At 47.4% G+C, this 71,323-nt stretch overlaps 1 protein-coding gene across 4 annotated transcripts; it reads right to left on the reverse strand.

Annotated features, from left to right (window-relative positions):
* Positions 1–42,536: 42,536 nt before the first annotated feature.
* On the reverse strand, positions 42,537–54,556 carry SPP2 (secreted phosphoprotein 2). 4 transcript variants are annotated; one of them, XM_027703194.1, is made up of 8 exons: positions 54,418–54,556; positions 54,199–54,323; positions 52,745–52,867; positions 51,239–51,349; positions 48,935–48,989; positions 48,355–48,456; positions 45,937–45,969; positions 42,542–42,937 (listed from the first exon to the last, which is right to left on the reverse strand). In XM_027703194.1, the coding sequence occupies exons 1-6, from the start codon at positions 54,464–54,466 to the stop codon at positions 48,365–48,367; spliced, it is 555 nt and encodes a 184-aa protein (XP_027558995.1). In that variant the 5' UTR covers positions 54,467–54,556; the 3' UTR covers positions 42,542–42,937; positions 45,937–45,969; positions 48,355–48,364. The 4 variants fall into 4 exon arrangements, with proteins under 4 accessions (XP_027558998.1, XP_027558995.1, XP_027558996.1 ...); XM_027703197.1 differs by lacking the exon at positions 45,937–45,969 and having other exon boundaries at positions 42,537–42,937; positions 54,418–54,490; XM_027703195.1 differs by lacking the exon at positions 45,937–45,969 and having other exon boundaries at positions 42,542–42,832.
* Positions 54,557–71,323: the final 16,767 nt, after the last annotated feature.

A 71,323-nucleotide genomic window follows, 5' to 3' on the forward strand; every position in this document is an offset into this window, starting at 1 on the left:
GAGAGTTCAGCTCCAAGGGCCAGGTTCTGTAACCACACAGTGCTGGAGCCCAAGGCATCGGGGTCCCCTATCCCCTGTGCCTCCCTACTGAGCAGGGATGTACAAACCAACACCCCCTGAAGCCCTGGAAATGCTTCTTCTGTGGGATGCTTGATGTCCTGCCCCTGAGGTCACTCACGTCTCTCAAGGTCTCAGCAGAAACAATTCTCAACAAGGAAAAAAAAAAAAGTGAGATAACACTCAAAAAGATGCTTCAGCAACACAAGATTTCCCACAAATCCTCCAAGCTATTTTTAGTCTCTCCTTTAAGGTGATAACACCTTCGTTTCAGGGCCCTGTGTCCTCCACCTCTGCTGGGAACAGACGTGCAACACGGGCACGGTAAGGGCACGGAAGAGTTTGAGAGATAAAAAAATGAGATTTGGGTTCCAAGAGATGAGTTTTCATGGCTGATTCCAGCTGACAGCTCCATGGGGATGAGGTGCTTCTGGGCTCTTCTCTGCACGGACTTGCAGAAAAAATGGAGTCAGTAGGAAGGCAGGGAAGGATTTACCCAAGCATGGCTAAGACAAGCAGTTCATTTACACTCACCTTGTTTTTTCAGGCACTTTGAGCTGTGAAATGCTCTGGGACTGGTTCTAAGCAGTCAGAACAGGCACAGGATGGGACCCACAACCTTCCCAGTCCTGCAGGCACATGTTGGGGTTCCTGGGGGTGTCCAGGAGTTGGACTTGATGATCCTTGTCCGTCCCTTCCAGCTCAGGCTATTCCATGATTTTACAGAACAGAATGACAACCATCCCCCAGGTGCTGTTCCTGGAGCAGCTCCCTGCCTTGGACAGGAGCTTCTCCATCCTCTCCCCCCAGCTGAACACCAAGGTGTTCAAGATCTGCCTGGCTCAAAGGCAGAGATTTTTCCCGTCTCCCCACACTCCTGGAACAGATCTGGAGCCTCACATGGTCTGCTCTGCCTCTCCCACTCTGCCTGATGAGCAGCACCCCCCTCACTGTGAGATCAGTGCTGGGCACATCCCTTCCCGGAGCCATGAGTGGGAATCATTTCTCCCTTATCACGGTCTGAGGGAAGTAAATGAGCCTGCCTGGAATTTATGTCCCCAGATCTCAGCACCAGAAAGGCTCTGCCTGCCAGAGCACAAGCTGGGATAAACAGAGTTTAAAGATGCAGGAGGGGTTGTGTTAGACCAGTTGGTTCTTCTCCAAATTCACCCTTTTCAGCGAGATTTGAAGAGGATCTCAGGGATATCTGTAGGGAAGCAGCAATGCAGCAGGATGCTGACTCCAGCCACATGATGGACACAAGGCCACAAAAGCAGGGCTCTGGGATAGGAATTGCAGACACCAACTCTTTCCCACTGCTGAGAAGGGCAATCCAAGGTGGAGCATCTGGAAAGGGACGTCTTGAAATTTTTCTGTCTCGGAAGAAATCAGCTCAGGAGGTGTCTAGACTTATTCACTGGATGTGTCTGAAATTCTGCCCCAGATGTTGAGCCCCCCGGGCAGCTGCCAGGCCTTGTATTAGCTTAGGACTAATCTGCACCATCTGTCCAAGGCTGAGAGGAAAAGAGCAACTCTTCCACTCCGGGGTTGGATTGTGGCACAGCCAGTCTGGCTGAATGAGTTTGCAGAAGAGGAAATCACGCTTTTTATGAGGTCTTCAATCAGTAAGTGTTCCTGATCCCTACAGAGAAGAAGCCCATCCATGCTTTGAGAGGTCTTCAAAGGCTCCCTTCTCTCACATATGGCTACTTTAATGGGAAGGAGCAGAGTAGAGATCCCTTTGAGAAGACCCCTGGACACAGCAGCACTCGCAGATGCCCAGCCTCAAGCTCTTGAGAAGGACTGGAGCAGCTGTGCCAGGCACAGAAGAAGGACTAGAACTCAAAACTCAGGATGCAGCTGAAGATCTTCCATCCTTAGGGATGCCTAGAAGGCTTTTTTTTTTTTTAGGGCTGCCTGGAAGTTTCTCAGCTCACAGGACCTACATAACCACGCCCATGGCCCACCTCAGTCAGTGTTCTACCAAAGATAACTGGAGCCCAGAAATCTTCCAGCACTAAGTGGTGAGGGCCCAGAGAGGAAAGTGAGCAGAAGAAAAGGTCAGGCAGCAGCAGAGATGGTCCTTCTCTCCTGACAAGCATTTCTGGCACAGGAAAAACAGCAAAACAGAGCTGTCCCATCTGGATCCTGAGATATTCTCCCCCTCCTGAGGGCTCTGGACCCAGGATGCCTTTATCTGTCAGTGTTTTTCATCTCCTCCAGGCAGCACCCAGATAAATCCACACATTAAAAGCAGCTATTTTGGGCTCTTTCACCTTGGATTCACAAACGCTTCCACTTCCTTCCCTCACAAATCTGTCCTCCCCTGAACAGGGGATGCTTCAGGTTGTCATCCTGGAATGAAAGCTGCAAGACCAAGCCATCTGCATCCCCCTGCCTGTCACAGAACCGGGGAGGGGGGTCAGAAATGTCCTTCAAGCATCAGTCAGCAGGTTACTCATCCCTGCACTCAGACCTGCCCAGCATTCAAAGCGAGGCAGCCTCCAACTGGGTTCTGCATTCCCTGGCCGAAGCAAGAGCCCTCCTATTCCCATGTCTGCCCTAGTTTCTGGCAATAAATCAGTGGTGCATTAAGATCAAGGCTGCTCTGACTACCTGTGTGCATTTAGAGAGGCAGGATTTCTCCAGAGGGAGCTTTTAAAAGCTGTAGTTCACTTGGGTCAGAAGCTGGCTCAGGTATTAAAACATACATATATATATATATATATATGATTTCCACCAAAGTTGGAGTTTGTAAGTTACAAAGATCAAAATAAAAACTCAGAGAAAGTTGTAAAGAGAGACAGAAACAGTTCTAGTACTGGTCAGGTGGAAGATGTCTCTGGATCTAGGGGAAGTTGTCCCATGGTCTTTAAAGTCCCTTCCATCCCAAACCATTCTGGGATTTTATGATAATCATCACGGGGTTGCATCCCACATGGCACCATCCTGACAAGGGATCAGGGCAGGAGAAAACAGGAGGAATGTTCAGGCAACCTGCTGGTACCTGCACAAAGGGGTTTGGGGGCTTCCTCTGGGAGATTCAAACCAGGTGAGGAAGAAGGATTTTTAAACAGGGAAAAGCAAGGAATGAAAGGAGAAAGAGGAGAGGGGAAGGCAGAGGAAGGGAAGGGACAACAAATGACTATTCATTTAGCACAAAGAAACCACGATGTCAAGAACAACATTAATCAAATCACTGAGGGATGAGACAAAATTCCTTAATTGCCTCTACCCTGATGTGAGAAACCTGGGTTTCTCACAGGTTCCCATTTCTCTCAACAAGAGAAGTGGGAATTGCTCATTTACAGAGCATAAATTTGACCCAGTTGGTATCACTGAAACCTTCTGGGAGGAATTTGCATGATTGGAATATATATTAAAATATATAAAATATATATTAAAATATATAAAAGAGTCAGTGCTCACGACCTGTTTGAGAAGGGGAGGGGTGATCTCCATGGCATTTATCCATGGATAGAGGGACATGGTCTCCAGTGTGTTCTTCTGCTCCTGAGCTGATGGGTGTCATTAGGCTCCTTCTCCACTAAACTCTTTCTGGGGGAGCAGTCAGTGATGCATCCTGACATTTCCTACGCTTCCCCGGGCCTAGAAGTCTTATCTGAATTCTTTTCCCCTTTTCAGAACTCCCCAGGAATGGCTCTAAAGCTGCTCCCCCCTCCCGCAGCGTGGGGCTGCCACGGACCTTTGTGTGGGCAGGGAAATAGGGACTGACAGCCGGATTGGGAGGCAGCCTTTGCTTCCCTGCAAGCAATCACACTAATCTTTTAATGCACAGACAAAGCAAATGCCAAACTAATGAAATACCAGCTTATGCCTTCAAAGGGGAAAACTTCAGACCGGGCATAGCCAAGGGAACGAAGTTGTGAGGAGTTCACCAAAGTCAAAGCGAGGATATTTTGCCTCAAAAAGAAAGAAGTACCAGACAACTACAAATACCCTGATTTGAGGAAGACTCTTTTAAAAGGCCTGGGGATGAAAGACCAGAGTAAAGTGATGTGAGACGTGTAATCTTCATGGAGAGGAGAAGGAAAAGTAGGGAGGGATTTGATGCAAATCAGTTATTTCATTCCTAGTTTATATTCATTGGGAAGGGAGGGGGGACTCAAATAATTCAACACCCAGACAACCTCACAAGAGCTTAAGGGATCTTTGCAATAGTGCTGCTATTTCTGGTATGCCAAGAGTAATCCCAAGATTAATTATTTCTTCTGAATTTAGGCAGGCACGGGCATTGCCTTCTTCCTCACCTCCTTGAGGCTGGCATTCTTGGGAATCCCTTCCCTGCTCTATTTCTTTTGCACCCTCCAAAGAACAGTTATGGGTTTTCTACATATTTGGGGGCCTTTTGTTTCAAATAACACGCAGGATTTTCCAAGGAATCAAACTCCATTTCAGCACCACTTGATACAACACATAAATCTTCCCACTACTTGTACCCTGCAGCAGCCATTTCAGTAAAGTCCACAGAACCCCCCCCCCCCCCAATACTGACAGGGAAATGTCTAAAGCCTTTAGTAATCCTCTATCAAAATCCCATCTCCCAGCAGTTCCTTGCTATCTCCATCAAACTCCCAAAAATCTCCACCACATGGGTGTCCTTTCTGGCCACAGCAGCTCCAATTTATTTGGATTTCTTTTCCCCCATCTGTTTTATGAGGAAAAAAAGAGCTGGTAGGTTCTCCCAACAACATCCTCTCTCAGTCTTGTTGTGGCTTAGAAATCAGCAAGCCATGACACACCTCTTCTTGTAATTATGGAATCATTTAGGTTGGAGAAGCCCTCAAAGAGCAGAGTCCAACCACTCGCCCAGCACTGCCAAGGCCACCACTAACCCATGTCCCCAAGTGCCACATCCACACGTCTCTTAAATACATTCTTCCCCTCCACTGCCTCAGAAAGAGAGAGAATCTCTAGCTCCATGTTCCCCTAAAACTCTTGCAGCCCTTCAGTCATCTCTTATCTGCTGACAAATCTCCCACTGCTTCCTCCTTTTTCATCCATTCTTCAGTTCAATGTTTTATAAGACTCTCAGAATCACTCCTGGGCTCAGTGCAGCAGTCGGGGTTGAAACCAAATTAAGAAACATTTAAAGGATTGTATTATTTATTGCCATTAATTATGCAGGGTCACATTAAGATAGCATGATTTTTATAAGTTTTGATTTAGAAGTTGGATAAGTTGAGAGATCTCTCGTTGCTCTGAGCACCAAAGGTCTTGGAAGCAACACAGGGTCAGGTACCACTTCAGGTACTATTATGTTACAATAATGTTAACATGAGCCACAGAACAAACTTAAACTGGTTAATTAGCAGGTCTCCAAGTTGAACTATCAATAGGGAATCAGCGTTTGAAGGGGATATATCCAGGGAATCATAGATCCCAGACTGGTTTGGATTGGAAGGAACCTCAAACACCATCTCGTCCCACCCCCTGCCATGGGCAGGGACACCTTCCACCAGCCCAGGCTGCTCCAAACCCCATCCAACCTGGCCTTGGACACTTCCAGGGATCCAGGGGCAGCCACAGCTTCTCTGGGCAACCTGGAGGTTATACACCCTAATTTCCTACCCCAATACTGTAGGGTTCACCTGGTTTATGATAATTGAGACTAAGCTATGATTAAGTCTCCAGATGACGGAAACCATCGGAGAAGGCTAAATAGCAAAAACAATTTTAAGGAGATCACATTGTGAGACAGAGGTACATTCAAACACAGGCAAACAGGTCATATCCAGGAACTAGGAATGCAGATCATTCCCACAAGACAGGACTGTGTCAGCCAGCATAACAAACGAATAAGCAAGATAGGAATTGCCAGGTAAAACCAAGTCCTTGGCTAAAAGAATTTTCAGCCATTTCACTCGTAACCTCAGGACAATGAGAACAGTCTTCCTCTTTTAATCTTGGCTCATGACTGTCCCAAGGAAGCCATGAATAGGGTTGCAGAACAAGTCCATAAATTATTGGGAGACCTGGAAAACATGTTGGAGAGTTCTGATCTTAAAGGGCATCACTGATCAGAGCACACAGACACAGGAAGAGACAGAAACATCCCACAGAGGATTCTCTCAAATGTGCAAAGCACAAAACCCACCAGCTGGAAATTTGGTGGAGGAAAACAAGATAAGGAAAAATATGTATTGATGATGTAGAGACAAGAAAACCCTCTGCAGAGCAAGTCATGTCAAAGCTCAAAGCTGTGCTTTGTTTTCCACTGCTGGGCATCCACAACATGCTCTGGCACAACCTCAAGACTCAAGGTTTGACAAAAGCCACTCAGACTGAGCTGTCCAGGTCATTTTAGAGAGGTATCCATGCTGGAAAATAGTACTTACAGATATTCCCAGAAGGATACAGGGCGTGAATCACAACAAGAACTTGGACATAAGCCCTGGGCTGGAATCTGCCTCAACAGCCAGTCCCCAACACGGGGAAAAAAACCACCAGAAAACCAAGGAAGGATTTGTACATTCATCACATAAATGGGATGTTTCCCAGGCACTTTCCCTAAATCCAGGGTGACAGATCAGGGAAACCCATCACAGTCATGGAGGTTCAGCCTTTGAGCTTGACATGTGCAACATCAATTTTTTAAACTACCAACTCCAGCGTGAAGCTCGTGCACTTCCTCTGAAGTTTAAGACCAATCCCAGCAAGATAACACTGTGCCACGCTTCATAATCCCAGGGATCAGAAATCCTTTGATGCTTATGTTCGAGTAGGAGTATTTTTAGAAAAATGCTGGCTTTAGCTAAAAAAAGAGCCCGCTCCACATACTATCAGTCAACTGATCACAGATCAGTCTCTAGACTTATCTCTAAATAATGCTGATCTGGAGAGAGGCTCCAGCTTGATAAAAAGGCACTTGCCAGCTGGTTTAAAGATGCAGAAGTGAACATAAGTAGCACCAGCTGCAGGAAAGATCAGCTCAAAGAATCAACATTTTAAAAAGAAAGCAAAAGCTCTGGATGGCAGAGAAAAAAAATAAATTAAAAAGACATATTAAGCCTACTAAATGCACTAAGTTCATATACTGCAGCAGGGAAGGTGAAGATTTTAGAGTGGTGTCTGGGTCTGGCTCTACCAGGATCCAATCCCTGTGTTACAGATGAGTTTTGAAGGCCAGGCAGCCACAGGTTCCCAAAAGAAGCCACTGTGAAAGAGCATTCCCAAGAAAACTGAGCCCAGGTGGTGGCAGCTGGGCCACGAGGGTCCCACAGCTGGAAAGGAGTAATTGAATCCCAGAATAGTTTGGGTTGGAAGAGACCTTTAAAGGTCACCTTGTCCAACATTCCTCCAATGAGCAAGGACACCAACAACAGGCTCTGGAGAAGCACCAGGATGAAGTGTCCAACTCATAATCAGGATAACATCCTGATTTTCACAGGTAATGTGGGTGTATCTCTGGAAGACACTGGTTCCCAAAGTTTGTCCATGTTCTTGAGAATTATACAGCAGATCCACGGAGACCATTCCTAAAAGATCTCCTTTGTTTTGGAAAAGCACAGGAATCCTGTCCAGGCATTGATTTGTAGCAAAAAAAAAAATGAACTCAAAGCCTTTCTCATACGAGAAGTGACATGAAACATCATTCACCCCCAAACATCCTGTCTCCCATTAAGCACTTCCAGCAGCCATAACCATTTGTCCACAGCATCCTAGGACAGGGTTTAGCACAAGCTTAACTTATTCACCCATCTCCCAAGAGCAGCAGATGTTGAAGTCCACTGTAAGTCTCTCTCAGCCTCAAAACTCATGAACATCCCTCACTGCCATCACATCCCAACTTTTTGGTGGTGACAGGAGCTCTGCACCTCCTGTCGCCCAGGGCATCACACTGGATGACTTCCCATCTTCAGAACTGCAGCTTAAACATCCTCTTGACCTGAAAAATCACTTCAGAGTCAAGGAAAAGAGGGAATACAAAAAAGTCTCTTTTTTGAATTCGTTTCTCCCTCATGATTCTGTTAATGCAGCTTCATTGTTCATCTCCACAAAGTCTACCTGCTGTCTCTTCACATAAAGAGCTGATGACAGGAGGAGCTTTATTTCTCTAATGATTTGCAGGAAAAAAGTTCCTGCACATGCACTTGACTTCTCAATTTGCTTTATGCAAGTTGTCCATGAACACGATCATTTCTTTCATCTATAAGATTGTTTAAAGAGCTCTCATCTCTCCCATTCCAATTTTTATTAAATTCCATTTCAGTAACATTGTGAAAGAGCCCAGAGAAGCTGTGGCTGCCCCATCCCTGGAAGTGTCCAAGGCCAGGCTGGACAGGGCTTGGAGCAACCTGGGCTAGTGGAAGGTGTCCCTGCCCATGGCAGGGGGTGGGATGGGATGAGCTTTAAGGTCCCTTCCAACCCAGACCCCATTGTGATATATGATCACCCCTCTAGCAAAGGCTGGAGAGCAGCAAGATGATGGCATGATTTCAAGTGGAAACACAATCACTGGGAGCTGACTTGTGGAACAGAAATCCCCGAAGCTTGAGGCGCTGGTGGAGTGCACAGAGCTTTTCAAGTGTGTAATAGCTCTGATTAAAGATGTCAGCACTGCCACATCAGGAGCACCGAGAGCAGGACAGCCAAGAGACAACCGTAAATATGCACTGGGCATGATCTGTCATTCACACTGTCCACTCGCTAACAAAATGTGCGGAAAAAAACCCTCCCCAAACACCCAACTAATCAAACAAAAGCCAAAAAAAAAAGCAGATCAGGGCAGGGAGGGGGTGAGAGGAAAGAGAGAAACAAAAATACTCGAGACAAAGGATGGCTTTCAGTGGGAGACACAGAACCGTATCTGGGTGCTTCTCTGCCAGACTGGCTGTTAAAGAAAATTTTACAGTATTTTCTTGTGCCAGTCTGCCAAAAAACAAAGTTACAGCCATGGAGCTGTGCAGATGTATCCACTTGCAATCTTCCCAGGAAAGGGCCTTCATAGTGGGTTTAAGCTGAGGGAGGACAGACTTAAACTGGATATTAGGGACAAATTCTTCCCCTTGAGGGTGGGGAGGCCCTGGCACAGGTTGCCCAGAGAAGCTGCGGCTGCCCCATCCCTGGAAGTGTCCAAGGCCAGGCTGGAGCAATCTGGGCTAGTGGAAGGTGTCCCTGCCCATGGCAGGGGGTGGAATGAGATGGGCTTTAAGGTCCCTTCCAACCCCAAAACATTGTAGGATTCAATGATTCCCTAAAAAATTATTTTCAATAGAGCTTTACAAAGAGAAAGGTCAAGGAAGGAGCAAGCACCTCTAGCAGGAGGAAGGTTCTGAGGCATGAACACCTCTTCTGTGTTTTTTTGGGGAGCACTGGCTATGCCATTCCTGCTTCCAAACAAAAATCGAGCTTGGGTGAATATGTTTATGTTCCTCCTGCTAGAGGTGCTTGCTCCTTCCTTGATCTCTTTGCAAAGCACCATTGAAAACAATTTTTTAGGGAATCCTCAAGTCCTAGAATGGTTTGGGTTGGAAGGGACCTTTAAGCTCCTCCAGTCCTACCCACCTCTCACTAACCCAGGTTGCTCCAACTCCATCCTTGGTGATGGCAGTTCCCCCAGGACAGCAAAGAGCAGCAACTCAGAGACAGCAGCAGCTCTTTGTGGAGTTCTTACTGAAAAAGACAGCAAAGAGAATGAAACCTGAATTACTGCCTATTGCTCTGCTTGTCCTGGGAATACTTTACAATCCCTACAGACAGATCTGTACGTGTTGCAGTTTCTCATCAGCATCGTGGCTGGAAATGGTGTAAATACACAGTAACTTTTGCCAGAATGCAGAAAGGGCACAAGGACGACGCAAGTTTTTATTACAGTCAAATTCATCCGTGCCTCAGCAGATGAGAATTCCGTGCCTTTCCACCTCCTAAGATGTATATTCATGTCTCCACCAAGGCATCTTTAAACATCACCGTTCCATGTTTTATGGAAGGCACGTTAAAAGCTCCCCACTGAAGCTCGCTGCTCTCCATCCCCGCTGTTGGGGTGGTTTATGGGGCAGCTGCTTTGAGATACAGCAGCACAGAACAACCACAATTTAGCAAGCACAGCAAGACACCGAGGTTTAGAAAGGATCAAAAAATAAAGTCTCAACAAGAAAGCTCCCTAGAGGAATGCAATTGATTTTCCAAGTCTTTCAGATCACATATTTTAATTAATATTTATCCTACCTACTTAAATGCCATAATCTGTGCTGTGTTGAAACTGCAGTGTTCAACAATTGAGGCCGTTAATTCTGCCCACCATGGCATCTCCCTGCTCCAGATGCAAAGGGAGGCACACAGCAGAGAACAGAGAGATTCTTGCAGCCTTCCACGTGTGCTGGAAAAACAACAGCTGCAATAATGTGCTCAAGGAGATAAACATTCCAACACGGGAAAGCTTCCCACGTACAGCAGCGCTTCTTAAAGCATCAATTTTGTCTTCCCCCCATTTGCAAGAAGTGCCTGTTGTCAGCTCAGCTCAACAGCTATTTCAAAAGTAGCAAACAGCTAATGGGCCACAGAAGAAAAAAGCTCTTAAATTCAGCTTGTGCTGCTCCAGAGTTGAGCTGAAGCTGCAGAAGCCCTGGAAATCAGGGCCTGGCAGGATGGGTCACACCAGATGTCAGAGCCACGGTGTGCTGAACATAAAAGAAGTTACATTGCCACAGGAGGAGCTTCAGTGGAGAAGCAGCTCATTTGGGAGCTGTTAAGAACCAGAAAGACTGACTCTGCTTTTGAGTAGGGAGGCAGCTTTCCACAGAGACAGGCAGAGATGTGGGAGGCAGGAGAGCATCAGCACACTTAGTGCATCCAGGGAGACCGCTGAGAGCTGACAGAAAACATCAGAACAACCATTTGTGGCAGAAATCCTCATCCCTGGACTCAGGGCACCAGGAGTCAACTCTTTAATTGGATATGAAACGGGAACCGGACAGAAGTGGCCCTTTGGCTGTTCCTTTGACTTCCTTGGGGAAGGCGGGGAGAAACTACAGAAGGAAGAGCCCTTTGGAGCAGATTCCCAGGCACGGGACCACTGCCCTGGTCCATGAGCTCCTACCTCCTCACGGACAACAAGCTCCAAGGACACAGCTCTGGGATGCAGCACCCTGAAGGCTCCTGGTTAAGGGGAGGAGTTACATCCCATGGGGAGGAAATTTGCTGCTCCATAACATTTCCATCCCAGCCAGGTCAGCAAACCAAGCAGGGCTTGATCCTCACGGCAAAGAGCCGCCTCCACCACCGGTTTCTGCCTGGCACAGACTGGAGGAGAAGGAAGGGTTAAACTCCCCCATCACTGCACGACTTTCAGTATTGCCTCTGTTTTTACAGCAAACTCATCTTCAGGAAGGCCCAGTCTGACTCAAATTCAATTACCAGAGGTGGTCAGCACCTGGAGGGAAGAAAAAAAATACACCCCAAACACCTTCCGGCTTCAAACTACGGAGCATTAGAAGTAGAAGATTCTTGATATGTATCAGGGGGCCCTATTAAGATCATTATTTGCTGTCAGAAAGTCTTCAGGCAGCATGCAGCCTGTTCTAAATATAGACCCATTTAAAGTTTTTCTAGGGAAAAAAAAAAAGTTTAAAAAAAGCACCAGAGTAACTTAGAATGAAGAGTAACATGAAGACAGAGCCACAGGGGCACAGATAGACCCCAGCAAGGTGATTTTTAAAGGCAAACCTCTTCACCTGCACACACACACACTCCCTGCAGAGACCCTCAGTATCTCCACTGCATCTCCAACGCTTTGCTGCAACACCATCAGCAATTCCTCCTCCCTGTGCTGGGAGTTACCTGTCAAATCCCTCCCCAGGAGGGAACCTTCCTGTGTTAGGGGTTTTACAGGTTCTTACACCTTGGCCAAAGCCAGTTTTCCCCACCAAGATCTCTGCACCGCAGCAGCCCACGAGGGCTGGGTGCTTTCCTGTTGCAACTGAAGTCAGCAGGAGCATAAATCTTATGGACTGCCCTTGTAAGCAGCTGTTATGGGGAAAGGACAGCAGAATGCTGGCAGGGAAATTGGGAAAGATATCAGCAAACTCTGCCTGAAAGCCTTTGGCCCTGCTCTGGGGTTTTTCAGAGCATAACCAAGGGCACCGCTGCACGTGCAGGTGCAGAACACAGAACCCTTTCCACCCACAATAAACACCTTTCAGTCCTTTGGAGAGGCAAGAGCCACAAGTTTGGTTCTCCAGGGCCTTGCCCTCTGTTTTGGGGATGGATCCAGCCTGGCCATCCAGCCTCAGAGTACCAAAATTCAGTTTGCTCACAGTGCTGGAAAGCAGAGTCAGCTCTGATGTGCTGGTGCTGTGGGATCAGTCTCACATTTCAGACACAGGGGGCAGAACACCCCATGGCTGGTGTGCTGCAAATCAGAGACACCCCTGATTTCCTTCTGACCTACAAGATCCCCATCCCTTCTGGCTGGAAATGACTGTTCAGGATGAGATCCAGCCCCTTCTGGGCTTGGGGAAGCAGCTCACGTGGTCCCCAGCCCTTCTTGTTTGAAGGGGCTGCTGTCCGTGGGTGGAGAACCCCCACAGGTCTCCCTAAGCACCAGCAGTCAGAGGTGGCAGAGCCCCAGGCAAGAAGGCTTAAATCCTTTTCATAACTCCATTTCACTTTTATATTCACTCCAGGGAATATTGTCATTTGTGCACATAATCCCCTCGGGAATCCTGGAGCCTTGGCTCGTCAATAAATCCTGGGGGCTGGTTATAAAACACAGAAGTGCTTTTGATCACAGGACCAATGCCAGTGTGCAGTGGTATTTGCTCCCTCTTTGTTCTCCTGGCAGAAGGGAATACAAGCATGGAATTCTCTTTCCCTTCTCTCTATGCCCTTGATGGTGTCACAGCCTTTTTCCTCAGTTTTACCTCTGCACTGGGGTGCTGAGAACTGCTGCACTCCCAATCCCTGCAGAGAGGAAGGTGTCACCTGCACCATCCACCTCTGGGAGCATCCTAGGTGAAAGCAAGCCTGGAGGGCATCTCTCTTTACTTACATGGAATAATATTGCAAATGTTCTGTTCCCAGGCAATCCCAAAGGACAGAGAGGAGGGTTTGCTCTGAGTACACACTCCCATAGACAGCGTGGGTATGAACATCCTTTAGAGAACCTTTGTAAGCCAATTATGCCAAACCAAACACAAAGCTCCTCTAATTCCAAAAGAGTGACTCTAATCATGTTTAGTTTCTTAAATTAATCCAGATTAATTTCTACTGCATACATAAGATACAGTATTCCTACGTCACTATATGGCCCCAGTGAGTAAAAAAGATCTTTATTTCCATATCATTCTTTTCCTGCATCCACATCAGAGTTTAAGCCTTTCCTGGCTGTTGGGAACTTGCAGACAGGCTGGAAGGTGACTCCAAGCCTTTCCATGCCAAACACCCACCCCATTTAACAGCAGGAGAGACTTGCAGCAGGATTAGAGATGCTCTGTAGGGACACAGGATAAAAAAAAATAAAAGAAGAAAAAATCAGCTCCTGATTGTTCAGAGAGAAACAAACAACTCTAACTTGGAAGCTGCTTTTTAATACAGTTGTTTTTTTCTCCTCCTGCTTTTTAGAAGCCTGTTTGGAGCACAAATGGGAGCTTTGAAGCAGCACTGAATCTTAATCGGCCTCGCACGTGTGCAGGCAGCTGTTCCCTGCCAGACTAGAGCAGCTTTGGGGAGCTGCTCAGAAACGTGCACATGCTCTTTTTTACAAAAGATAGCTGGAGCAGCCTTAAATGCCTCTCTTTTTGTATTTGAAACAACTGACTCCAAAGTCAGTCAAAGAACACCCCCTCCACTGCAATCAATCTCCCTAAAAGGGAATAAAGCCGCTGGATAAAAAGGACAAGCACCGAGCCACTGGCAGAGAAAACCCAGGTGGATGTGGCAGAGACAAAAGCAAAGTATTACAAAAGCTCAGTCTTGTTCTCTCCCTCCAGGAGAGTCATAACCAACTGGATACCTTTACCAGGGAAGTATTTCAGACATGTCCTGCACCCAAATCCAAGGAGCAGCATGTCCCAGGTGAGAGTCAGTGCAAAGGGAACATGTAGGTAGCAGAGCTCCTGACGTGGGTCTGCCAGCAGCAGCAGAGGAGAGATGGAGCAAAGCTCCCAGGAGAGTAATCAAAACTTCCAAGCAGATGATGAAACCTATTTCCTCTTAACAAGCTGCTCCATTCCCAGGAGCTGTCACACTTTTCCTTGCATTAGCTGCACTAAATAAAAATGAGCTCCCAGAGGGAACTGAGGTCTTTCCAGAGTATAGGCACAGCAGAGGAACTTGGACAGGTCACCACACCTGCAAGGATCATCCCCCCTCCATCCCACTCTGTGCAAGCTCAGCCTTCACCCTCCTGCTGTCAGAATCCCAGAATGGTTTGGGTTGGAAGGGATCTTAAAGCTCATCCAGTCCTACCTCCTTGTCCTAGTTAGAACAGCTGGGACCAGTTCATCACTGTATGGGTGTAACCCAAAACTGTGTATTCCATAGCCTTCCAGGCCATTTCCCAGAAACTGTTCTCAACAGACCATTTACACCCTCTGCCCAGAGCAGCCTGACCCCTCAGGCTGTAAACTGGGTGTTCAGAGGCCTGTGAGATAGGAGGGTGCTCCTGTCCTCACACCCACTGTGGAACTCCCTGAGGGAGGTACTGGGCATTCCTGCCTGAACTGGAGGACAGATAATCTTGGAGTCTTGGGACTATTTTAACCACTCGTGGGATCCAGAGGAAGACTGCAGACCACCACTCTCAACCAGACTGCAACCACCACTCTCGACTGGACTGCATCCACCACTTTTCAACCAGACTGCAATCACCACTCTTGCCCAGACTGCACCAGCACCCTCACCAACAAGTTTTTTCCCTCTCCTTTTACTTTGGACTCAAGGGGCCCAATGAACACCACTCTGTTCATGCCCCAGGGTGCTGGGTTATACATTTGAGTTTTGTGGGTTAAAACCAATTGTTTGTCTGTATAATCGTACTTATTGTATTATTTTATTAAATTGTTATTCTGACTTATAATCTCTCTTTTGAGTTGGGTTCATTTCCCCTGCTGGTTTACCTTTAAACCAGCACACTCCTGCCATGGGCAGAGACACCTTCCACCAGCCCAGGTTGCTCCAAGCCCCGTCCAACCTGGCCTTGGACACTTCCAAGGATGGGGCAGTCACAGCTTCTCTGGGCAACCTGTGCCAGGGCCTCCCCACCCTCCCAGTGAAGGATTTTCTCAATATCCCATCTATCCCTGCCCTGTGGCAGTGGGAAGCCATTCCCTGTTGTCCAAAGTCCCTCTCCAGCTCTCTTGGAGCCCCTTAAAGGGCTCTAAGTTGTCCCTGGAGTGTTCTCTTCTCCAGGTGAAGATCCCCAGCTCTCCCAGCCTGTCCTAGAACAACAACTTGTATCTCAGCTGTGACAGCAGAAATTCAGGGAGCAGTGACTGATTCCCAAAGGCTTTGCTCTGCTCTGTAGCTCCCTCAGGGGGTCCATCTGTCCTCAGCGTGGCTGCAGAGGCATGGGACAGGCTGCTCAGGACATCAGCCATCTCACAGAAAGGACTTGGAGAGCCCAAGTTTTTCCCAGAGTCGCTCAGTTTGCTTTCCAGAGCAGAACCAGCTCTTGAGGACACATAAAACAGTTTAAGGGGCATCTTGGTTTCAAGCAAAACGCTCCCTAACCAGTCAGACTGAGATAAAAGATCAGGTAATCCAAGAAATCATTCCGTAAGCTCTTCACGCTGAACACAAGTGTCAAAGGTTTGAGATGCTCAAGCTCAAAACCCCCTGCAAGTCATCTGTGACTGGAGTGTAAATGATACTAAGCCTGAGCCAAATCCCAGAGCTGGTGCTGATGACATTCCATCCATCCGTAGAACCAGAGCCTAACACCACATTTTAACACCCCCTCCCAAAAACATGAGAGGAATTGAGTATTTTCTAATACTTGTACACAATAAAATTTATGAAACAGATAACAAAAGCCATCCATCTTCATTTATAAGTCATGGCTTTTGCCTTTGTTAAATTTAATTGCTTCCCCTGTGGCTTCAAATCAAGGGCAGATTCTATTAAAAGTAATTACTTTGCTGTGCAGCTGCCATAGCAAAGTTGCTCGATAAAGGTTAATCTGCTGAGTGATGGCAGCTCCTAAATGAGGGTGATGATTTTCATTAATAACTTCACAGGGAAGATGATGCTGGAATTTACACGTGGCCTGACACGATAACCACAGCGGCAGCTCCAGAGGGTCCCGTGTCCCCAAGGCATCGCCCAGGAACCAGGACACACGAGGCCACGAAGTCTTGCTGCAGATGCCAAGCTGAGGACAGCATGGACCAGGCACTGGTGGCTTGGTCCATGTGTTATCCACGTGGTTTCCACTCAGGGATGTGCAGGTTGGTCTGTGGGCTGCTCCATCCCTAGAAGTGTCCAAGGCCAAGTTGAACAGGGCTTGGAGCAACCTGGGATAGTGGGAGGTGTCCCTGCCCATGGCAGGGGGTGGGATGAGGGATTGGTCTTTAAGGTCCCTTCCAAGCCAAAACAGACTGTGATTCCATGTGATTCCTGGCTTCTGGGCCAGTGTGGAAGCACCATTTCCCACATATGTTCACTTCAAGGCATTTCCTATTTCGGGTTCTTTTTTTTTAAAAAAAGGAATAAGACACGTTCCAGCTGAAAGGAAAGCAGGGGCAGGAAGCTCCTAATAATCATCAGATGAAGTGGGACAAAATTCAGGAGGAAGGCTTCAAATTTCAATTTTCTTCCTTTTCTTCCTCCCACTTCATCTCTTCTCCCAGCAGAGCAGCAGCCCAGGAACACAGCCTGTCCTGATGCTGCAGCACTCTGGGCAGAAGGCCACTTGTCACACAAAGAGTGGGAGAAAGGCTAGAAGATAAAAAAACCAAAAAACCAAAAAACCAAAAAAACCCAACCAAACAAACAAACAAAAAACCACAAAAAACCAAACAAAAAACCACAAAAACAAGCAAAAACCCAAACAAACAAACAAAAACCCCCAAAAAACAAACCAAAAAACCCAAAAAACAAACAAACAAACAAAAACCCACAAAAAACCAAAACAAATCCACTTTTTCCTCCCCCCGATGCCAATTTTCAGTCCACTAGGGGTTTTTACTTCTCCTACTCACAACCCACATGTTCAGTTATGTAGCAACAGCACTGCCATTCACTCCAGCTGGACTCAAGGATCCTAAGGGGTCCCTTCCAACTCAGGATAATTGTATGATTCTATGAATTCTGTGTTTTTAGGCACCAGCATTCAATCCAGGACATGGCAGTCCAGTGCCTACCCTGGCACATTTACAATAAATCAAATATCTTCATGGTTTTAACCATCAGAACCTGGTTTTATAAGCAAGCTGTAGACATTTCCTAGAAAGCCAGACTAGCTCTTTCAACCACAGAGAAGTTTTACACCATAAATCACAAAAATCAGGAGTGTGAGCAAAAAAAAGGTTAAGAATCAGAAGCTTAACACCAGCTATTTTTAACTTAATACTGAGAGTAACACCCTGCAAACAACACACACACATGCTCTATGAATAGAGTAAAAATACAGCCTTCTGCACATGCCTGCCTCGCCACGAGGGAAGCTGCCATCTGCATGTTGAAAGGATTATTTTCCACGTGGGAGGCCAGAGAAAGGGGAAAAAAAAATCCCAGAAACCTGCTAGGAAATGCAGTTGAAAGGGCAGGTTATCTCCTGTTTCAGCAAGCAGAGGTGGTCCATATGGAACAGCTCTGGCAGAGGGAATTGCTGGCTTTCCAGCCTTATAGGAGTAACTGCCCTTCAGGGAATTCATTGGGGAATTAGGCACCTGCAGGGCAAGGGTTGGGGCTGCAGAGACTGAAAGTTCTGGCTGCAACCCCTTCATTCCACACCAAGGGGTGACTGCTGGATCCCCAGCTGCTCCAGCATGAACACAAAACTATCTTCCTGCAAGCTGAAAACACCTCTGCACCTCTCTATCAACCCAAAGTGCCCAGTTTTCACCCCATTAACCATAACTAGGTAAAGTTTTCACTCTCACAATCTGGCTCAGGTAGTTCCCAGATGGGACATCCAAGCTCCAGTTTCTCCCATTGAGGAATGACCATCAAGAGCACCTCAATTCCAGGCCCAGTTCCTCCAGCATGACAAAGCTCTTCCAGAGCAGCTGCTTCCTTGCCTGCTGCTCATCCCACACCTCCAAAGTCACATTCTCACCTGGGACTTTGTGAAGCCACTCGTGCCCATCACTGTCTCCTTAAGCCTTGGTTTCCCTGCAGAAGCAAAGTTCAGCCTCACGTTGTGTCCGTGACGAGGGATCACCCAGGATTTGTACACTGGTGGTTTCAATTGCCCCTCCAGAGCACTGAAAACCTCCTCTGATCAGATGCAATAAATAAATAAATCAAATTTTACTGGAAAGCCACGGGAGGCTCAAATATTCCCGAGACTAGAAAGAGAAAGGAGTTATTTATTCTTGCAGTTACACCGAGTGAGAGCTGAAAAGGTGTTACATTGCTGCCAGCTTAGCTACACATTCAAAAATAAATGTGTTTTCTTGGTGGTGGTGAGAGTGCAAATCTCCAGGGAAAGCAAAATCAGAATGGAAAGCTGGCAAGAGGGAAAGATATTTATTCAGACTACGGCTGTCAGAAGGGTCTGTTCTGATTAAAGGCTGCACTATTGTCCACAGGCCACCCAGGAGAGGTGAGTAACCTTACCTGTGATAAGCAGGAAAAGCACAGATCTCCTCACCCTGAGGAAGCCAGGCTGGGACAGAGCCCTTTTGGCACATAAGGGATGCCCAGGGATGATCCTCCAGCACCACTCCTGTGCCTCAGCAAGGCAGAGCAGCCAAGGGCAAGGGCTGTGTCGGGCTCCGATGAGCTGTTTGCTTGTAGTGACATGAGGGAACAAGCAGCAATTCCACCAGAGTCCTCTGGGGTTTAATCAAGCCTCCAGTAGATAAATGGAACAGTCACAGAGGCTCTCACACTGCTGCTCCAGAGGAGATGTTAGGAGCAGGAAAGGATCAGGTCTGATGGCACTGGGCAGCAACTGAGCAAACCCTGGTGTGGAGATCAAGGCAAATGCAAGGCAGAATAGTCAAGGTGGACTTTAGGCTGGGTCGAATTGTGATCCCTAAAAGAGCAGAGTGATGTTTTAAGCCAATGTTTTAATGTGACCAGAGACCCTGGCTCTGGGGACAGGCTGGGAAAGCTGGGGGAGTTCACCTGGAGAAGAGAAGGGTCCAGAGAGACCTGAGAGCCCCTTCCAGGGCCTAAAGGGGCTCCGGGAGAGCTGGAGAGGGACTGGGGACAAGGGATGGAGGGATAGGACAAGGGGGAATGGCTTCCCACTGCCAGGGGGCAGGGTTAGATGGGATATTGGGAAGTAATTGTTGGCTGTGAAGGTGGAGAGGCCCTGGCCCAGGTTGCCCAGAGAAGCTGTGGCTGCCCCTGGATCCCTGGAAGTGTCCAAGGCCAGGCTGGACGGGGCTTGGAGCAACCTGGGCTAGTGGAAGGTGTCCCTGCCCATGGCAAGGGGTGGAACTGGATGAGCTTTAAGGTCTCTTCCATCCCAAACTATTCTGTGCTTGTGTGAGCTGGAATAGCTTTGGAAATCCAATGCCTGCTCTGAGATGGTGCCAGCTCAGAGGTCCAGCTCCAAGTCCTTTTCACTGCATGGGACAGAAATGTGAGATGCAGCACCAGGCTTTGTACATGGTTCAGGAAAAAAAGCCTGCCATAACTATGCCCAGGAGCTCAATTTTGGGGTACAATGTGTAAATTGCAATGTAACTCACACCAGGAGTGCTGCCAAAAAACAAGGCACCCTGGTTTTCTTCTCACAGTAACAAAGGTACCAAAGAGCTGCTGTGTGTTGGCTCTTGCCCCAGTCTCAGGGTCCAGGAGTTCACCCAGACACACAGGAAAATGTCTTAAAATATTCCTGACATGCTCTCAAAATTCCAGCTCTCTTCACCTCTAGAAGTGGAAGATTTACAGGAACTATTCCCAGTGCCTCAAACTTGAGGAGATGTTACATTTTCAAAGGAATCTGACGTTAAGAGCTTTAACATAAAAGGAGAAAATAGGAGCTGAATGTTTTGTTTCTTATTTTTACGGCCACTTTATCTTTAAAGCTCTTTGAAGGGCTATTAGTGAAGAGCAAAGGCAGGTACAGGAGTGGAAGAGGGTTTCTTTGCTACCATTTACTATGTCCCACTATGTAGCACATCCCACTGTTCCTTACAGCAGACAGTGACCTGCTGTGCCTGCATTATAGTTGGGAATGGGAAGGCAAGGACTACCAGACATTGCCATCAATCCCCAAAAAAATTTGAAGTCTTCCTACACAACATTCATAGAACCACAGAATGGTTTGGGTTGGAAGGGACCTTAAAGCTCATCTCATTCCACCCCCTGCCATGGGTAGGGACACATTCCACTAGCCCAGGTTGCTCAGGGCCTTATCCAACCTGGCCTTGAGCTCATATTCCTGAAGAGGACGAGGCTGGGCCTCACCAAGGACGGATCAACACAAGATGATGCTTTAGTTGTGTCTATCACACAAACCCCCAAACCACAACCACACTTCAGACCTTCAGCTAAAGTGAGAATATCAGACACCACAGAGCTCCCTCTTCATCCTTCTCCGTATAAATCAGAATAAGAGCACATCCAACTTCACAGTCACCTGCAGAGTGGGATGCTTGTGCACAGGAAGCCAAGACTCAGAGCTAACCCAAAAGCAGAACCTCTAATTCATCACAGTTTTAATTGGTTTCAGCCCCAAAAGAAATACTGGAGTAGACATGAACTGAACTGGGCAGCCACACAGGGATGGCAAAGAGGCACACAGTGATTCTGGGGAGAGATCTTTAAGCCAGCACACTGAGCTTGGACACTCAAATTGGTTTCTGTGCAGAAGCAGTAATGAAATTTTATGGCTCCTTCAGAGCCACGACAGGACTGGTTGAATTCGAGCCATTTTCTGTGAAGAACGTGCATTAAAAAACTCCCTTTTTTCCTCCCTCCCCCTGTGAAAAAGGAAAAGGCTTTCTGCTTTAAAAACGAGGCAGGAAGGAGAAGTTAAAGAGAAATTGGAAAAAAAAACAAACAAAAAACCACAAACAAACAAACAAAAAAACCAAACAAAAAAACCCACCTCTTTTTTTTTTTCTTTTTAAAAATTAAAGGGATTTTATCTCCCTTTAGGCACCAGAAAGTAAAGATAATCATGAAAAAGCTGAATGAAGCAAAAGTTTTGTGGAGGTTCACATGTGGATTTGACCTAGATACAGGGAACATTCTTGTGATTAATTTGTAGGTTATAATTTTGTACTACAGTGCTCCAACTCCAGCCCTAAAACAAATTGGACAGAGTGTCTTATTACTCCCTCATATCCCTTGATAGATCACTAAATATCTGCATATTTTAATTATTTGAAGCAGAGCACGAGTCATTATTTCCCCTTTGAATTCTGTTACCAAGTTGGATTTTCTTTCATGCCCTGCAAACTGCATTAGACCATAAAGGGACTGGGATACTACAGGAATATTAAACCCTTTGCCAACATCCCAAAATCTGGAGGAGGCACCAGGTGCTTATACCCACTCCACTCCACCTGCAAGATTGGTCACCCCTTCCCTGTGCTACCTCAGATGGCCCCAGGACCTCCCACCCATGAGAAGGGTCCCTGTCAGGGCCTGACCCCACCTCAGCTCGCTGTCAGTGGAAGTTACAGCTTTTAAGTGATGTCTTCAGGACATCAGCTGACATTTGAACCTGCCCAGTACTCGTCCCAGCCCCTGAGTTCTGTGGCAGCCACACAGAACTGCACAGCCAGCTTCTCACAAGGACTGACAGCAGGGCAGACATTTGCAGGAGATACAGTGGGGAAAAAAAAGTGAAGTGGGTTTTATTAGAAAAAAATTAAGCCTCCTCAGACATATATTAATCTCCTACAAGACACAGTCTCCAAGCTCCAAGAGCAGGGAAAACACTCTGGCCTACCCAATGGGTCCATGGGTTATACATTTCTCACCACACTTCAGGCAACCATCTCACTCAATTGGATGAAAAATTATAAATTACAGCATCTCTGCTAGGGCAGAGCTAGTCTAAGGCTGGTTTGAAGATTAAAACCCCTGCTCTGGCTTGGCAGGTGTGAGCATCTAATCACACAGCAATTCTTAACCTACTTGAGCTGGCCACTGAGGTTTCCTTCATTTTTAACCAATTGAACTTCCACAGATCACTTTTTCTCAGCTCTAATTGTTTCATGAATATTCTCCTGCCTACCTGAGTAGCTAATTTATAATGTTCTGCAGGTTTCTGCAGGCAATGAATCCGTTGATGCCAGTCTGAACAATCCCAGAATGGTTTGGGTTGGAAGGGACCTTAAAGATCACCTCATTCCACACCCTTACCATGGGTGGGGACACCTTCCACTAGACCAGCTTGCTCCACACCCCACCAACAATGACAGAAACATAGATCCAGAAAGGTTTGGGTTGGAGGGGACTTTAAAGACTGTCTTTTTCCAACCCTCTCTTTCCCAGCCCAATTTTCTTATGGCCATTTGTAGGGACACAGGAAGGTTGCTTTGAGGAGAAGGAGGCAACACAGCATCATAACAGGCAAGGTCCTTCAATACCTGTGCAAATCTCTCTGAGATCTGCCAGGTGCTTTGCAGGACCTGCTGGTGCTGCTTGAGGGAGCACAACCACCACATTCAGTGACTTCTTCAACTGTTGGCACTGATAAAACAAGTCAGGATTTATTGCTACCCCTTTCTGAAGCTTGTCAGTTCTGTATCGTGGCCTAGTTATTTTGTCAGCCTCAAACAGGAGAAATCCCTGAGCAAGAAGAACCACAGAAAGCCCTCGAGGCCAGGGAAGATTTTGTCCTGCAGTTCTCAGTTTCAACTACCCCTGCAAGACACAGGAGGGCTGATGTTCTCCACTGCCAACTCCAGCACAGAAAGTGCTATTTCCTACTCTTTGCTGTCCCCTGCACTGCTTGGCTTTCCCTCTTTAGGTCAAGATCCTGGTGTTCCTGTGGGTATCCCCCCCAAGGCTCTTCAAAATTACTCTCCCCCTTGAATGCTGAAGATTTTTAAAATTTCTCTCCCCCTTTCCATGGGGAGCACAAAGCCTTTCTGATCCTCCAAACCCATCACTTGCACTGTCACCTGGCAGAGGGGGGTCTCCAGACAAGCCACAGAAAAGTTCTTTTGATGTTTCCTCTGGGGGAGAGGAAAACAGTGAGATGGAGACAAGGATATCAAAAACAGCTCATAGAGGCATCTCCATCCAATTCATGCTTTCAGTATTCACCCTATACAAATCCATCCTGCCCTACAGGCAGCATTTTACATAGAATAAAGTTTTTCTTTTCTTGCTACTTTGTGCCCAGAAGGCCAAAATCAACGCATCCTTGCAAACAGACTGGGACAGGTACTAAACAGCTGAAGAATGTTCTTCCCCCCCTAGGCTACATATGTCTAAGTGACATTTGATTCCACTTAAAGGCAGATTCATTTATATTTGGAAAAGCAAGCGTGGAATGTGAGCTTATTTTGAACAGAATCAGCATTGTGGTAGCCAAAGCTCATTAATTATGAATTTTATCAACTGTTCACTGAAATTCGTTCTGCTAACACAGGGTAATTGCCTGAAAAAGCAAATGCTTTCCAATGGAAAAACACCCCACTGCAAAATAACCCACATCCTTCCTTTTCCAGGAGATACCCCCCATTCCAGAAGAATTACAGTGCTGGGAGAATATCCTTGAGGTCCTTCAAGCAACTTATCGGGGTATTCACTGCAGGGCATCATGTTCAGATGGACTTTGGCACAAGGACTGTGAGCAGCACCACCCCACGCCCCAGGCTACAGACAGTGAGTGAGTCCCCACTCAAACACGGAATTCCACTCACTCCCAAGACTCCCATTATGTGCTGAACTAACAGAAAGCATCCCCTGACAGCTCTGCAGGGCACAGGCAGCATTTAACATCAGAATCATTTATAGGCACTGATTTTAATCAGCAAGCAAAGCCTCTCCGCTTAATTTCCCTTTACATGCACGGCACACACCCGGACCCACCTTGGAAGAGGGAGAGCAGAGGTTTGGCAGCCAGGGAGAGGCTCATCCTCCACGAATTAATTTAGGCTAACATATTAATAGAGGTGCTAGATTCATTAATCTAGTCACCAGAATCTATACAGAAAACAAATTTCATTCAGAGCCTGATATTAAGTAACACATTTTCAAAAACTGGAGCCCCCCCCCCCCCGCACGGGCACACCTGCACCCTGGTATCCATCACACAGCGCTAAGGGATCAATAAATGATTTGTCTGGATTTGCTGGAGTGGTCTTCAGGGTTCCTTCCAACCCAAACCATCCTGGGATTTTGTGTTTTTATGAATTCAAAGAGCAGTTGTTGGGCTAAATCCCACTCCTTCCATCTCACAAGGAATAAAGGGTATTAAGGGTGCTTCACGTGCTAGTGAATTAAAACAAACCTGGGGAACAGAGATGTGGGAATTCTGTAGGAGTTGGCTCAGATCTTGATAGTCCACTCAGGGTGTGAGCAGCGGGGAAGCTCTGAGCGACATGGGAGCAACAGCCAGAGGAGGCAACTGCAGTGCTGACCTTCACAGTCACAGTTCCGTCAGCAGAGCCACTGAAAATACACCCTGAGATTGGATTTGTCCCTTTTGTCACCCCGAGGAAGGCATTAATTCAGCTGATTATTAGAGAGGCCTCAGCCAGGTATGGTAATGACCCTGTAAAGAGCTGCTGTTAATCAGCTGTCAGGGAACAATGGGATTTCTAGGATCGTTTCCAGGTGCAAAGCTGTTGGAGGATATTCTCCTCGATGATCTGCATTACATTTCCTCCTAATCAAGTTCCCAGTGATGTTTTGATTGGGATGGAAGGAGTATTACTCCAGCTGAAAGAGATCCCTCTCTCTTGTTAACCCCTTCAGATAAAAGCCATTTAAATGGCAGGAGATTCCAGCCACAAGCTGGGGGGGAAAGGGTCCTGCCCCAGCATGGGGAAAAGAGCAGTGGGGAATCAAACCTCAGCAGCCAGTTGAGTGTCACTACAGAACAAAACTATGGCAGTCCTTGCCTGGTGACATCACAAGCCACAAAATGTGCTAAAATGAGATAGATTCACAAAATACCACCAAGCTCCAGCTCCTTGAAGGAAGCGACTGCAGAAGGGGCAGCCATCTGTGCTTGGTCCCAACACCCAGCCTGCCAGAGACTGGGATTAACACTGTCCAGACAGATCTTCTCCTGTCTGCTGTCAGCAGCACTGTCTGCTCCAGAGCCTGCCCATGGCACTAACAGATGTCCCGAGCAGCTCAAAGCTTGTGCAGAGCTCTGAGTTTGCATTTCAATTCCTCTGGTGCAAGATCTGTTGCCGGAAGAAGTGGAAAAGGTGCAATTAAAAATAAAAATAGGGGAAAAAATAATAAATCCCCTTCCAAGTATTTCAGTTAACTAAGCTGAAAATGCCCATTTGGCACCTCAGCAGAGGTTACCTCAGCAGGTGGGAGGCAGCACAGAAACACAGACAGGGCCAGAGCTAAGCTGTCAACTTGAAGCAAGAATCTAGAGTGTTGGACCCTCCCCCCTGACAACTCCCAACTGCTATTTGGGAAGATTATAAAGGTTTTACCTCTTATTTTCGATCTAGGATGTCTTGCAGTTATTCTTACAAGGTGCCATACATCCCACTAACATTGCTGTTAAAATACAAGCAAGATCCTGAAAAATCTCCCAGAATGTATTTTTCTAACTACAGAGCTTTCAATTGGTGCTTTTCCATTCATTGCCACAGCACTGTGTGTGTTGCCACACCTTCAAGCCCAGCCAGGTCGGATGATTCAAGCTCACCTATCAAGCCAGAGATGGGCAGAATTAAAATTCAGCTCTGCTCTCCACTTGCACTTTCCCAGCGAGGATTTCACAACCCTCCAAATAAATAAATAACTAAAAAGGAGAACAAAGGCGGGGGGGGAATCCATCACGAAACAGACAGTTGAGTACAAAACAAATAGTCCAGAAATACAGCAACAGCTTATGCATATTTGAAACACCCAACAGCTACAGGGTGTAAACTGTGTGAAGAGGTCTGAGGAAGGCCCTCAGGGAGCAATCTCAGTTGTGGTAGCTCAGAGAAACAATCATTGAAGCAGTGTGGCAACAACCCTTCCCAGGAAAAGCCTCTCCAAAGCCACTGAGAGCTGTCAGCTTTGAAAGCAAAGCAGCAGGAAAGCCAGGGGCAAGTTAGAGCTCATGGAAAAGCAGAGACTTCCTGCAAGTGCTGTGTTATTAGGCAAAATAATTGTCTTACAATGCAATGGTGGTTGTTGTTGCTAATTAATAAGTGATGTACTTAATAGAAAGGTCTAATTTGAGCAGCGAGTCAGAGCATTAAACAAGGACTTGGCAAGTGGAAAAGCACCTCCCTGTGTTTCCAGGTAAGCAGGTGGGTGGTCAGATTGGTCTCATCCCAGGCTTGTCATGGAATCATATCACAGAATCGTGGAATTGGTTTGGGTTGGAAGGGACCTTAAAGCCCATCCAGTGCCACCCCCCGCCATGGGCAGGGACACCTTCCCATGCCCGGGTTGCTCCAAGCCCCGTCCAGCCTGGCCTTGAGGTCCTCAGGAGACAATATCATTTTGGTGCTAAATAATTTGAAAGGACACCAAGAGTGCCAGGGATTGCTGAGTTTTGCTCCTTTCTTTGTGATGTCTCTCAGAAAGCTGCTACAAACCATGATTTCAAGATTCCTCTCGGGCTGCTTGGCATTTGGGTCCTGCAGAACCAAGTTGCCACAATAGCTGCTGCAAGGAAAGCTTTCAAAATCCTTGTCCAAGGGCATTTTATCACCTTGGCTGAGAAGTGACAGGCAGCAAAACTGACTCTGATTTTGGAACTGCCAGTCAAGTTTGGGGTGTAAAATCTTAGGGTAGCTTTTTTCCCTCTTTTTTTGGTGACTTACTGGAAAACCAGCATGGGTCACATAACCCAAAATAGAGAGTTTACACGTGACACAAAGTGGTTTGCTTTCAAAAAGCTGAAGTGAGATTGGGACTGGAAGTGTAACAGGATATTTGACAGTCTCTCCTCAACAGCATTCCCAGATAAGAGTAATGACAGGTACTACAGCTTATTAGAGCCTGGCTTGACTCATTCTCCATAGACATGAGCCAGGAACGTCAGCAAAGGATGGTGCTGGGTTTGCCCATGGGAATTAACAGCAGCATTCCCTCCCCATGGCAGGGTGTTGGAATGAGATGATCTTTAAGGTCCCTTCCAACCCAAACCGGTGTGTGATTTGATTTCTACCTCCACAACAGCACCACTGACTTGCATTCAGAAGCCATAGGATTTCTTGATTTATACCAAGGTTGGACTCAATGATCTTGGAGGTGTTTTCCAACCTAAATTATTCGGTTATACGCAGGGAACCAAGTTTGATTTCACAGAAGTAAATTTTAACTGCTGCGTAACTGGGTGGTAAAAACACTTGTGGAAGCCAAGTTAATTAAAGGGTGAAATGGGAATTGCCAATGGAAGGCCATGCTCTGTGTGATCTCAACACTTCACAGGAGGACAGGGAGCCCTGGCTAGAGCTGGTTTCCACTACTTCCCATCTGGATGTATGGAGGGACTGGTAGATGTAGATGCAAGTGATGTTTTGCCCCATTCTACAGCCACTTACATTGGCCTTGCCAGGATTTGACTGAAGGCAAAGAGCAATGACTCAGATTTTGTGGCTTTGTCTGCTTTTTTAAGGGCACAACTGATTCATGCTACAAGATAAAAATTAGTCTCGGGGCAAGAACAACCCTGAAGGTCGCTGAAGACAGACAACCTGACTACTTGACAGCTCTAGTGGCATTTTTGCATAGAGCCCAACTCTGTCCCAGCTCTTTATTGAGGTCACACCATTTACGGTTGGACTAGATGAATTCAAAGGTCTTTTCCAACCTGAATGACTCCATGATTTACAGCAGCATCCACCCCCCCCCCCCCCCCCAAAAAAAAAGTTTGACATACAAACACTACTTCAATGGCCTGGTAATCCTATGAAGAATTAACTACCACTGAAAACTTCTTGGGGCTGCAGCAGGTCAGCCCAAGACCATCCCTTGCTGCCCACATTTGGTGTGCAAAGGGATAGGAATAGGAAGAGCTGTTACTGTGTGGCTGGGGATCAGCAACTGCTGCTCACTGCCATCTGCCACTCTCCCCAAGATGACACTTTTCCAGACATGGGGCTTCAGGAGCATCTCCAAAGCCACATCTCACACCCACGTGAGGCCAAGGTCATCTGCTCCCACTGGAAGGGAGAGACCCCCCTCCCTGGCATAGCTCAGCTCCCCCTGCGGGCACAGCAGACCCTTCCTCATCTCACCTGTCACACAGGAACTAAATACTGGAAAATGTGGCTCCCAGCAGCCCTTGTGGAAGATGCCAACATTCACACTGTGACACTTACAGTCTGTCACTGACAGAAGGATAAAGGGGCAGAGAGGTTCTTTTCCTCCAGAATCAAGCAATCAACAAAATTCCCGCTTCCTCGCAGAGAACGTTCAGCTTTTCACCCTGAGTGCAGAGGAAGTTAAAACACATTTCAGCTCATTTACTTCTCCGGTTTCTGAGCCATGGGGTGAATTTTAGTATCATTCTCAGGGTAAGGAAACAGGAGCCCTTTCTGGCTGTGCAGAAGTGCCAGTGCTGCAGCAGAGGTGATCCTGTTGTGGAAGGGCAAAGGGAACAAATGGGAAAAGGCTGAGCCAAGGATGTGGACAGCCTTGGACTTCCGCTTTTCCACCCTGGCTTCGTATCAGAGTTGGGATCAAAGCTAATTTAAGCAGCCACCACCACTCCACCAGCCCTCCCTCTGCCTCTTCCACGCACAGGTCTCGCTCTCTAACAGGTTTCTTGTTCAACAAGCTGCTATTCCGTTCCACCTGAATAATTTAAAATCAGGGAGCACAAACAGCAGCAAACACTCACATGGAAGACAGGAGACACATTTCAGGCTTCTCTAATTCAGCAAACGCTTTTGTGAGCATGCAAAAAGATTAGGGGGGGGGGGAGATGTTAATGAAACTATCACCTCACTTCAACCTCCCTCTGCTCCCTGAGCTGCTCAGGATCCGTGGCATTCTCACACATCACATTAATTCCAGCATCTCATTAGCTCACTCGTTTCCGCTTTTTAGTCGGATGCCAGCGATAGGGAATGTTCACATTTACATTTGGCATGACTAAAGGGTATGACTAAAGGGGATTCTTGGCTTGTTTTCGTTCCCCACGTTCCCCCAGCTGCTGGTTTCACCTTCCCTCGTTTCGCTCTGCCCTCGCTCTCTGAACTCCAGGAGCCTCCAGGGGCACTGCCAACTCACAGCAGCTGTTACCATCCTCCTGACACATTAGCAGGGAGCATTTTCCTGCAGAAATCCTAAGAAAACTCCTTCATCACAGCTGGTGCAAAGTGGAAGCGTCAGTTTTCCACATGGCAAAAAACCTCTCTCCACTCAAAACTCGAAGGGTATCGAATCTGATACAGGTTCACTCAGATATTTTGAGATTAAGATTCAACTAGAAGGGCCTCCAAAAATAGAAGGACCAGTTTTAAAAGAGCTCTCAGAAAGATTTTACAAAGGTGGGAAAATTGTCAGAGAGCAAGGCTGCAAATGGGCTCTGTCGATGGTGTTTTCCTGCCTGGACACCTGCTGCTTCCTAGAAATAAGCCAGGAACTAGAAGAGCTTAAGGAATCTGCCTTACAAAAGAAAAGTACCTACATATTCACACTGACAGATAGTGTAAAAACGTTTATTGTGGGTTTTAGAACCACCTAGATGAGGCCTGATACATCACCAGCACGGTAAGAGATAATAGGGACAAGGGGAAACACAGCTTTACACACTTGTAAAGATCATGGCCAGCTAGTCAGGGATTTGGGGAAGAAGTTCTCCTTTAAGATTTAGAAGCTGGCTTAAAAATGCCATTCCAGGACAGTCCCAGGTGAGAAAATCTGTATAAACAGGAGCTCAACATCCTTTTCACCACCTCAGAGCAGGCAGAAAACATCTGGAGTGCCGTGAGACAGTGCCACTCCTGCATCAGCATTTGGAATTCAGGTTCTTTTGGAGCCCAGCTATGAAACCGTGGTTACTCTGCATAGTTACAAATCTCTTGGAAAAGGAACCTCAGCCAGTTCTCACTGGCATGGGCAAAAAAAACTCCTTCCAAACAAAAAGCTGGGTCGACATCCAACATATTGCAGGCTGGGTTCTTAAAACACGTTCTCCTGAGAAAATGTGATGGCTCAGAGGGGAAAACAAAACCAGGAGAAGGGTAGAAAGGTGCTTTACTCCAGAGATCCAGCTGAAGTACTGGCAGCTTCCAGGGATTTGGGGGTTTTGCTCAATGAGCCAGTCAGCTCAACTTGGTATGATGTGACATGGGGGCATTTAACAGAGATGATGAATTGGGCTCAGGTTTCTCTGCTCTGGAAGATCTCAGCTGCCTGGGCTGAAGAAGCAGCTGTTGCTGCTGGAGTAGCTGCCAGAGAAGAGGAGAAGTGGGAGGACCACAGACTCCAGATACATCAGCCTGGCTCAACGAGAAGCCGCCTATTTTTACCAGAACATTCCTGCCCACCCCACAGGAAAATGAACCCGTGTGATCTACCCTCAAACCTGCTTCCTCCTGCTGGGTGAGCCAAGGAGCTCAAACTTCTGTGGTGGCTTCGTGTGAAGTGCCAAAATCCTGAATGCAGTTATGCAAATGCTGAAATAACACAAACTTGAAGTGACAAGCTATTAAGCAGCCTTTAGTTCTCAGTGCTGTAAAGGACTTATTACACACTGCGCTGCAAGGCCAGAACAGACAGGGAAGTGGGAATTTTAAATAACTTGGCGATGTCCTTACACTCTCAAATAGGACAGTTACCAATCGAACCCCAAATATTCCACAAGAGAAGGTCGAGGTTGTTTCCTGCACTGGACTTGGAATGGAAAGCCTTAAGGATAAATCCATTTGCCCACAGAGCAGATTTTGGATGTCTCAGCCCATGTTCTTCACTGCTGGAGCTGCTCTGTTGCCTCTGCCCAGTAGTTTCCAGGGAAAAGTGGGGGGAAGAAGGAACAGTAGAGAGGAGCTGTTACAGGCTGATCACAACCATTCCCAGTCCCTCAGGGATAGAGGAGTTGGGAAGGAGTGAAGCTGGGCTTGGAAAAAGAGGGGTGGAGAGAAGATGTTGCTCTATTTTTTGTCTCTGTTTCTCAATATCCAAATCTACTTTTATCAGAGAGTCATGTGGGTTGGAAGGGACTGTTATGACCCGCCCCAAAAGGCAAAAGTAACTTTTATTCTTCGTTAATAAATCCCTTGGGGTGAATCAAAGTACATCAATACTAGATAATCAATGTTTACAGATAGATATATATATGTGTGTGTGGTTTATTTTAGAACAATTTGGTTGCAAAGGAAAACAGGTATGTAGCTGTTTTGGTTGTTGTTAGCTACAGTAAATGGCAATATAAAAGCATAAAGATATGACACAAAACAATGTGTAAGGGACCCACAAGGACCATTGAGTCCAACTCCTGGCCCTGCCCAGGACACCCCAACAACCCCACCCTGATCCTGAGGGTGTTGTCCAAGTGTTCCTTGAGCTCTGGCAGCCTTGGGGCTGTGCCCACTGCCCTGGGGAGCCTGTTCAGTGCCAACCACCCTCTGAGTGGAAAACCTTTCCCTGATATCCACCCCAGCCCTCTCCTGACTCAGCTCCAGCCGTTCCCTCAGGTCCTGCCACTGGTCCCCAGAGCAGAGATCGGTGCTGCCCCTTGGGAGGAAGTTTTAGGCTTCTATGAGTTCCCCCCTCAGTCTCCTCTTCCCCGGGCTGCATTAATTTTAGCAATACATTCATTTCCTCCGAGGCAAGTCTGTTCTACCCAGGACAGTAACTGATGAATGATCTCCCTTTCTTTGTCTCCGTCCAGGAGATTTTCCATCTTGTTTTCTCCCTCCGTCCTGCCAAGGAGGAGCAGTGAGAGACATCCAGGAGGGTGTCTGGCAGCTGCCCAAGGTCAACCCAGCCCCTGCGGAGAGAAAGGGACCTCTGGAATAGAAAACTGCTTTCACAGCAGACCTAATTTGGCTCAGAGTTCAGTTTTTGTCTGTTCTCTCTCTCTCCACACCCTTTGCATCTTATTTCATGTTAAGGTGAAAGCAATGACAGCTGAGTTTTCAAGTCTGGAGACAGAGACACTCCTCTGGCATTTGCACAGAGCCTTTTACCTGGGAGTGTGCTGGCAGCAGAACTGGCTTGTTCACTGCCACATTCAGGGGAACAGTCAGCACTGCCTTTCACTCACCCTGAGAGCAGACAAGGTGCAACCAGCTGCACCGAAGATACTTTTCACTTGGAAAAGCTTTTTCTCCTGGATAAAAAAATTATATGGTTACTGTGAGAGCAAGCAGCTGATGAAACCACCCTGTCAATCTCTTTCAGCACTCCATTTTTTTTTTTCCATCATTTTCTTCTCATAACCCGTCTTTTAAAAAAAATGATTTGTTTTTTTTTAGCCTTCACTTTACTCGAAGAAACCTCAAATTGCAAGTACAGCCTGGCTTTTGAAACAGAATTCAGCAACTGTCAGGATTCCCAACACCCTGAGATGCGAATGTCACATCCAGCAGAAGGAAAGGAGGACAGGTGGGAAAAGAGCATGAGGGGGAGCTGAGTGTTACCCTCTGTATTCCCAGCATCCCAGTGGGACTGCAAGATGTGCCCTTGCAGAAGCCAGGGAATGGTTGTAGAGGAGTCTGAGAGCAAGAAATGGGGCTGGGACATTTCTCCTAAGGCTTCTCAGCCCCCAAGACCTCACAGGAAAGCAGTGAGATCCTCCCTGCAGAGCTGCCTCCACCTCTGAGGTTCCCAGCACAGGAAAGACATGGACCTGTTGGAGCGAGTCCAGAGGAGGCACCAAGTTGATCAGAGGGATGGAGCAGCTCTGCTGGGAGGAAAGGTTGGGAGAATCAGGATTGTTCAGCCTGGAAAAGAGAAGCTTCAGCATGACTTAAGTGTGGTCTTCCAGGACCTGGAGGAGCCAACAAGATAGATGGAGAGAGACTATTGACAAGGGCCTGGAGGGACAGGACAAGGGGGAAGGGCTTCCCACTGCCACAGGGCAGGGTTAGATGGGATATTGGGAAGAAATTCTTCCCTATGAGGGTGGGGAGGCCCCGGAACAGGCTGTCCAGAGAAGCTGTGGCTGCCCCATCCCTGGAAGTGTCCAAGGCCAGGTTGGACGGGGCTTGGAGCAACCTGGGCTAGTGGAAGGTGTCCCTGCCCATGGCAGGGGGTGGGACTGGATGAGCTTTAAGGTCTCTTCCAATCAAACCAGTCTGGGATTCTGTGATGATTCTTTAAAAACAAGAAAGATGAATTCCTTGTGTCACAAACTCTTTCCTGGTACCATCCCAGAAGAGACTGGTGCCCTTGGCTCCTCTACAGCTCTTTTTTCCTCCATCTCATGGTGATGACACATCATAGAGATCTTTGGTCTCAAGGGCTTTCCAGCCTACTCAGCAACAATCCATTAGTAGGTGGTAGATCTTGATGACTCTTGGTAGCTTTCCATGCCCTGGAGGTTTCAGTTGAAGGCAAATACCTGGGGACACCTTTGTAACTGGGGAAAAGCAGCAAGGTCTGGTTTTCCTGAGGTCACACGTCCTCAAGGAGAGCACAGATTACACGCAGCGATCACAGGGGGATCTCATTTCTGCCTCCTTGTTTTAATCCCTTCACTTTAAAAAGATTTAGATGGTGGACGTGGAAAAAAACCCTTGATGTTTGGATGCTGCCCTGCTGGCATCTCACCAAATCAGAGCCCAAGCTCGTGGCACAGCCCAGCTGTTATGGGGAATGGTGAAAGTCCCAGGAGGCTGCGTGGAGGAGCCACCCAACTGTTGTCAGCAAAAGCCAGAGAAGGGAAAGGCTCTTGTGTAACATCCCATGGTTTCCTAAGAGCTCCTCGTCTCCTGATGGCAATGCCTTGCAGAAGGTCAGCTGAATCTACCGGCTCATGACTTTGTGCTCCCCAAATTACCAAGGGCCTGAAACTCACCTCAGCATTTAAAGGGTGATGTCACCCAGCCCAAGGGTGCCATACAAGCCATTGAATGAGCACACACTCCCCAAAACGTGGTCTGATGAAGAATGTTGTTAAGAAGAAGAAAAGAATGAGAAAAAGACAAACACAAATACATTGGGGTTTTTCCCCCAGCCTTTCTCCAAGTCATTCCAGAACTTACATCCAGCCTAGAGAGCAACCAGCACAGTTATAAAAGACTGAGCAATCCTGCTTAAAAATCCAACTTTTAGTTCTCTGACAATCCATCCCATGTAAGTTTATTGTCCTTGGGGAAATAAATGACCTTCACACAGAGCTGGTTTTCCCTGTGCAGCTCTGGGAGGCTGCAAAGCCAGCTGCCTCTCTATTCAGCAGGAACAGAGCCCAGACTGGTGTTGCTTGGAATATCAGCTCAGCTTCTCCAAGCCGTGTTTGAAGCAGTTGCTCATGTCAGAAAGGGGAAGGTGAAGAAATCTGCCATTTCTATACTGGTTTTTATAAATCAGCGTCCTCCTAACCAACGGCAGCTGAAGAGCTGTGGAGTGAAGGGGGAGAAGAAAATCTACATCTGAAAGATATATTTATATCTCTATATCCATTGCTACGTGCACATCCATATCAGTCTCCAGCCATCCCAGCCAGCTGGCATTAAATAATCAGGAGGTGCTGCAACTTCTGGGAGAAACAGCATCTTCCTAGGGCAGCTTTTGCTGCAAGGTTCCCATTTGATTTTGGAGGAGACAGCCACTTGTTGGGACATGCCAGCCACGGAAAGCCAGCACTTGTGTCTGCATTCTGGAAAGGAAGTCCTCTGATGGGTCCAAAGAGACTGGTTCTTCAAGCCAGCTCCTAATTAACAGGTTTGATTGACCCTACTGTGCTCTGGAAACACTTGGATCTGAGCAACAGTGATCACACAGAATCACATAATGATGCATTTGTCTTTTAAACTGGCAAAAAAAATAAATCCTTGAGGGCACAGTTCTGTCATTGTAAAGTCTGGATCTATTAATCTAATGGCAGATGCAAAGAGTTCCCACAAGCCACTCTCCTGGTTCCAAAATCTTCCAAGAAGTTGGCGAGGGGTGTAAACACAGATCGATCTCTTATTTAGACTCCACTGACACAACCATCAGCATGACAGATTAGCTGCTATTTGAACAACTCACACCAACATCCTGCTTTCCTGAAAGAAATATCTGCCAGGAAAAAGCAGAATGAGATCTGAACACCCCCCGCACCCCAAGGTTACTACTACCCCTATACAAACAGCCCAGGAGACCCAATATTCCTGATCCACCAAAAAACCTGCTCTGCACAGTGGATGGCAGCGAAGGTAAGAGCAAACTCCATGTGTCAAATGCAAATCAGATGAAATTCTGTCTATTTGAGCTGCCTAAACAGAGTTGTGCAGGTGGCAAGTCCTTTACCAAATGATGAGTCAATCCTCCAAACAGGGTCATAGCAAGGGGCGTATTTTACACCCCACGGGATGCAATAAAGCCAACATGAGGTTGACTTGAGTGATCTACTTGTCTTCTGGGAGATGCTGCCCTTGCACTTGTTGCTCTGCATCACTCACACTCACCCTTCTCCTCTCGGGTTTTGTCTTGGGGATCCAAACGCAGACGCAATCCCGCGCCAGGCTGATCACACCATTTCATTAATCATTTATCTCATCAATCATTTCGAGCCATTTCCCTTGGGCCACCCAGCCTTGCCTGCAGCTGCCAAATTTCAGGCTTGTTTCATCTCTAACCTACTTTCAGAGCTGCCTTGTCTCCCTGCCTTTCATGTTCCCAGCTCGTGGTATCCTTACACATTTGAACTGCCTGTCCCTGAGCTGTGAAGAGCAGGATGAGGTGGGAGAAACGAGGGGAAGACAGACTTTGTATGACTGGTTTTTTGCTAAAATCGGTGTCTTGGAACCAGATGGTGCCTGACTTGTTCAATTCCCCTCTAAAAGTGGACTCAAAAGAGCAAATAACCACAAAGGGGGCAGCACTCCACACTAGCAAGTACCTACAGGTCCCTAATCATGGCAAAGCATTTGTGCTCTGTGGCTTCTTGCAGCAGCGTGTCCTGTGGTTACATTAATTGGGATTTGTGCAGGGGAACCTGGCACAGGGCTCTGCCCCACGCTGGGCTCAGCCACTCAGAACATCATTTACCAGCTCTGCAACGAGCACTTGCCATACTTTTTAACACATTAGGGGCTGGGGAGGTGTGTTTGGAGGACAGGAATCACGTCATTCTCTGCACTCACAGCAGATAAGAGAGAACACACACGGAAAAGGACAAGGGAAAGTGCTCACAGGACTTTCAGCTGAGCCTTGGCTGAGCTTTGCTGTGTGTTGTGGGCTGCTCAAGAGCGAATTTCCCACTCTTGGCAAATCATGGGCAAAAAAAGCCAAGCTCTTCCACAGATCTCTTCTGTTTCTCCTTCCCTCTGGGAGGACAAAGGAGGCACAAGCACCAGAACCCCCCTCTTTTGCCAAATTGGCCCTTGGCTCTGGCAGTTTTGAGGTGAAACAAGCCCAGTTCCTTCCACAACTGGGACTGTGCAAAGGGTGGCAGATCTGAGGATGCTCAGGGTTGGAAGGAAAACCACTCACATCAGGTCCCAGTAATGCCTCATCCTTAAATCAACAGCCCTAGCATCAAGTAAGGAGAGAGTTTTAAACCTCAGACTCGAACCTTGCAGCTTCTCTGGCTGCTCAGAGGGGCAGATTCCAAAGGTCACACTCAGCTCCTACAAACCAGCTCCCTGGGCTTTGGGAGCCCCTGCAGGACCAGAGCAGGGCTGTGAATACAAACCAGATGGAGTCTCCTGCACCAGCAGCATTCACATTCCAACCGTGGCAGACTCCAGCCTCCCAGCATGTCCCTGTGGAATTCCAGCCCTCTGCTCCTGCTCTTCTCCAGCAGAGCCAACGCTGCAAATGTCAATTGATGACAGGCACAAGCACCACGCTGAGAATCTGTGCTCTTGTTCACAGTGGGACCAGGCAACGTGCTCAGCAAACAGTAAGTTCTCCTAAAAATAGGATTTTTGGGGAAACTGGATTATTGGCAACTTTTTGCTGAGTTATTTCAGCCAGAGAGGGATGAGAAATGCAGAAGTGTCAGAACACAGCCTGTTGCCCGACAGCAGACAGCAACTAAATAGTCATTTCACAAGGAAATAAGCAAAATCAATAGTAATTTTAACAAAGATACAGTGATATATTCACGGCAGAAAACCAAGGCCTAATATTTCAGCTCCAAGCTTTTGTTCCATCTCTTTCAGTGAAGGAACTAAAATCTGTGATGCTCTTCAAACAGCAGCAGCAAGCCAACCATTCCCTTCTGGTCTTTCCCAGACACCCCCACTTCAGTAGGTGTATTTGCAGGCTTTGTCACGTGGGATTTTTGGACAAAAAGCTGTCTTTTGGTTCCCTGAACACATTGCAGATGCACAGATCTGCTGCTCCAACCCTTTGAAAAGGGGGATCTTTCTTGATGCACAAACCTCATCCATTTGAGTCCTTCTCTCTGCTGGGAAAGGTGGTGTGGGGCCTGCTCCCAAAAATTAACCAGCAAGACCAGTGAATCCCTTGAAAGCTCTTAAGAGCTCAAGAAGCTGAAAAAAATACCATGGACGAGTGTTTCTTTCCGTTCAAGTTTGCAATTAATACAACAACAGGTTTTAACCAGCTCAGAAAACCAAACAAGTCAAAGGCTCTTGCAATCAGTTCTCAAATTTCTTATTGTCAATGCTTCTTCCCCTCAAAATACCTTGCAAGACCATTCCACTAAATAGGAAAGGTCTTAAAATGTTCCTTAGCAGCCCCTGCATCAGAGACTATCTCAGGGTTTTCTGTTCGTGTTGTTTTTGGGTTTTTTTTAATCCTCTCTATCTACTTCCAAAATACCTGGAAAACCTGCTTAATGGAGATTCCTCACTGTTGAACAAGACTGCCTTCAGTATTCAAACACAAAAGGAAATTAAAGACCTTTAAAATGTGAAAAGGTGATTGGGCTTTTGTTGCCCCATTATTAAGTTGACAGTTGGACTGGAGGATTTTAAAGGTCTTTTACAACCTGAAAGCTTCAATGAGTCTATCCCAGTAACCCACAGGTGTCATTGAAGCCCTAGGTTTAAATGTTTCTGACCCTATTCTTCTGAACAGGACCTCTTGTTGATGAGATTATGGGGTTTCTTTTGCCTGTTTAAATCCACAGCCCTCTCTTTGGGACGCTGATTTTCTCCCCTCCATCATTTATCCCAGATGAGGAGGCTCAGCCAACACCATCACCTTCCCACTGCTCAGAAAAAGGTTCTGCTGCCAAAAGCACATAAGATTCTTTTTAAATTCTCATTAATCATGGCCTGTAATCCCTGGGATCTTGCCAGGCTCTGTGATTTTCCTGGTGGTCTCCTCCTTCAACTCTCATAGATAAATTATGCCCTAAACTAGTTTGGTGCCTGGAGGCCAACACAAAATCTCAATCTCCTTCTTGGGCTGCTTCTCCCAGTTTAATCTCCCCCTGATTTAATCTCAAACAAACATCTTGATCACTTCCAGGAGCTTTACTTTCTTGGAAGAGTTAAGACCCGTGTTTTAGGGTTCCTTTTCAGGTCTAACACCGGTTTTCTAGCCCCAGACTCCCTGTTTGTCACAGAGGAAAAGCAATGCCCACGGACATGTCACAACCACCTTCTCAGAATCCTTCACCACATCATGACTGTCAAGTGCTGGTGCTCCATTTCCTACAGAGTAGAGTCCCCCCCATGTCATGAGACTGAGGCATAAACTTGTCCTGGGAAAAAGGAGGGGAAAAAATCAGGATTTTAAAGACTGCAGAAGGTCTGAAAGGAGCAAACACAGTGGCAGCTGTGAATGTCAGACAGCAGCAAATTTCTTGCTGGTTGTGGGAGCATTAATTAGCATATCTAATTATTATGAACCATTAGGATGCCCTTGCTAATGTTAACCAGCTGCAGTGAATGAGCTGAGCTCCTGAATAAGAGGAGAGGTGGGAGCAGGTAGAAAACTTCAACTCTGAAATTAAACCCTCTTCACAACCAGCATTTATTTCTCTACCTTTCCTCTTACCCAAGGCACTTTACAGCCAAGGCAAAGGGTGGATGGAAAATTCGATTAAAATTTTATTTAAAGCCATTTTATCAAAAAGGGTTTGTCACGTGGGAGAGAGAAAACTCCACTGTCCCATGGAGTAAAAAGCAAAACTATTTTTGTGCCTGGAGCAGAATTTAAGCTCTGAGCTGCCATGGGCAAAACAAGCACTTTAACCTGGCCAGGATTTTTTGTCTCAGTCATTTCTCCTCTGCATCCCCCGCTCTCTTTACCATTTAAACACACAGATCCTCCTTGCCCAAAGGTCATTTTACCACACAGCAGGCCAGAAATCAGAAGGTAAAAAAATAAATGGGAATAATTTGAGAGCCGAGCTCCTGCCTCCCCTTGCATTTGTTCAATTCTGACATCTAGTGGGCATCAGTGCAAAGCAGGAGCAGCGTGGCCAAGCTCACCAACAGCCTGAGCATTAGCTACTGATTTATTCTGCCACAAAGGATGTTCTCCACCCTCAGCACAGCTGTGTCTCCCTAAAACCCTCCCAAGTCTCCGTGTTAAACTTGCACTTGCAGACGAACCACATGCTCAGCCAGAATGGGAAAACACTCAGGTCCCGACCCCAACATCTCCCTGCTCTCTGAATCAGGACATGGGTTTGGCAATTAAGGCCTCTCCTTTGTTTCTGAGAGATCATCCAGGGGTCAGTCCGAATTAGCAACCTGAGAAGAGGTTGCTGACAGCAGAGCATATGCCAAGAAATCTCCGCATTCCTCCAGGATGAGCAATAACCTGCTCTCTAACATGGGCGGGGCTCCATCCAGCTCAGGATCTCTGCTCTTTGACAATTTTGGGGGCCAGTTTCACGTAGGAGAAACTTTATTGCCAGGAGTTCTACTTATTCCCAGCTGGTCCACATGAACTGAATTTGCTACAGGGCTACTAAGGCACCAGCACCAATCCTGTGGTGGCACAAACCACATCGGTGCCCAGCAATGGTCATAGAATCACAAACTGGTTTGGGCTGGAATGGACCTTAAAGCTCATCATTTTCCACCCCCCTGGCATGGGCAGAGACACCTTCCACTAGACCAGGTTGTTCCAAGCCACGTCCAGCCTGGCCTTGGATACTTCCAGGGATGGGGTGTCCATCTGTGGTATGATGCCAAAAAGAGGGTCTGGGAAATGAGATGGCCTGACACCCTGGAGCCCAAGTCCCACTGTGCTTCCACAAGTCTTGGCTGAAGGGCACGAAGGGAACTGAACCTGTTTTTTCTGCAGCATCACTGGATGGTGTTGTCCTTCATCCATCCCACATCACGGGAATTCCTGCCCAGACACCGTCAGCATAAAAAGTGTTGGGGTGTACAAAAAAACCCCAGAGAAAAATGCAGACAAAAGGAGTGATTCTGCCATGGATGCAGGTTTTACTACTTCTCACAGGGAGTAAAAAGTCAGCAGTTTCCATCCTTCCCCAGGGACACACTGCAGTGCTGGAGCTCTCCAGGACACACTGGCTGTGCAGGGGCCAGGGGTCCTGCCACTGCCCCTGCCACTGCAGGCAGCTGAAACTGCTCCTGCTCGTTCCCTAAATTATTACCCAAGTCCAAATCAACGTAAATCCTCCCCTTTTCTCTCATCCTACACATTGAAGGGTGGCTATATTTCACCTTTGGTGAGGCAACACTCAAACTGCCACAAAGACCCAGCAAGGCCAGGTCTAATCCCTCGTAGCTTTGCCGTCTCCCTTCAGCCATCGCTCCTTTTTTGCTGCCTCAGGGTTTCTGAGCAACCTCAAAGTCTGCAAGCGGAGATTTCTGCTCTGCACATTCCTGCCAGGGCAAGCAGCATCTCGAAGGGCACGGGAGAAACTCCCTCCCTGTCCCTGCTGCTGCATAAATCTCCACTCCCCGAGCAAAATCCAACAACATAACGCATGATCTGCTCACGCAGACCCGAGTCTCAGCCAGGGGAGCTGGAAGGGAACATCCATAGCAACTATCATTGGTATGCTGGAGCATCGAGTGCTTGAGTCAGCGATTTGAGACCAGGAAAACTCGACTAATGCGGACAAAGGAAATATTACTCCCTGCTGCCAGATAAACATCTGCACAGCAGATGCCACATCAGCTCCTAGGTGTGAAGGCATTTGCATGCGTGCAGCAAGGAGCAGAATTCATTTTGCTGGGGAAAAAGTAAAGGGTTTTCTTAGCCTTTTTTGGTTTTGGTAGAGAAATGCATGTTTGATTATCATGTATCAGCAATATATAGAATCATGGAGTATCCAGAGCTGGAAGGGACCCACAAGGATCACTGAGTCCAACTCCTGGCCCCGCATCACTGCTTTTAGGCCAAGAGAACTGTCTGTTGGGAACTGGGAAAAGCAAGAGTGAAATAAGGAGGAGTACAAACCCAGCTGAAGCTGGTTCATGTGTCAATCCACCTTATCCTTCCCAGGAGACAAAGACAGGTCTTCGGGGAACAGCCAAGGAGGTTTTTCTGCTCACTTTCCCCTAGATCAGGTTGCTCCAAGCCCCATCCAAACTGGCCTTGAAGGGCTGATTGTTCCCAGTTCTGGTGAGCCAAATAAAGCAAAAGCACCCTGGAAAGGGAAAACATCCCTTTGTTGGACCTCTGCACCTTATCAGCACCTTTCACCTCCTTCTGCTCCCAGCTGCTGCTACAGGTGATCATCGAGGGCCCTGACTAGGTGTCTTTATGCTTTTGCGCTAGAAATTCCTACAAATCAGGTCACCTTGAGGCAATGAGCAGGGAAAATCAACTGAGAGCCAAACTGGGTGGGAGAGCTGCTTCAGACGGAAAAATCAGTTGATTTTGACAATGGCATAACTGATAAAACATTAAAAAAACTCGACAAGAACCCCCCTAAACTGCACAGTAAACTTACCCTTCACGAAGAGCCGCAGGGTGGGCTCTGTGCACGGAGTGGAGGGAACGGGACAAGACTGCTAAGACGTGTTTCCCGGGAGAGGAATATACCAGAGGTCTGTTCTAACCTGGCCTCCTTCCAAAAGCCACTAGTACCTGGCAATTACCGTCATCAGCGTCCCTCAGCTCCCCACATTAGCGGCCAAGTACCCATTAAAGACAGATTGCTGGTGGGCTACAACTCGAGCCTTTGGTTTTGTAGCAAGACACCTTTCCCACAGCTGCTGCACCCCGGAGAAAATGGAATTGAGTGAGTTTATTGGTTTGAATAATCAATAATTAGCTGAGACCATTACAGAAAATTACAACCAACCAGAGAGCAACTAGAACAAACAGGTGGAATAACGAGCTTTTAATAGCATCATTATGGGATGGTACAAATATCCTCCACACGGTTAGACTCGGTGTCTGAGAGTCCTGCCAGGGAGATCCCACACATCAGAAGGGGCTCTCGATGGACAAGTGTGTATTTGGCATCTCATGAGCTCGTCCAGTTGCCATCACAGCAGAAACTGAGTTTGGGAAAAGACTTCTTTTCATTGCAGAATAGTTTTTCCCAAAAAAAAAAAAGGACAAAGCATCAGGTTCTTTCTTCCCATGTTGGATCTTTGAATCTTGATTCTTCGCATTCTCCAATCTAATTTGAAAAACAGTGAGAAAGGAGAAATATCAGAGCTGAGAATGTCTCATGCTTCACAGAACCAACCAAACACCCATAGCCTTGGAAAAAGGGTATTCAGCTTCACCAAGTTGCTTATTAACTTGCTTAACGTCAGAGTCCCACCATGTGGAATCTGCAGAAAGAAACCTGCATATGCAAAACATATGTGCACAAATGTCATGGCAATGGCTAATTAGAGTAAAAAAAGAGAGAGAAAAAAAAAGAAGCAGATTGTTAGAAAAATTAACGGCAGTGAAATAAGTACACAAATCAACACATATTGTCAAGGCTCAAAAGCAGAGATGGTTGAGGCTTGGAGCTGATGTGGGGTCTGCTCTGAGATGGATCTGAATTAAAAGCTGCAATATGCAGAAAAAATTAGAGATGTGTTTTTCAAAGGGAACATGTGACTGTTTCTCCAGCATTCTGTAGCCTACACTGTGTCTTCAGCAAGTTGGTCACCATGGCAACCTGAAATTTTTCAGTGAGACAATTTTCTTGGTAAAATTCGAGGGATAGATTTGGGTCAGAAAGGAATGTCCACACACGTGGAAGTGATGAAAGAGAGTGACCCTCTGAGAGCACCTGGGTCCTACCCAGCCCTGGAAAAGGAGGTGCAGGCCTAAGGACTAGGACCAGCCACTGCACTCACCACTGGGGACCAAGCGACAGGAGAAGACACAGGAACCAGTGGGAACATGGGAAATTCCAGCTCAGTTTAAGGAAAAAAACCTTCCCCCAAGAGTGCTGCTCTCTAGAGCCCAAAGAGGATCTACATCCCAGGGTATCCAAACCTGAGCCACACAGCCTCAGGAACCTGGCCTTGCTTCGAGGGGTCCTTCCCCACCTGCCTGATCCTTTGACAAGCTCGTTTCTAGTGCTTCCAAAATCCAGCCCTGAGCAACAGTTTGAGGGCAGCCAAGAGCCCTTTCTGCTCCTCCAGTGAGGGGAGTCCTGTTGGTTTCCTCCAGGAATTTGATTAAGGGGCTTGCGAAGCCTAAGGGATCATCCAAGCTCTGCATCCTCCAGAAGCAGGGACAATTTCCTCCACGCACCTGTGGGTCTAATCCTTCAAAACAGATCAAGAAGAGGTGGACAAAGGGCAAGACAAAAATTGCTGCTGCTCAGAGTAGCAACAGGAGATTGTCACAGCAATTCCCTTCTCTGCCAGAACAGCTCTGACCTCTGCCAGGAAAGGTCCTGCCTGGCTCCGTTTCAATCCCAGTCCTTTCCCTGCGAGCAGATGAAAGCTTGCTGTCCTCCCTGCCACAGCATATCACAGCTGCCAGGTGCCACCAAGGGCTCAGCCATCACAGGCAGGCTCTGTGGCAGGAGGAATGAAACAGCAGCCTGTCATTCCCCAAGCTCTCACTCCCAAAGCTCCCAAAGCTCCGACACGGAGCTCACGCGCTCTGCAACGGATCCCACTCGCCAGGGATTTTCCTTCCCTCTGGTGCTTCAGTATTTTTTTTTTCTTTCCCCAGAAAGCAATAAACTGCTTTATGAGAACTGTAGAAGGTGGGTGGGTGAATGAGAGAGGAAAAAAAACCCAGAGACACGGGGATATGAAACCGCAACTAAAATCAAGCAGCTCCTTAATGAGGACAGTGGGGATTAAAGCTCATTTTTCCATGCCCCAGGAGGGCTTTGCACCCTGCTCTGGTATTATATTAATAGAAGACAGATAAACAAGCATCCATTTCACTCTGAAGGTCAGATCCTGGATTTCTTGGTATGAAAAGAGGCCCAATGCTGCCAGTTACTCTTCCATTGAAAAAAACCACAACCAAACTCTAATATTCAAGGGTGCCAGTCTATTCAGTTCTGCATCTGCAAGGCTGTTAATCAGCTGCTAATAACCACCATATTCCTGCCAGCAGCAAGGTGTGCCAGGTAAGAGAGAGTAATTGTAAGGAAAATACAGCAAACTGGAGGAGGAAATCACAGCCTTGATGCTGGAGGGATTTGATTTTCTGCTAAAAAAATGCTTTCCTTGTGTGATTAACGAGTAAGAAGAATATCAGCATTCACCATATACATGCATATTGCAAAGGCAACTTGCTGCTTTATTTTCCTGTTCAAGGCCACGAAGCATTGCTGGTGAGATTCCAGATAAAAGCCACAGGTCAGGTTTCCCCCTGCGCAGAAAAACTTCCTTAGGCAGGTGGTTTTGGAACAGCAGAGCACTGGGACACATTTGCTTTCTGGGCTTCGAGGTGTTTGACGAGTTCGAGCTATTTTTAGGCTCCTCTTTGCAATTCAGAACCACAAACATCATTAAGCAGATTCCAGCTTAAGAGAACCCCAAATTCCTTGTCCTGTGCAGACTCAAAAAGCCTCTCATATTATTTGTATGCTAGACAGCATCTTTTCCAAGCACATTCCCCAGGAGTTCAGCAGCATCACTAACATGCCCTTTGGTGCTCCCACAGGCTCTGAACATCACTGATGACCTCAACCCTTGTTGCAGGTTGTCCACAGGTGATCAGCTCTTGCACCCAGGAGCAGCTTTCCCTCCTCCTGTCGCTCCCTCACGTGCCTTTTGTTGGAAAGACTGGCCCACAGCATGCAGTGGGAATTTTAGATCTCTCCAGTTCTGGAGATAGGCTAGGAAATAAATCCAGAAAATCTGATTAGGACCTGTCACTGAAATAAGCTCATTAATCATTGATGGGGTTTTTCATATGCAGTTTCTAACTCCTGCAGGCCCCAGCAGACCAGTGGGTCTGACAACTGCAGACTTGAAAAAGTTCTTTATGTAACAATGGCACTGATTTTCCCCCCCCTCTTGAATATTTAGCACACTCTAATAAACAAAAAGAGCTACAAAGCACCAGTGAGATGATTTAGCCCAGCTTGTTGCACAGAGTTCCAGGCACAGAATTACCCTGAAATAACTCCTCTAGCCAAAAAGATGAGAAGATCTGGTTCAGGAAACCTAAAATCCAGCATGAAAAACTCTGTCAGCCACTTGCCTGAGTAATTTTTGCAGCAGCCAGTTATCCATCCTGTTGTGTAAAAAAAAAGGAATCACATTTTATTTCTCACCTGAACTTGTCTAGCTTTGCCTGTCAGCACCAGGCTCTTTGAGGAAGAGATGAAAGTCTTCTATTATTAAATTGCTATTTCCCCAGCCTCCCCCAAAATATTCTCAGCTAAGCTAAGCCAGCTGAGCTGCTGCCATTTCAAAACTCCCATTTCCCGTGCCCCACCAAACACTGCCATCACAGTATGGCTTGTAACAATTCCAGCCAGGATCACACAGGTGCCAAAACCCAGGGAAAACAGGCGGGAATAACTTTTCCTGGCCTCAAACACATGAAATCATTTGGGGCTGTGTGGCTCCAAATTAAACCCGGGGATGAAACCCTCTCATTCTGGAAACAACTGAAACCAAGAAGACCTTTCTCCACACTTTACAGCTAAAAAGTCAAATTGATAAAAAGAAGAGAAAGAGGAAGCTTTGAGGGGTTTTGATATTCTCTCCCAATCTCATGGGGTATCTGCCTCTGAGATGTCCAGAATCCAGGAGGACACTGGGATGAAACACAGCTCCACAAATGACACTTGCAACCCATCTTCAAAAGCAAGCAGAAAGTATTAAATTTCGAGCTGCTCAGGATTTCAAGAACCATACATTTCTCCCCATTTATTTCACTTTCTCTTTCAAGAAGATTTCACAGATTGCTTTTGGCTTGGAGATTTCTTAGACATTAGATACAGGAACACAAAGCATTTGTGTTAAAGCTTAAGGGGCATAGCTCTTCTTGAGTGCCAAAGAATTAAAGATACCTGGCACTTCCCAAATGCAAAGGAAAATTAGGATTCCTACAGAAGACAGGAAGTGATTAAAACAGCCTATTGGCTTTAGTGGCTCGTGGATAAACTAAAATAGCACATGGATTTAATAAAATCATCTTTACAAACAGAGCGGAGTGCCTGGGTTTTCCTTTCATATCTTGTTTCCAGGAGAGCAGGGGGTTTGTCTCCTTCAGCACAGGGAGGTTTCCCACAGATATGCTGATGAGTAACATGTGTTAGGTTTTGGTGAGTCATCGGTGTTAAATTCAGTTTAAAACCGGCTCCAGTGCAGGAGGCTTGAGCTGAGCTCAGTTCTGGCTCTCTCCAGGGACAGACACCTGCTAATGATATGTACCCCAGTGAGTGCTTGAAGCCTTTTTAATCACAAAGACATAACACTACCTTCCTTTCCCAGCTGCTTTAAACCTGTTTAGCATGCCAAAGAACGAGCTCATTCTGTGTTGCCAAAACTCTTTCAAAGCACTCCCCTTTAGATTAAATCCCTACAATGGCAGGTAAAATATCAGCAGCAATTAGAGCTGCTCCCACACAGAGCCTTAGAAGCAGGTCAGCAAAGGTGGATTGTGTAGGATAGGCCTTGCCAGCTCCAATAAATCATGGGTGTCTTTCATTATCATTCCCATTAATTGGGCTCCAAACATCTCCTTCACAGATTATCTGCAACAAATGCTTTTCCTGGGCAAACAGCACTGTGGTTCTCCCAGATCCATTGCACCACAGTCAGTTTTTGTTTCATAAGCCACGTGTCGATGTTTTTTGGGATAAGGCCCAAAGAATCCATGAAACATCAGGCAGAAACACGTGTCTGCCAATAAAGAGACACAGAATCATTGAAGAATTGCTAAGGTTGGAAAAGATCATGAAGGCCCAGCATCACCACCTTGTTCACCACTAAACCATGCCCTCAGGTGCCACATCCACAGGTTTTTTGAACCCTTCCAGGATGGCGACTCCTCCAATGCCCTGGGCAGTCTGTTCCAAAGCTTTACAACCCTTTTGGTGAATTTTATTTCCCCTAACGTCCCATATAAACCTCCCCTGGCACAGCTTGAGGCCGTTCCCTCTCCTCCTGTCCCTTGTTCCCTGGGAGCAGAGCCCGACCCCCCCCCGGCTCCCCCCTCCTGTCAGGGGGTTGCAGAGCCAGAGGGTCCCCCCTGAGCCTCCTTTTCTCCAGGTTGAGCCCCCCCAGCTCCCTCAGTCCCTCCTGCTGCTCCAGCCCCTTCCCCAGCTCTGTTCCCTTCCCTGGATGTGCTCCAGCCCCTCAATGCCCTTAGAGTGAGGAAAATGAAGGCAAAAAGTCTTGAACCCTGTGTCAAACTCGCACTCAGCAGATTGATTTTCTTGCACCCTGTTTGCACTACTGAACCCCAGCACACTCGTGGGAGTATGTGGGATGGCCATATACACATATGGAACTCAAAAGAGAGTGATGGCCATAAGATCTGTAGCTGGGATGTCTTCTGAGCAGTGAAGGAACAAGAGCTCCTTCCTCCTGAGCAGTCACTTCCCCACCCTGCCCCAAAAACTGCAAACCGAGGGTGTATGAATGCTCCACTTGGAATTGTACTCACCCAAACCAGATTATTCCATCTTGTCAGAGCTGGGTCTGTGCCAATCCCCATGGCTGCCACCTCTTCCCCCCAAAGGCAAGGCTTCAGGAGCAAAGACATCTTCTAAAAAAGGACATGGAGACAGACATGAGCATTAGATGCTTTCAAACGTGTTCATTGTTGCCCAGAGCTGTGGCTGCCCAAGAAAGTGTCCAAGGCCAGGTTGGACAGGGCTTGGAGAAACCTGGGCTGGTGGAAGGTGTCCCTGCCCATGGCAGAGGGTGGAATCAGATGGGCTTTAAGATCCCTTCCAACCCAAACCACTCTGGGATTCTAAAATAAATAATATTCAGCATTCAGCACACAAGTCCTGGTTGTGAGAGCACAAATCTGGTAACCCAGATAATTTATAAACCTCAGCGTGGCCCTGCTTGGCAGCAAAATACCATCTTTGTATCCTCAACAGAGGAAAAACCAGCTGCCCACGACCTAAGCAAACTGCTGATCTTCCACACTGTCTTCTCCCTCAGCCAGATGACCTTGAGATGTTACAAAAGGCAAACACAGGCCAAAGCAGTCCATCATGGCAGGGCTGTCTTACCTTCCCTGCGAGCGCTGCCTCCCCGGCTGGGGGTCATTTTCGGCACATACATCATCTGTAAATTAAAGACATTTCTTTGAAAAGCTCATCTGTCAACAAGTCCACCTCTCCCTTTCCCCAGGCACTGGGTGATCACTAAAGTAATTCCAAACCTCATCATTAATACTGCTGAGAACAAGTATTGCTGATAGTCCTGCGAAGTAGTGGCGTTGCTAAGGAAGTTGGTGGTTGCAGGGAGGCTCTCAGATCCAAATCCTTCGTGCCTCAAACCTTACCTCACCTCCCTGCAGTGCACATACAGCCAGGAGAGCAGAGCCTGCAGAGCTCTTCCTCTGTTGCAGCCACAGGGGTAACCCCCTCCTGGACACATTTATCCAAAGTTGTCTTTTTAAAAGCCTTGTTTTATTGGTTTCTAACCAACTAACGAGATCCCACTGCTCATGATCACTTGCCTTGTTCAGCCTGAAGGAGACTGAGCTCAGCCCTCATCAGGGTCTGAGCAGCTCCAGTCTCTGCTCCGTGTGACCACTGACAGGACCTGAGGGAATGGCTGGAGCTGTGCCAGGAGAGATTTAGGCTGGATCTCAGGAAAAGGTTCTTCCCCCAGAGACTGGTTGGGCACTGACCAGGCTCCCCAGGGCAGTGGGCACAGCACCAAGGCTGCCAGAGCTCCAGAAATGTTTGGACAACGCCCTCAGGGACAGGGTGGGATTGTTGGGGTGTCCCATGCAGGGCCGGGAGTGGGACTTGGTGATCTTTGTGGGTTCCCTCCAGCTCAGGAGGGTGATCCCAGCCTCAGTCAATCACAATTCTTTCTCCCCAAATACCACCACAGCTACACTGACACCATCTCAGCCAGCCTGAGGTCCCTTGAGCCGAGTTACAGCCCTCGAGCAAGAGCTACAGTGCACTTGCTGCAGCCCTCTGCAGAGGGAAACACTTTCCTTTTCAAGTGCAATAATTCCCTTTGGCATTTATTCCTTATTAACATTGCAGGAAATACATTCCCCAGCAGGACTAGTGGCAGCAGCACTGAATTTTAAGTGATGGTTAAGGAAGACTTGCAGAAAGATGTCTGCTTGTAAAAGCAAGTGTTTGTGCTGAGTGCCCTATTAAACAACAGTTATGTCAACCCACAGAGGACTGACTGAACATCCAATGCTGTGTTCCACATTTCAGGGTTTCACATGCAGCCTTTCTGCTCTGCAAATCAAGACTTCCTGTGGTGCACCCACTAGCTAGCTCTGAATAGAGATTTTGAGGGAAAAAAAATAAATGACAAGCTAATTTGGCAATTCGAGCCAAGTGAAGGTGACACAGAATCCTATTTGTTTACAAGGCAGTTGGAGAGGGACTTTTCACAAGGGTTTGTGATGTTCACAAGGGCTTGTAGTGACAGGACAAGGGAGAATGGCTTCCCACTGCCTGAGGGCAGGGTTAGATGGGATATTGGGAAGGAATTCTTTCCTGGGAGGGTGGGGAGGCCCTGGCACAGGTTGCCCAGAGAAGCTGTGGCTGCCCCATCCCGGGAAGTGACCAAAGCCATGTTGGAGGGGCTTGGAGCAACCTGGGTTAATGGGAGATGTCCCTGCCCATGGCAGGGGGTGGCACTGGATGAGCTTTCAGATCCCTTCCAACTCAAACCACTTTGTGATTCTATGATTCAAATTATTAATTTAGTCCCTTACACTTTACAAAATTAAAAGCTTTCCGCGTGCTTCCTTGAGAAACTTTGTTCCCTCAAGCACAACACCCAGTGCAGAGCTGTGTTCAAAGTGCAGGCACCCAGGTTCAGGTGTCAGTTCACGGATAAAGTGGACACTGGCATGATTTGAAAACAGCCAGCAGGAATTCCCAGGTTTGGTCAGCATTTCATCACACCCTAAAAATCAAACAAGAGCTCAAAGAGGGAACACACAGATCTCAGCAGAGCAAACGTCCTTCAGTTGTGCTGTGATGACGTGCTCAGCTGAGAGCTGGGTTTGGTGTCGGAGCCAGAGCCATCAGGATTTGTTTCTGTCCAAGACATGCTAATCACTGTTCTCCAGGCACATACTCAAGGAAGGAAGTGTTGGAGCTGGTGGGTGTGCCAGGCTGCTGCAGAGATTCACACATTTAGCAGGGTCAAACCCCTCAGCTGATGGAAAGGGACGCAGCTGGATTTCAAACCACAGTCAGTTTTCTGATGAAGACCTCCAGTTTTGGAGCTGCAGTTCACACACAGACACCTGACTTCTCTTTAAAAGAGGATAAGAAGACTTTTCTCTCCCCCAGGCAGCCAAAAGCAGTTTTCCCTTTCCTTACCTCCTCGCTGCTCAGCGACTCAGAGCTGAACGTGCCGCGATGGCACCGCACGATGACACTGGAAATCTGCTCACCGGAGACCTCCACAACACTCCTGCAGGAAGCAGTTGGCTGTAACAGAGTGGAACAGAGCAAATCTCAGAGGGCAAACCTCCAGCATATGAGAGTTTCCTTGGGGGTGGGAACCTGTAGAAGGAGTTAGAAAACAAACTCCAAGAGAAAGAAACTCAAGCAAGATTATACAGGACTACTCCACAACTACTTGTTGGCTGTACAAAGCCTTGAGCCTGCTCGAGGTAGGAGAAAACCTCCACATCCTTTTCACTGCCCTGGCATCACCAAGCACAACAAACAGGGGCAGTGCAGGGCTATGCCAATGGCAGCTCCAGCTCTGAAAGGTAAATTACCTTTGTTTAAAGAAGTCGCCTCTGCAATTTGACAGAAGCTCCAGCAAAACCTGCACTCAAGTTTGGAAAACACACCCTCACACCATCTTTCACACTGGTGTCTGTTTAGGATCCAGTTGTAGCAGCCAACTCTTGTGTTTTTAAGGAAAACAAAGCAATAACCATCAGTTCTGTGTGGTGCTATCTACACACACACACCAGCTGCTTAGCTCATGAGTAGAGGTGCTCAAAGGGACTCCATTCCTCTCTTTTTGGGGTAAACTGCCTCCTGCAGGTGTAACACTACTCATAAGCTGAGAGGAAAGCCTTTGCACCTTGCTGACTGCCTTTCCAGGTCCCTGCTCTTCCCTAAAGACTGTGCCCAGGAAGGACAAGTATGTTTGGCAGCCATTCCTAGAGGGAAAAGGGGTGAGTTCAGCTTGGAGCAGCATAAAGGCAGAGATAATCTCTGTGGAATTCTGACCCACAGGGACTCAAGAGCTGCTCCACATGCTTTGGAAGATCTGTGCCACCAGTTAGGATACCAGCCCTCAGAAACTCGCAATGGGAGCCGTGATTTGGCCAAAATAACTGTGCACAAAGAAGACCAGACTCAAAGGAGACATATTTCCACCAAAGCTGGTGATTTGAGAATCAAGACCAGAGCGAGAACTGCATCAAGAACCTGTTTATTTGAGGCTGAGAGTTGAAGAGCTGAAAGCCATCAGCACAGAGAGGGAATCTGTACTGCATGGGAAGAGAAAGCTTTACCTGGTGCCCAGATGCATGACAGGCTCAAGCAGGTCAAACATCAGCTCTTCCACCACCTTATCTTAGAGAAGAAGCCATTCCTTGTGGGATTTGGCCCCAGAACACACAGACACTTTTCCTACATGCTGCTCCAAGACACAAATCCTATTTTCAGCTCACTGACCAGGCAAAAGACTTTCCCAGCACTGACCCTTCCCACCTAACACCCACTCCATGCCGTGGGTTGCATCTGTTCAGGCTTTCAGAAAGCCAGTCATTCCTCATTTTTCAGCACCAGTAGCATTCCCAACACATCCTGAGAGCATCCTGCAGGGAGGGGAGGGCTCCCATTCCTACCAGAGGCACTTACCACATAAGGCCCAGTTTTGAAGTCACAGGTGAAGGGATCTCTCCCCGAAGCCTTCAAGCACTTGGTCTCACGGATGCTGAACTGCAGCTCTAGTCTGTAGGCATCACTGTTCCACATGTCAACCTGGTAAAAGGAAGGCCAGCACAACATTTAATTAGTGCTTGTCACTCTTCTGTGCCCACTGCATGGCAACCTCGCTTTGTTTTGTCAAGCAGAAGATGACACGAGGGCATTGGGCATCAGTGCCCAATTTAGAGAGGGTTGCTGCGTGTGAGAAAGGCTTGTTTTATTGGTAACAGCAACATAGGATAGTTTTCCACGGAGATTTCACTTGAAACACCACTCATTGGGGTTGAATCCCACTTGAATCTCACCCCACTTGAGTCTTCCAGTCATTGCTGGATCCTGACACTGCTCAGAGTTGGGGGACCTAAACTGTCAAAGGCAGATGAACACAGCATTACCCCTGCATGTTACCCCTTCTTTTGTGAGAACCAGGGTGCCAAAAGCTCTGTTTCGGATATAACGACTTCTGGGAGGTCTATTGGAAACACCTGGCTTGGAAAGTAAATCCCAGGAGGGCAAGCAAGTGATTTAATGAAGCTTATAGAGGCACTCCATGTCAGCTCAGGTGCCCCAGTGGGCAGCATGCACACACCACCAAAAGATTTAGAGAGCCTGACTGCTTTTTGTTATTTTTTTTCTCCTTCTCACAGTCTAATCAATGTTTTAGCTCAGATGAGAGACTAAAAAGAAAGCAACCTCCCCCCTCAAAAAACCCCAACTAACAACAAATCAGCATTGCTTTCAAATATTTGTTTGTTTTTTCTCCAGACTATATAAATTCAAAAGTCATTTTGTCATTCATTCTTGCAGAAGACTTGATACATGCCACCTACAGGAACAGTTCTGAGGGTGTTCAGGAGCATGGACGTGCTAACTTTGAATTAAGAAGCCTAAACTCCTTAACTCTAGGTATCCAATGCAATTCTTAGCACCACAAATTAAAACAGATAGAGGTTTCCTGCCTGCATTTAGACTGCAGCAGATTTAAACCACAATTGGTGGTTTAGACAGGTGACAAATACAGATTGGAGAAAGAACGTGGGGTGGCATTTAATCAGCTGAGACCTTGAGATGAACCAGGTTGCTTGATGCCCAAAGCAAAGCAGTTAGCTGGAGGTATTTAAAACCAGCACTTTTGAACAAAATCCTACAAAGGTTTCTGTTCCAAGGGCGAAAAACCTGAACTCCTGAAGTATTTTTAATCACAAACCAACATACAAAGGATTTTTGTGATCTTAAAGCCATGATTCCAGATAATGCCCCAAGCCCACCCTCTTCCAAGCAGTGAATACCAATTAAATCTGGGTTTCCAGAGCTGGGTGGAAAAGGGTTTTGCATCCAAGCAAGGCAAGTTTCAGGTAAAGGATCCCCGTTGTCTGTGCACTTACTCCCGTGACATGGCTCCTGACAACACCATACAGGTTCCTCCCCCAGGACTGGGAATTGATCCGGGCAATGGAAGCATTGAGAGCCTCTTCCACGACAGGGAGTTCATAGTCATAGGCTGGAAACCCTGAGAGGGAAGCACAGCTCCATTAGGAGTTCATTGTGGACTTGTATTTTCTCCCCAGAACCACCTTAAGGAAGAGGACGTGGCTCCAACTTACCAGAGCATGAGAAAACGCACAGTGTGAGGAGAAAAATTAGGACCCTCATGATGTGTCTCTCAAAATTCTCCAGTCTTTTCCCTTTCTAAGCAAGGATTTCCAGTGCATATTCCTCTGTCTTTATATAAATGAAGCCTTGATCCCACGCCTGACCTCCCCATGCATTGCACTTTAAACAGAATTGATCCCAGGATAAATATTTGCTGTCAGCTTTTCTCCCTTTAGCAGTAGCTCTCTGATAAGGGATGGGCTGCAGTGCCTTTTCCCCAGGGCTGAATTCCCAACAGGAGAATTCAGGGAGCACTGAATTCCCAATATCTCCATAGTCAAAGATAGAATATGGTTATTCTGTTCACTTTTAACCATTAGTTTTCCACGGGGTGAGACAACTCTTTCCCTAGCACTGGACCCAGCATCTTCATCGGGTTGGACATCAGGAGGAATTTCTCCATGGAAAGGGTGGTCAGGCCTTGGAAGGGGCTGTCCAGGGAGGTGGTGGAGTCTCCACTCCTGGAGGTGTCCAAGGAAGGCCTGGCTGTGGCACTCAGTGCTCTGGGCTGGGGGACAAGGTGGGGGTCAGGCACAGGGGGGACTCCATGGGCTGGGAGGGCTTTTCCAACCTCAGTGACTGTGGAATTCTAATCAGTGTCTAATCCCTTTGGCACTGCAGGTCTGATGGACACAACCTCACCCTCCACAGCTCCCACTGGTGTTGCTGGAAGTGGACTTTGAGAGTGAAGCAACAAAAAGCACAAGTTACAGCAAACAAAACCTCAGTTACACACCCCTGATGGGCATTCTGGAACACCACAGCCTGGAGCAGAACCTCAGAGGCCTCACTGCGTTACCTGGAGCCTTTGAAACTTTAAATATTTAGATTTCCTGTGCCTGCCAGGTCAGCAGGAACAGCTCTTACAGGGCCACTGGCACAACGCAGTAGCTGATGCAAGGCAAATATTACCTCCAGCCCCAAAGACTGGTACCTGAAAAGCCACAGAGCTATGTCTATTTTAAAATGTATTTATTTATTTATGTTTTGCTGACCCTACTGATCATTTTCAAGTTTTTCTCCCTATCTCTGGGGCACATTTTCCATCAGTTCTGCTGTTACACCCTTGCATTTAGTGAACGTTACCTGCAATCACCTGTCAAACCAAGCCCTGGAAAACTTGAAATCTTGGATGAATCCAAGCAAAACATTCACCTCCTGCTTTTGAAGCCATTGGCTGTCAAGTACAGTCACCAGTGTCATACCCTGTCCCCTGTGAGTTTCTTGCTGCCATTTAAAGGGGCTTGCCAATGAAAACAATATTTTAAAATTTTTGTAATTCTCCCACAGGCATTAAGATCCTTGACCAGAAAAATCACAAGTCCAAACTTCAAGGATTCTTAAATACCAAAGCTGTTATTTTCACCTCTGGATCTCAGAGTCTCTGAGCGGTCACACAAGGTTTTAGACATTAAACAAAAAGTCTCTGGTGGCGAGCTCAAGGCTTAAATCAGCATATATTTTAGATAATTACTTCAGTCATGAACAGCTAAACCAAGAAATACCCAAACAGGCTGTTCAAGGCCCTGCTTTGTCTCATCTCTGGCACAGCAGCAACGGGGAATTCAATGAGGGATTCAGAAGTCTCGAGGCACACACGAAACCACAAAGACTTTCAGGTGCTGCAATGGACCAACCTGGTAGCTGACGTTGGGCTGTACAGGGCTGAGCTCAAAATATAGGATCTTACAAAGGCTGAAGGGTCATACATCCCATTGGAAGTGCCTGTTCCCAGTTCTGCGAGCCTGCAAAATTCAGCTTGAACTGATATTTTCACATTAGCTCAAAATCCATGGGGGAAAAGGTAAAGAGGGATTAGTCCAGTTCTTCCACTTCTGGTGCAGGGTGTCTCTGCTTATGGCAGGGGGGTGGGAACTAGATGAATTTTAAGGTACCTTCCAACCCAAACTGTTCTGGGATTCTATGATTCCCCAAGCTGAGAGTAAAACTACAATTTTACTCAAGTTCTCAGCTGCTGTGCAAACATTGCAGCATCAAAGGAGGTTTAAGACTCCAATTTAGCCTTATATAGACACAATACCAACTGCTAATCCCAATTTTAGCATCTTTAATGTCACTGGAGACCCTGGAATTGGTGCAAGTTCCTGATCCCAACATTAGACAGTCCAAAGGCGCTGACAGAGCCAGGGGAGCTCTCTCTTGCTGAAAAAAGCCACATATTTAAACTGAAAGAGGGTAGACTGGTTAGATATTGGGAGGGAATCCTTCCCTGTGAGGGTGGGGAGGCCCTGGCACAGGTTGCCCAGAGAAGCTGTGACTGCCCCATCCCTGGAAGTGTCCAAGGCCAGGTTGGACGGGGCTTGGAGCAACCTGGGATAGGGGAAGGTGTCCCTGCCCATGGCAGGGGGTTGGACGGAGATATTTTTTAAGATTTTTTTAATTTTTACATTACATTTTGTAGACCAGGAGCACCCTCAGCTCTGGGATATCTTGTTCATCAAGGGATTCCCTGCTGGGATTCACACACTCCAGTCCCAGCTGCCATCCCCTACCTGTGCTGTCCCCCTGCCCACACATCACGTATGTACAGGGCACTCTGTGATGCATCCAGACCACAGTGCTGGCCTGCTGCTTCCCACATCCCCTGTCCTCCTCTTGGATAGACTCCCTGGACCACCTGGTTCCAGTGGGTGCTGGTCCTTCCTGCAACAAGGATAATGGTGGTGCTCAGTTACAGCTACGGGAGAAGCTTCAACTATTCCACAAGTACAGCCACGGGGAGCAAGACAAGATATCCTGGAGTCCAAACAGCCAGCAGTGATTACTTATTCCCCCACAGAAGGAAGAAATGGTACGAAGAAGATCTGTTGGACCTCTTATGTGTCCCTCATTTAAGATTTATAGAGCAAACCAGCTCCAGGACCAGAGCAGAAAAGGCCCCAGCAGGAAAATCATGGGGGCCCTGCTGCAGCCCTCTGTGTTATCGGTCTGCCCTCATTCTGTCACCACCCAAACGAGACACAGAGACACAGCCTGATGTCCTGGGCAGAGGGCACAGGTCGGGCTCTCTCTGAGCCCAGACAGGAGGTTCACAGCACCAGGGACCACTCCTGAGAAACAGCTGCATCCCTGAGGATCCAGAGTAGGTCCTGGTTGATCATGGTCAGCAGGCACCTTGCCCCATTACCTCTCTTCTGAGGCAGGGACCTTGCAGGACCATCTTAACTTCTTGTAGTTCTACTGTTTTCATCTACCCCCCTGTACACACACAAAGCTTTCCCCCCCCCCCCCCCCCCCCCGTGGTGGCGGCAGCACAGGAGTTGAACTTGGGATCCCTGTCACCTGACACAGCTTTAACACTTGGCCTGCCAAAGCCAACTGATCCTCTCTGGTTCACAGAGCCACTGCAACACTTCTTCCTCCATTTATGCTTGGAGGAAACCCTTGGAAAAAAATCCTTCATCAGATTTCGCAATGAACTCACAAAAGTTCATCCTCCAGCATCATTTACCACCCTCTTAGACCTGCTTACAGCTAAACCAGCCAGCCATTTTCAAGTGAACTCTCATCCCTTGCAGTGTCTTCCTGGGTATGTAATTATTTTATCATGTTTGTTGCAGCATGCAGCTTGCTGTTCCAATCCATAACTTGCTGCACTGGGTTTGACTGGGATGGAGTCAGTAACCAAGAGAACGTTGGGAACACGAGGATGTTCCAGCTACTACAGCCAGGCTGGTGACGAGTAATTGCTTTTGCATCACTACTTTTCTTTTTCACTCTTCACTTGTTAAACTGTTGTTATCCCGGCCTGGAATTGCAGGTTTTTTCCTTGCGTTTGCACTTTCCTCTCTCTCATCCCAGCAGGTGAGGCTTTGCTGCCACCTGGAGTCAACCTGCCGCAGCCGCATTCGTGGCAATCCATCACCCAGAGCGGTGCTGCCTGTTGCCCGAGTGCCTCCTGCATTTAGCAGACAAATCTGATTGCAGTGACCAGCTCCCAGGAAAAAACCTCAGTCACTTCTCCTGAGGTACCGAGCACGAGAACAAATATCCTGGGGGCGCTCACATGGGCATGATGCCTTAAGCCCATAATGGTTTACTTATTTTTCTACCTTATAAGTTTTATAGGTAATAGAAGTCGATTTTAGAAACAACCCTTTCTCCCTCATCCCCTAGCACCCCTTAATTTATACATTCCTTAAGCCTTTTACCCCATTCCATACTCCCCATATCAACCCTACCCCCGTATCCAGTAGAAAATGTTTAGTCTCTTAGTCAAGGCAAGCCTGTCTTGTTTGGGGAACGCTTCTATCTTGGCCTAAACCGCAGGACAGAGTCAAAGAACTGGGTGACTCTGCTCTCTGTACCCCGAAGATGATGAAGGATGATGAAGAGGGGGTCCCAAAAAGGCCCCGGACCCAATTCCGGGAGGTGGGCCAGGGGGTGGACCAGGCCAAAAGTCAGACACACTTGGGATTGGCCAGATATTGTTATAAATGTAACATCTCGGGCACAGCCCGGGGCACGTCGTGTAACATCTCTTGCCTTGGCACAATTAAATCCTTTCCTTATCTCACCCCAACTAACGGCTCCTGGATTTTTTTTTTCTAAGCACCAGCTGAGCAGGCATCAGGCAGAATGCAATCACATGGCGCTGGCAGACAGCGCAGAGGTATCCATTAACGTGGATGAGCCAGCTCCAAGGATGACAGTCGTGCTTCTGCAGTGTTTTCTCTAGTCTGAAGTACTCCCTGACTCAATAGACTGGTAGTGTTGGAGTTCCTCTGCCTCCTGATGGTTGAGGGCCTGGATCAAAGCCGTCATGGACACCAGTGACTCTTGAATTTAAGAATTTGGGCATCAAACCGAGAAGGCTGAAAGCCTGTAGAAAATTACAGAAGGGGTGAAGACTGTTGTCCTTGGGTTTATGGATTTTACTGATTAAGTTTATGCCTCACTGACCGTGTTAAGGGCTTGCAGTGAGCTTTGGGGTTTGTTGGTTGGGGTTTTTTTTTTTGCTTTTAAGTGGAGATTCTCAAACTGCAAGAGGCAAGGCCTGAAGGGAAACCTGCTGTCACAGGTCTTAAAGCAAAAGCTGTCCAAAGCAACTAATTCAATACAAGCACAGCTCCAGCAAGGCAGGGACACTTGTGTGTTCAAGTTGGCCTGAAGACAAATGTTTGTGGGATTCTGCTACTGAGTGTTTCCAGTCTAAGCCCACCACGTATTTACAGAGATGAATTTTCAGTTCCCCACCGGTGTAAGCACTAGGACCCCCAGCACGTGTACACAAGCCACATACAAACCACTGCACAAACACCCCAAACACTTCATAGCTCCAGCTCTACACTGGTACCAGTCACAAATCAAAAAAACCCATTTCTAATGTCCAAATAAATGTTGTCTGTTTGCTCGCTATTTTGAGAGCAGAACAGGAAAGAAAGGTGAAGTTTGTGAATAAATTATTCATTACAATTTAGCCCTTGCTTTTGGCAACGGAGCACCCTCCAGCCCAAACAGGACATGCTGTAGAAACTCAGGAACATGTCACCTTGAGCAGTTCTGCTGCAGTCAATCCAGTCATGAGGTTACAACCTCACCCTGTGTTTTTGTTTGTGCTGAAACCATCCTGAATTTATGAATCCAAGATTTCACAGAAAGCAAAAAGAAAAAAATATTGCAATCAAGGGATAATTACAGCCCAGGATTAATTTCTAAATTACATTAATCTCTTCTCAAAATACCTGCATGCAAGCCACCAGCCTAGGTGTGGTGGGGAAAAAAGGTGGTTTTCCCCCTGGAGTTAAAAAAAATGGTAACCCCCAAGGGGGTGGTGTCCCTTGGGGTTGATCCAATCAGCGCCCCTGCAAAATTTAAACATATGACACCAGACCAGAAAAGAAGGGTGATGAGGTAGTTGGAAGGGAGGTGGCCATGTTTTGGGCCATGAGGAGAGAAGGGGCAGGAGCCCCGCTGGGGGACCACAGTCCCCCAGTCCCCCAGATGGGGTTGCAGAAGCTCGGAAACCGTGTTAAACTGGACCAAGGTCTGTGACTGAAAAGCTGGGAGTCTTTTTCCACTGTGAGTGGGCAGCAGGAGTGGCGGCAGAGACAGCACTGAGCAGAGGCTATGGCTGAAAGCCAAGAAGATAAGAAACAAGCAGCAAAGGCGGCATGCAGCCAAACAGGAAGACACAGAAATGTCTAATGGAGAGAGAGAGAGAGAGGACTAAGCTCTACAGAGACGGTTTTGGGGTAAGAACTGAATCAAACCCCCCAAACCCTTTTGAGATCCCTCCTAGGAGGAGGCAGTGGACTCCTACTTGATGGAAGTCCTATGATGCCTTAAACCCCAATGGTTTTCTTATTTTTCTACCTTATAAGTTTTATACGTAATAGAAGTCGATTTTAGAAACATTCCTTTCTCCCTCCTCCCCGAGCACCCCTTAGTTTATACATTCCTTAAGCCTCTTACCCCATTCCATACCCCCCATATCAACCCTATTCCCGTATCCAGTAGAAGATGTTTTGTCTCTTAGTCAAGGCAAGCCTGTCTTGTTTGGGGAACGCTTGTATCTTGGCCTAAACCGCAGGACAGAGTCAAGGAACTGGGTGACTCTGCTCTCTGTACCCCGAAGATGAGGAAGAATGATGAAGAGGGGGTCCCAAAAAGACCCCGGACCCAATTCCAGGAGGTGGGCCAGGGGGTGGACCAGGCCAAAAGTCAGAGGGTGGACACACTTGGGATTGGCCAGATATTGTTATAAATGTAACATCTCGGGCACAGCCCGGGGCGCGTCGTTTACCATCTCTTGCCTTGGCACAATTAAACCCTTTCTTATCTCACCCCAACTAACGGCTCCTGGATTTTTTCTTAGCACCAGCTGAGCAGGCATCACCTAGAATACAGCACGCAGCAGAGAGAGAAGAGCTAAGAAGCTCAGACGACCTGGAAGCTGGACCGGGACGGCCAGAAGGAATGTGGGGGAAGTGGCCTCACCCCCCCCACCCCCACTGCTGCTGCCAGGCTGGCGGTTTTGAGGCAGAGCAAAGGAGCTCTGATAGAACGCTTGAGGCAAAGACTTTCAACTGAAAGCTGCCCTAAACGTTCTGACTCAGGGGAGCTGGAATCCCCTGAGGAAGGGACCTTCACAAAGATGCCCTGCACTTCGGGATGTGACGTGGTGAAGTGAGCTTTTGTCCCGGTTATTGCAGTCCATGGCAGAGAAATCTTCCCTTGGAGTCGAAGGGCTGAGAGGGGTAAGAGGAGACCCCCTTGTGTGTAATGGAAAAAGATCCAGCTACAACTTCAGCTGTATTGAAGAAGAGAGACTGCTGCCCTAAACGTGGAAAGGATCTTTCCTTCCTCCCTTCTGGACCTTTATTGGAGGGAGAGGAGGTTTGATCCAATGTAAATACTGCTTTATCATAGGAGAGGTAGTTAAGATTGTGTATATAATGTATTATAATATTTATTTGTGTAGTGATTGTAATATAATTCCCTTCCCCCCATATTGAGTCTTGTGTTGTGTCTGGAAAACCCCTCTCACACTGGGGTGAAACTGTGGGAGGGGGGCTTGGACTCGAGAATTGGATTTTTAGGGGTCTCAAACCACGACACTGGGCAAGCAGAACACTTGCAGCCTTCCCTTACTCATATCTTCTTCTTTGAGCTGAAATTTTTAACTGTATGTGACTTTAGCACCTTCCAGACCAAACCCACGCTGCAGATAAAACAAAAATGTTTTCCAGCTATTCACCACAAAAAGCAAATCTACACCTTTTAAACAAAATAAAAACCTCTTTAAAAAAAGGGGCATTTTATATAATCTCATTGACATTCCTTATCACAAGAAAGATTTCCCGATAGGAGAAAACTCAACGTAAATTAACAGGGAGATTATTAGATTTATGTGTTTCTTAGATAACAGCTTTACAATGTTGTTATTGGAATCACATTAGCATCCTACACACAGAAGGAATAATAGGAATGGCATAAAGCAAGAGCTACTACCCACTTACTCTGGGGAAGCCGGAAAATAACGACACCAAGTTGCCTTGAGACAGCATCATATCAGTGTCTTAAATCAAATTAATAATGGAAAAGCAAAAGACAGCCAGGAGCAAAAACATGCAAGCCACCTTCTCTGTGAGGAAATACAGACTGGCTTATTGACAATGCCCAGGCTCTGCTTTCCTGCTGAGATTCCTTCTGCAGGCTCCACAACACACGCGTCCCTCCGGATCAAGGGTATTGCCCGCTCCTCCAGGAGCCTCTGCCATCAGCAGTGGGCCACAATGCATCCTCCCTTCCCTGAGGTTCTCCATCCCATGCCAAGGAGGACTCCCCTGGGGATAGATGTAGGACATTCCACAGGAAAGCATCTTGTGCTACAAGATGAGAAAGGTATCTGTCGGGTTATGGAAGACCTGTCAGGACAGGTATGTCTTAAAGTATGTCTGAAGGCAGCCCCAAGTTTAAAATTGGCTGCCTCAATTTCCAAGGCAGCCCAGTTTTGGCCAGCTTCCACCAAGGAGGAGACCATGACTAACTCCTCATCCATCTGCAACCATCTCCATCTGCACAGAAGAGGCAGCACAGCCCTAGAGAGATGAGATGCTAGAAAGTGAGGACACTAAATTCATGCATTCCCAGTTTAGATTAGTGTGTAAGGGAAGGAAGAAGAAGGATAAATCCATCACCTCCTGGGGCACAACAGCAAAAGCCAGGCAAATATATATTGACATGGATTAAAGAAGCAATGTAAAAAAACCAGTTCAAATGGGGAAAGCAAATCCACTTAGGAAACCCTGGCAAGACTGAATTACTTCTGCTCCTTGCAGAACAGGCACTCCAGTTCCAGCTCCTAGTGCTCCAATTGTGTTTCCAGGTGCAGGTTCAGACTGACAGCCCCAGGCTCTCTGCAGACACAGCCTGGCTGCTGCTGTATTCCCATCCCTGAACTCCTGCCTCCAGGCCCAGCAGCAAAACCAGACAACTGCAGAGTCAATTGCAAAAAATAAAATATAAACAGAGGACAAAAAAAAGGGCATTGTTGGGTTTACAAATGGTTTTCTATTGAGAGTTAACAATATAATAACTCTATTAAGGTATAAAAGCTGTCAAGGAATGAAAGTTCATTCGGTGTTGCAAAAGCAAGCCAAACAAATAAGGATATTACAAAAAACACTAATCGTCCCTCTGGGACAGACAGATAACTGGTCAGTGAAACACAGCTCTCTCTTCTTCTTCCCTGGATGAGAATCAGTCCCCTCAGCACTGATATATCCCAAAGGAACATCACTGTCCTGCACCCACCTGTGGGACACCAGCCTGTGCCCCATACGCCACTAAATCATGTACGCTCCCAGTTAAGCCTGGATTTGTTAGTATGGATAAGTTTTTCCTTTAAAGTTTTAATTTTTAAGATTTTAATAAATCTTAAATAGAAACTAGTTAATAAAGAATTAATGTAGAGTTATTTTAGGCCAAAGTCATGTACACTTCTAATGTAATAGGAACCTTACATTTTTGCTTAACTTGCTGAGAATTTTTTAACTTTTACATAAGAGATATGCAAGTAAAGACAGACTGGGAAAAGAACTTCTGCAAGTGGATAGGATGCACTCCTGGATCCTCCCTATTCTCTGAAGAAGATCCACAAGAAATGAAGGAAATAATTGCTAAAAATGATACCACCACCCCTTTTGAAATCAAATATCAGGCATGGTGGCAGTTGGTCAATTTTACCTGTAAGGAAAAAAAGGGACAAATAGAGGCTTATGTCCTCGCTATCGAGGAAGCCAATGTTTGGGACACTTTTCCAATGATCTTGGCACTGGGAATATTCATCAAGACATTGTGGTAAGGCCAATAGGGCATAATGTATGGGCTAAATATAACGATGACACAGAAAAAATGGCAAACCATTGGTACTGAGGTACGTATCCCAAAAGGACAATTAGGGTGTATCTGTGAAAATGCAGCAACAGAAAAGGAGGATCTATGCCTCGATACTGAAGACAGTACATGCACACTTGAGGTGCTTCCCACTGGCCATGCACAATCACAAGTATGTTATGTGGGAAAAGGGGATGTGTTTATTCCTACACATTGTGCAAATGTAAGCACTGATGGTTGTAGAGAAGAAACCAATGGCACTAACTTCTGTGTTTGGAATTTTACTGAGATGCAAGGCTGTGATCTTAATTATTCAGCTCCAACTACCATGTCTCGGCTGATTTCTGGTGAATATATGTTGTGCAATGAGGTGCCTAAATTGCAAATTGGAATGGGCATTCAAATTTTAAACAAGATGTTGTACCATCCAGATATAGAAAAAATGGTCAAGAAAGTCCAAGAAACCTCACAAGCCCTATGGCAAGTACAACATGACACCATAAAAATTAAAGAAATCATACCCTGAGTTGAAAAGGCTGGAGAACATAATTGGTGGGACGTTTTCCTAGGATGGACTCCCCCAACAGCAACACAAGTCTTTCACTTTCTAATACATCCGGTGCTAATCCCGATCCTCGTGGTCCTATTACTGACAATCCTAAACCTGTGGATGTGGTGGAAAATGAGAGCTGTTGCCCACCAAGTGCATGTTTTATGGACTGTAAACAAAACAGGATACAGAAAAGGGGGGATTGAAATAGAGCCTGGATGGTTTAGGCTTTGTCAACACAGGTAGGCCTTTGCTAGCATAAATGTGACTTAACAAATATTGTAAATTCTTGTTTTTGCAAAATGCCCTAATCAAGCCGACCGCAAACAGGGACCCATCCCTCTGTTTGGGGTACAGTGTCTCCTGAGAGAGTTGCTTTTAGGCACGTAGCCTGTATTATGAGGAAAGCCATAAAACTTGCTACAATAGCCAAAATAGAACCTTAAAAGTCATGTAACTTGACTGCTTGCTTATGGGGTATTAGCCAGAGGAGGCATAGAATGTATGGCATTTTAGATAAACACCCTGTATAAGGTGACTGAAATGTTGCTTTGATGGAGGTGCACTTTGCAGGGTGCAGACCCAGTGCTCTCCCCACCAGTGCTTAATAAAGGTATTTTGCCTTGCAGTCCATCTGTGAGTCGATTCCTTTGAATCAGTCCCCTGTGGGCTTGGGGGGGGATGTGTAGGGGGGACCTGCACTCCTGTGTTCCCTCATCATCTTTGTGGCCTCCGCTGGACCCTTTCCAGTATCTCCTTGTCTTTTCTGTACTGAGGAGCCCAGAACTGATTCCAAATGTGCCTCGCTAGGGCCGAGTAGAGGGGCAGGATCACTTCCCTGACCTGCTGGACACACTCTTCCTGATGGGCCCCAGGATACCATTGGCTCCCAGGGTACACAGCCAGCTCATGGTCACTTTGTCCCCCACCAGGACCCCCAGGTCCTTCTCAGCAGAGCTGCACTCCAGTAGGTCACCTCCAACCTGTGCTGGTATTGGGGGTTGTTGCTCCCTAGGTGCAGGACCTGCACTTGCCCTTCTTGAACCTCATTAGGTCTCTCTCTGCCCAATTCACCAGCCCCTCAAGGACCCTCTGAAGTGCAGCACAGCCTTCAGGTGGATCAGCCACTGCCCCAGTTCTGTAGCATCAGCAAACTGGCTGAGGGTCTGTTCTGTCCCTTAATTAAACAAGTCAAGTAAGCCTGGATGCAGAATTGATCCCTTGGGAACACCACTGAATACAGGCCTCCAACTGGATTCCCCTCCACTAATCAGGACCCTCTGGGATCTGCCATTCAGCCAGTTCTGGATCCACCTCACTGTCCATTCATCCAACCCACATTTTCTGAGCTTTCCTATGGGGATGTTATGGGGACACAATGTCAAAAGCCTTGCTGAAGTCAATGTAGACACCACCCCCTGCTCTCCTCTTGTCCCCCCATCCTGACATGTCATCATAGAAGGTATCAGGTTGGTCAAGCAGGATTTCCCCTTGGGGAATCCATGCTGACCACTCCTGATGACCCTCTTTACTTTTACATGTTTGGTGATGACCTCCAGAAGGACCCGTTCCATCACCTTTAGAGGGATGGAGGTGAGACTGACTGGCTGGAAGTGTTCCAGGTCTTTCTTCTGGCCCTTTTGGAGGAGCATTGGCTTTCCTCTAGTCATTGGGCACCTCTCCCATTCTCCATGATTTGGAGAAACAACATCTGCCAGTTCCCATCAGGGTCCAGAGATTTATGGGTGTTAAGTCTGCCGAGACAATCTCTAACCTCAGCAGTAAAGACAGATTCCAGATTCTTTCCCAGATCCAGGGTTCCCTCACCTGACCCCAGATCTCCCCCTCCCTGTCACAGATTACACCCTCCCAGATCCCATCTTTCCCCCAGACTCCTTCACCCAAATCCCAGGCCTCCCTCATGCCAAATTCCACTCCTCACTCCCTACCTCCCCCACATCCCAAATCCCCTCAAATCCCAAATTCCCAGGTTTTGGCTCTATGGTTCCAGCACAAAAATTCCCGTTTATTAAGCAAAGCAAAAAGCGGGGGAGGAGGGGCACTCAAAAATGGTCTGCCCATGAAGTTCTAGGGTTGTCCACGAGGTTCTGAGGTTGCCCACAAGGTTTCAGTACTTTCTACAAGGTTCTTCTGGTGCCCACGAGGGTCTGATGGTGCTCAGGACAGTCTCTTTTCCAGGTGTCTGCTGGGTTCTAGGGGTGTCCATGAGGTTTGGATGGTGTCTACAAGGTTCCACTAAAGGTCCTTATGAAGGTTCTAGGGGTGTCTGTGATGTTCTGGGGGTGTCCACAGGGTTTCAATCAAGGCCCTTCTGGTCCAGAAGTTTCTTCTACAAGGTCCTCTGAAGGTTCCATGTTTGTCTACAAGGTTTTAAGGGTGTTCATGAGGTTCTGGGTGTGTCCATAAGGGTCTGCTGAAGGTGCCCACCAGGATTTTTTGGGAGATGTCCAGAAGGTTTCAAGAAAGGTTCTAGGCATGTCCATGAAGTCCTGCTGAAGGTTCTGGTGGTGCCTACAAAGTTCTGGGGGTGTCCATAAGGGTCTGGGAAGACCCACAAGATTTCAGTTAAGGTAATTTTGGTGTCTCAAAGTTCTGGTGATGTCTATAAGGTTCTTCTGATGGTTTTTTTTTTTGGTGCTTAGGAGGTTCCAGGGGTCTCCATAAGGTTCTGGAGGTGTCCACAAGGTCCCAGAGGTGGTGCTCAGAGCAGCTGGACATGATTCCCTAAGTTGGGGGTCTCTTCCCTGGGTTTCTTCCCTGAGCCCTCCTGTTCCCCCACCACCACCCTGATAACAGAGTTCCGGTCGTTGGACATGGTGGCCATCACCTTGACGTGGCCGACGCTCACCTGGGCGGGCTCCTGGCAGGTGTCCAGGGTGACGTGGTGGGACACGACTGCCACGTCGGTGGGGGGAGGACTCTCCCTCTGGGACATGCGGGTGTAGGTGTCCTCCAGCCTGCCCAGGTGAACCTTGAGCAGGGACAGCTCCAGACCCAGTTCCATGGAGTGCCGGTTGTAGTCCAGGGGGTTGGAGAAGTAGATGGCCAAGGTGAAGGTCGTGGCCTCGTAGACCAGGACCCCCACACAGCCCCGGAAGGGGGGGCTGGAGAACTGGAAGGTGTCAGAGGAACCAGGGGGCACAGAAGGGCTGGGGGGGGTGGAGCTGTGGCCATGGTAGAAGTAAGTCCTGGGGAGGAGAAATGGGGGAGTGAGATCCTGGAAGGGTGGTGAGAATCCTGGGAGATGGTGGTGGGGCTACTGGGAGGTGGTGGGATCAGTAAGAAATGGTCCCACCACAACTGGGAGTTGCTGGGATCACAGGGAGATTCTGGGGCCTTTGGGAGGTAGTGGTGGGACCAGCAGGAAATGGAACAACCAGTGGGAGGTGATGGTGGGATCACTGGGAGATGATGGTAGGACCACTGGGAGATGCTAGGAGCACTGGGAGATGGTGGGACCAGTAGGAGCTGGACCAACCCCTGGGAGATGCTCACAGGGATGATGATCCCACCTGGATGTCCCACCCTGGGTCCCCAGGGGCCCTCCCCTGTGCCCCCCCCCTCACCTGGGGTTCTCCAGGGTGATGTCCTGGGTGGTGTTGGAGATCTGGATCTCCACAGTGCGCTCCAGGAATTTCCACATCCCAGCACAGGATAGGCTGCCCCACGGGGCTGGAATCTACTCCCCAGATCTGGGGTCCCCACAGCTCTAGGGTCTTCTCCTCAGAGCTGGAATCTTCCTAGCTCTGGGGTCTCCTTGAATTCAGAATCTTCTGACTGTAAGATCTCCTTCTCAGATCTGGAATCTTCTTGGATCCAGAATCTTCTCCTCAGCTCTGGAATCTTCTCATTGACTCTAGAAACTTCTTGGATCCAGAACCTTGTTGGATCTAAAATATTTTCCTCCTCAGCTCTGAAATCTTCTCCTTGGGTTCAGGGTGTCCTCAGCCTCGGGGTCTCCTCAGCTCCGAGGCCTCCTTGGGTGCAGGGTCTCCCTGGATCCGGAATCTCCTGGCTCCCAACCACCCCCAACCGCCAAAGCCCTCTCCTCCTATGGTCCCCCCCAAGCCCCTTATGGGTCCCTTCTGGAATCAGTAATGTCGTGGAGTGGAGAAATTCCTGTCTAACTTCCTGGTCGAAAAACAGAGCCAATTTCCTGGTCGTGACGTCCTGGGGAAAGTCCCTTGGGCCTGACAACTTTACCTGGTGTAACTGGTTTAACTGGTTTTATTACCTAATATAAATTATCTAATATATTTGTATGCTTTTGCTTGGACTGTGTTGCATTGGCTCCCGGCAGGCCCAGCCCCGGGCCACGCCGCCGAGGCGGCTTTGCTCTCCCTCCCAGCCAAGGCAGCTTCTCTGGGCAGCCACGGGGGCTGCAGCCCCAGAGGAGAGGAGAGGAGGAACTACGGAGCGCACAGAGGTTTGCCAGTCCAATTTGGGGAGTTAGAGGGGGTACGGTGGGCCGTGGGGTCCCCGGACAGGTGGGAGGGTGGACAGGGCAGTCCTGCTTGGAGGGTCGCGGGTGGGCAGTGCAAGAGAAGTCCTGTAGTAAAATATGTCCATGGGCAGGATGAGCTCACCAGCCTCCTGGCAGTCATCCAGAGAAGGACAACTCTAATTCCAAACCCTGGCACAATCTGGCTTACTACTTCTCGTCTGGCTGTTTTTATTACAAGTTCTTTTTCTGTTTCTGTCAACTCTGATAACATCAAATCAATATCTGTCCAATCTATTTCCTGATTCTTTGCAATTAATTCAAATCTCTTAGCCACTTTCTCAGGATTTTCCCTAAAGCACTGAGCTTCCTCTCTCCAGCTGTTCAAATCACCGACCGAAAAGGGTGCTTTCACTTTTGCCTGCGTGCCTGTAGGTGTTATTACCTGACACAGGGGCACCAACATGTGACCTGCCCCTGCTGTTTGAGCTCTTGTCTTGATCCCACTCCTTCTCCTACCACTCTGTACCAAAGTCTGACCACGATGTGTGCTACTTATCCCTTCCTCGGGGTCTTCCACACCCCCAGCTATACTCCCAGAGCCATCTACCCCTAATCCCGATTCCTGCAGGCTGCCTGCTCCCTGCCTAGCTGGTTCCAGTCCTCTAAAATGTGCCAACTGCAGTTCCTGAGGATCTAGGATACTATCTTCATCACTCCCTCTCTTTCCCAGCTTAAGACACCTCTGACCTATGCTACAGGCATCACAGCAATGCTTTCTCGGCTTACTATTTTTCTGATCTCTTTCCAATTCCAGCACAAGAGGGTCCTGGGGGGCTACATCATTTCCACAGCTTTTCTGCCGCTCTGGTTTGTTTCTTAAAGTGAAAAACATATCTGCATACCTGACTTGGTCCCATTTTTGTTCTCTACGGAGAAATAACCTAAGCTGTAAGATGGTATTGGAGTTGATATTCCCCTGTGGGGGCCATTTTTCACCATCATCTGAAGTATACAAAAGCCACCAACTCTGGCAATATTTTAAAAAGGTCTTTTTACTCAGGTTACCCCCAGGGGTTCCTCCCAGATCCTTCCAATGGCTCAATATTCCACGGGAGTCTTGGAATTTATCTCCTTACTTTCATTGGCTCCCATTATGAAAAGAAGGGATTAAATCTAAGATATGCTAACAACCACAACTATTATACTCCAAACAAGATTTAACTCTCAGACCTAAATATTGCTTTTCAACAAAGATTTCCTAAAATCACCAGTTTTATAACCAGCTTCTGACAATCACCAGTTTTGGAACCAACTTGCACTAATACAAAAATCCACAAGATGTTCCCCTTAGACCACAAATACACCTGGCTTCGACAATAAGCCTGTGTAGCCACAAAAATCCACAAGATGCTGCTGTTGACCACCAACTGCACACTCTATAACAAAGCTGTATACTTCAAACACAAAATTCAAACCAGATGTTAAGACCCTGAACGTATCGAAAGGAACACCGGCCTATGATTTCTACAACAGTAATATCATTTTCTGGGTGAAAATGGCCATTGCTTGCTTTCTTCAGCCCTGTGCTCAAACTGCCAGTCCAACTCCCAAAATTGCGTACGGACAAAGATTCCTCCCACACCAAAGGTGCCACACCAGAAAGCTCTTGCTGCCCATGGAGTGCCTAGGCTGGCCCACCAACTGCACCAGAAAAACAAAGTTTCCAGGCTTTCTTTTCTGGTGAAAATGGCTGTGGTTTACTTTTTTCAGACCTCCCTCCGAACTGCCAGCCTGACTCCCAAAATTCAATATGGACGAAGATTCCTCCCAGACTAAAGGTGCCACACCAGAAAGCTCTTGCTGCCCATGGAGTGCCCAGGCTGGCCCACCAAGTGCCCCAGAGAGCCAAAGGTTGCAGGCTTTCTTGGCTGGGGAGAAGGGCTGTTGTTTGCTTTTCTCAGCCCTGCACTCCCACTGCCAG

This window comes from Neopelma chrysocephalum, unplaced genomic scaffold (genome assembly GCF_003984885.1).
Source record: "Neopelma chrysocephalum unplaced genomic scaffold, ASM398488v2 Primary Assembly neopelma1_210, whole genome shotgun sequence".
Lineage (NCBI taxonomy): Eukaryota > Metazoa > Chordata > Aves > Passeriformes > Pipridae > Neopelma > Neopelma chrysocephalum.

Bases quoted from the DNA above. Each gene is read 5' to 3' on its own strand.
- SPP2 (XM_027703197.1), bottom strand. From the start codon at position 54,466: ATGAGGGTCCTAATTTTTCTCCTCACACTGTGCGTTTTCTCATGCTCT. The intron at 52,868-54,198 runs GTAAGTGCACAG...TCCTTTTACCAG, and splicing joins TCAGGAGCCATGTCACGGGA to GTTGACATGTGGAACAGTGA. The intron at 48,990-51,238 runs GTAAGGAAAGGG...TTTAATTTACAG, and splicing joins AGTCGCTGAGCAGCGAGGAG to ATGATGTATGTGCCGAAAAT.